Source organism: Pelmatolapia mariae, linkage group LG10_11, assembly GCF_036321145.2.
Source record: "Pelmatolapia mariae isolate MD_Pm_ZW linkage group LG10_11, Pm_UMD_F_2, whole genome shotgun sequence".
Lineage (NCBI taxonomy): Eukaryota > Metazoa > Chordata > Actinopteri > Cichliformes > Cichlidae > Pelmatolapia > Pelmatolapia mariae.
This window is the reverse complement of record NC_086236.1, coordinates 22,202,563-22,259,850: the sequence shown is the minus strand read 5'-3', so window position 1 is coordinate 22,259,850 and position 57,288 is coordinate 22,202,563. Positions and strand designations below refer to the sequence as shown.

The 57,288-nt window shown below is 39.8% G+C and overlaps 1 protein-coding gene across 5 annotated transcripts; it reads right to left on the bottom strand.

Moving 5' to 3' along the window:
* Positions 1–1,844: 1,844 nt before the first annotated feature.
* Positions 1,845–50,606, bottom strand: sptbn2 (spectrin, beta, non-erythrocytic 2). 5 transcript variants are annotated; one of them, XM_063487918.1, is made up of 40 exons: positions 50,161–50,606; positions 37,433–37,620; positions 20,943–21,094; positions 20,519–20,692; positions 20,130–20,221; positions 19,900–19,980; positions 18,757–18,872; positions 18,326–18,438; positions 18,041–18,228; positions 17,816–17,933; positions 17,556–17,714; positions 17,166–17,468; positions 15,854–16,007; positions 15,347–15,741; positions 14,999–15,262; positions 14,705–14,916; positions 14,263–14,400; positions 13,936–14,155; positions 13,253–13,789; positions 12,771–12,973; positions 12,572–12,662; positions 12,328–12,474; positions 11,903–12,166; positions 11,478–11,702; positions 11,287–11,376; positions 10,595–10,873; positions 10,363–10,493; positions 10,054–10,258; positions 9,564–9,938; positions 9,223–9,467; positions 8,972–9,110; positions 8,746–8,830; positions 8,292–8,488; positions 8,010–8,137; positions 7,830–7,905; positions 7,215–7,292; positions 5,991–6,169; positions 5,681–5,854; positions 5,514–5,556; positions 1,845–5,420 (listed from the first exon to the last, which is right to left on the bottom strand). In XM_063487918.1, the coding sequence occupies exons 2-40, from the start codon at positions 37,587–37,589 to the stop codon at positions 5,208–5,210; spliced, it is 7,140 nt and encodes a 2,379-aa protein (XP_063343988.1). In that variant the 5' UTR covers positions 37,590–37,620; positions 50,161–50,606; the 3' UTR covers positions 1,845–5,207. The 5 variants fall into 5 exon arrangements, with proteins under 5 accessions (XP_063343988.1, XP_063343989.1, XP_063343992.1 ...); XM_063487919.1 differs by having other exon boundaries at positions 7,215–7,289; XM_063487922.1 differs by lacking the exon at positions 7,215–7,292.
* Positions 50,607–57,288: the final 6,682 nt, after the last annotated feature.

Genomic DNA, 57,288 nt, shown 5'->3' with positions numbered 1-57,288 from the left:
GGCAGACAACCAGGTTTACTGGGAGTGGTCCAAAAAGGAGAAAATATTCAATGAGTGGCAGTTCTCTAGGCAAAAATGCCTTGTAGATCCTGGTGAGCGGTCAGAGGTGAATAGCCAGACTGACAGGATAGCAACTCAATTAACTACTCACTGCAAACTAGCTATGCAGAAGAGCATCTCCGAGTGTCAAATCTTGAAGCAGATTGGCTGCAGCAGCAGAAAACCACACAGGTTTTTTTTTTTTTTCTAAGAACAGGAAACTGAGGTTAACAATTTGCACAAACTTGTCAATGTCGTATGAGTCTTGATTTCTGTTTTCATTTAGATGATAGGGTCAGAATTTGGCCTAAACAACATGAAACATGATTGTGTCAACTGCAAACTGAGCATCATCTAAACACCACAACCTATTTGAGTATTGTTGCTGACCATGTCCATCCCTTTATGTGTACTAGTCTTCTATTGGCTGCTTCCAGCAGGATAAAACACCACGTCATCAAGCTCAAGTCATCTCAAACTGTACTCACAAGGCTTCCACACCCACCAGATCTAAATCCAAGAGAGCCTTTGGGATGTGGAGGAACAGGAGATTTACAACATGTATGTTCAGCTGACAAATCTGCAGCAACTGTGTGATGATATGTCAACATGGACCAAAAACTCTGAGAAATAAGAATTAGCCTTGGAGGTGAATGGCGTGACATGTGTAGCAGCGAGGTTTAAGATCTGCTGGAAGAGCAGAGTACAGTCTGCTGTCACTCCAACATTAACATTTATTCAAAGCAGTTATGTGGGGAGGCTGTGTGATAAAAGTGACGGTCAGTTTTCATATTTCATAGAAGCAAAAGGTCACAAAAGACCAGATAGCAATTGTGTTTTTGTTATAATTATACTGGTGAAATCACTTTAACATGCTCATGGCTCAGTACCAAATCTATATCAAATAATTTTGTCTACAGGAAACAAAGCCACACCTAGGGTGGCTGAGTGGTTAGCATCATCACCACACAGCAACAAGGTTCCTTATTTAAACCCTGGTCGGGGAATTTGCATGATCTTTCTGTGCCTACGTGGAGTTCCTCTGGGTACTCTGGCTTCCTCCCACAGTCCTACAGTCAGTTTAACGCATGATTCTAATGTGAATAACATACTTAAAGTGTAGCAGATGAAGTACTGTATGAATATATAATTTTTATTCCTTAAACTCAGCCTACAAGCACAATCTGTCTAAACAACCTGCAGTCATTGAAAAAGAAGGTTTTCACAGGACTCTGTGCATCTTCAGTGAAGCATTATATTTTCAGAAAGTTGGAAAAAAGGCTACAAAATATTTCTGAAGGCCTCTGTGTTCATCTATCCACATTAAAACTCATTTCCTACAAAAGAATGAAATTCAAGACTGTTACTCAAAGGTAACAGCAAAACAGCTGCAGACATGTGTACAACTTGATGTTCATGTGTCTACTGAAAGAAATAACACTGAATAAGACACTGCAATTCCCCAAAGCTTGTTATGAAGCAGTCTATGAAATCTAGAAATCAGTTAGATGAAACTGTTTTGTAGAAGGAATGGTACAAAGTTGACGAAAAGGAAAACTCAAAAGCAGCCGCACAACATGTCTGATGGAGGTTTTTGCTGCTAAAGCAAGATCTGTGAGTTGCTAAATAAAGACTTCATGCATGCAGAACTGTGAATGATAATCCTACATATTCAATAAAGACAAAAAAAAGGCATAAGTGAGTTTAGTCAGACTGTGTTGTGACAAAACAATCAAACATTCAACTCACAGCGCAAACAGAAAATGTCTTTTTTTTCTTGACATAAAAGATTCAACAGCATCACGTTCTTGATTAAACCATGTTTTATTATTCCTAATATTAGATGTAGATACACAAGTCAACAAACATTATCTTCAATTTGTAATGAAAATGCTCCACAGCACACTGACATCGTGTGGAAAGGTCTGATATCACAGACACATACCTGAAAATGGACAGCAGTTATAATTTTTGCAATAAGTTGCATTAGTAACAGTAGTAGTAATAGTAACAACAGTAGCAATAATGATAATAATAGCAATTAATAATAGTAGTGGTATTAACAGCTCTGAATTACAGAGGAAGGAACAGACATTCGTCAAAAGAAATGAAGGTAGGTGGACAGGCTTATCAAATGCTGCGAGACAGACCACTGGATGAAAAAATACAAGCTCCCACTAGACAGCAAAGATCCTGCCTTCTTCTAAAAAAGGAAGCTCAAATTGTCACCAGTCTGTTTTCAATCATGTGTAATACTTAACAAGTTGGTTTTCTGCTTCATTAAGTACTCCATCGTTACAAATACTCTTAGAATCAAAACGTAACTCTTTGACATCAATAACACATACTTCTCATGTTCTGGTCAAAGCTCACCAGTAGCACAATGTTATTTTAAAAGGATGCCATTTGCAACATCAAATCACAGCCAGCTAAGGACGTTTCCACAAGACTGGTTTGCCAGGGTCATTCTGCATTAAATATACAGGGCAGTATCAATGTGCGAGTGTGTGAAAGAGAGAGAGAGAGAGCTTGTGAACAGTATGTCAAGTATGAGAAATATTTTTGCTTCACATGACCAATTTGGCCAAACTGGTTTGAATCATTCACATTCAAATGAGCTGATAAGAAAATACACTGTGTGACCTTTGAACTTGGACCGCCTAATATCTGATGGAAACTGTTCAGAGCGGTTGTCGCTGGGACAGCTCATCCACTGGAGGGGGAAGGACTCCTTTATTCAAAACTGTGCACAATGTCTGCAAACTCCATTAGCTCGCTTATGTATGCAATGACTTTTTTTCACCTGGATCCCACATTGTAGTTCAGACTGAAACTAACTGGGAGCTCCACCATACACTCAGGAATGCAAACTCTCACAGTTAAAGAGACGAGGCAGGTTTGATAAATTTGGACCGCGTGCTGTTAACTGAACCCAGACTTGTTGCGGCATTCCTATGAACTGACCACTCTTTTATGGAACTGTATGCCCATCCAAGCAATAATCAGCTTTAATAAGCTACTTTCAATATCAGTGCAACACAAATAGTTACTTGCAGCTCGTTTGCTTTTATGGGACTCCATCAGAGGTTTGTTTGTTAAACCGTTGCTGAATCTTTGCTGTTATAAGCAGCTAATTCATGCTTAGTTATAAGTAACTGACTACACCAACCAATTAATATGAAGGCAGAATGTCAGGTTGTAGTGTCTACATTCACAATATACTATAAATGCCCTCTTCATTTGAAATGTATAATATGTGAGGAGACTAGCAAACCTAACACCTATCATTTGTTTACATAATCCATAGTAGGTCGCCATTAGATTTATTTTCACCGCCAACTGATTATTACTTGCTCTCCAATTATGAAGTCCAATGTATGTGTATATTAACACATGTAGATGGCATAGATTGGACACTTGGAAGTATAAATCTAGTTGAAATCATGCCACATATTCAAGAGTGCAAGGCTGATCAAAGAGAGTTGAGGGCATTCTTCTATTTCTGGGGTTGGTGCCAAATCAATCCACTGACATACATGAGGTCATTGCCACAGGTCACTTTTTAAACAAACTTTCGTATCTTTTTATAAAACTTCCTTGACAACTCAATTGTTTGGTGAGTAAAAAAAAAAAAAAAGTGGGTTTAGTGTATTTGTAGTGGGTTCAAGTAAGGCTCAGGCTCATATCTCTTTGTTGTAAAGCACACAAAGTGCATTCCTCAGTGCCTATCCAGTCTCACCTTCACGCACCTCACTTCACCCGTAAAGCCATCTGTCAACCCTCCTTTTGTCCTGCTCAGGTCCCTGTGCTTCAGTTTTTTATCTATACACACTGCCCCCGTGCCTTCACATCAGTAGGTGGAGAACGGAAATAGATATCAGATGACTAAAACAAATAATAAATTGTCTCGAAGATCATCGTTAGTGATGTCAGCTGAAGATATTTTCAAACCAAAAGAAAAGCATAGCTCTGGGAAATCATTCCAGTGATATTAATTTCTGTTTCTGCCCGGTTTACCGATTCTGAGTACCGAAAAGCAGCATCCATCTGGCCACGCTTGATCCGAAAAAACATAAACATGCAAAGTCCACAGCACCACAACTCACACAAACGCACCCACGCACACACACACACACACACATGCACACGCTAGAAAACTAATCTTCTCTGCTTTGTACAGAAAAAAGAAAGAAAGTTGAAAATCAAGCAGAAAAGATCACTCAAAAAGAAATAATCAAATACAGGCAAAATTAGAGATAAAAAAAATAGTAAAACCACTTATTAAATATATATATTATTTTTCCAAGGAAAATTGTGATCACTTACTGCACACTGCTAAAATTCAATGAGCTTTATTTTCCTGTCAGAACACCTCATAAACTGTCATTCCTAAAAAAAAAAGGAAAAAACAAAACAAAGAAAACAAAAAGATATAGTACATACAAGGGCAAGCTGACATTCTCCACAAAACCAAATTTGCTTCTCTCAACAACATAAATCAAGATTATCTACCATCAAATTAGTCTTTGTCAAGCCAGCAACTGAAAAAGATAAATAGTAATAATGATATCAATAATATTGAGATTAATAACATCAATACCAAGAACAGAAGAAGAGATGTAATGTGATCCTTCCTAATAGAGAGCAGTTAAAACTGGGCAAATTAAATCAAAATGCAGCAGAGTGGAAAACCATCATCTTTTTTTTTCTTTTTTTCTTTTTTTAGAGAAACAGTATCACAACAGGGTTAGCTAATCAAGACTCACTGAAGAGCAAATATTCCTACAGAGGAGGATCCGGTTTGCTAGACTGGAACTGTACCGGGACTGTCTCCCTGCTAATGACATCCACCCCCAGTTCTGACTCAGACTAATGATCTCTGTTGGTCAAAACAGGGTGAGGGCTCTGATTGTTGGGTGCAGTTAAAGTGAGATGTGGACTGGATGAGTAATAAAATAAGTGACACATAAAACCAGCAAAGACGGAGAGAATAAAAGAGAGAAAAAAAAAAACTTTTCTCAGCTACATGACGCAGCTGTTGACAGATTCCTCGGGGCTTGCACAGAGAGCAGTGTGTTTGTATGACCTGTTTGTACTTTCCTTTATATCTGCCTCAGTTTTTTGAAATTTTGACAAATTCAGTTCCCATCCATGATTTTACAAATGTTTTATTTCTTCTTGCCGAAGAAGCTGAACCTCTTCTCGCGATCCTTCTCTTTCCCATCCTTGTTGCGCATGGTAACGCCTCCAGCTTCACCCGAGCTGGGTGAGATGGGAGGCATCGTCATGGCACGGCTGAGGGGCCGTGGAGCTCCAGGCGAGTCTCCTGATCCTTTTGGAATGGAACTAAGGATGGACTGAATCCAGGAGCTCATCTCCGCCTTTCAACACACAAAAGAGGTTGGTTATGTTTTATATTCCCCTAAATGTGTTTTAATGATTTGAGCAATATAAACCTGTTATGTACATCTCACCTCGTCCTTTGCTTGGAACAGGTACTCTTTCCCATCCCCTAACCTGCAGTCACAGGGTTGAAAGGGTCAACACTTAGTCAGGGGTACATTTAACGTCTAGTACACCAATCGTACTATTTCACCGTGGCCTTTAACTTTCAGACACTTCATGCTGTCTGTCTTCTCACCTGAGCTTGAATACGTGTTTCCTTTTCTTATAGTCATGGGCTATTTCACACACAGCCTCTCCCAAGCTGATGGGAACTTCTCCGTGGTATGGAATGCCGTTGCTAGCACTCTTGCCGTCTTTATAGAAACCAAGACTTCCTTTTCGTAGGACACAATACACATTCTGCCAGGACCTGTGGGAACAAATGAACAGGATAAAAGTTAAACTGTTCTACATACAGATTGATACTGCTAACTAAAGCCACGTCAGCATTTGTCTGCATTTCTTTCTCTTTGCACGTGAACAAATCTTCTTATAGCAACGCTCACCTGCTAGCTGCCTTTTTGATGTGAGACTCCATCTCCTGTTTTCGACAGAGCATCCCCTCCATGGTCTCTGGCTCCGAGTCTGCCGCGCCTCTGCTCGGTAAAGTGGCAGACGGATCGACGCGAGACGATGCCAGTCCGCTGTCTCTGCCCGGTCCGTTCACCGACTCAGACTCTGAGCCCTGTGGTTAAACCCAGGACATGAATGGTGGTGAGGGGGGCAGAAAAAAAAACACAGCTGGATGGAAGTGGTGATTAGCAAAGCAGCCATTCACAGCCATACACGAAAAAGCTATGATGACGTCTGCTTTGACAGCACTGTATGATTACCTGAGATAACAGCATAGTGAGGATTCAGGAGGTCTACATAATCACACAGCATTCTGACATTGCACAGACAGATTATAGTCGCTCTTACTGGTAAAACACACAATTAAAATAACCAAGCATACAGGAAACAGGCATGCTACACTAAACTAGATTTTAAATTAATTTAAACTGCTCCAAAGAGACCTAAAATCCAACTTGTGAATACATTTAAATATTATTCTGATGCTAATCTCAGCTTCTTCAGTCAAATAAAAAATATAAATAAATAGTTCTACACTATTGCTCAATTACAGTTCACCTCTAAGACTGGAGATGTTGAGATCTTAGAGATACTGCAGCTTAAGTGTTGTGGCTTTAATTTATCTTATAAACCTTAAAAAACATCCACAGACAACAGGATTTCGCTTCTAGTACTGCGACTATAGTAGAAAACGGAAACTCAGGGCACCTTTTGTGTCACGTACTTTTCAACAAAGGATTCTCACGTAACTCCATCAAAAGACTGACACTCAAAGGCGACTCACACACATGGATAAAGACTAAAACAAACTACATATAAATTAGCTTTGAACAGCTACATTTATCACCACATTTACTTTGGGCTCCACATTTACAGTCACTCCTGTCCTGGTCAATATGAGCACATATAAATATATAACTGCATATTTGATCCATGAAAATAGTGTGTTCATGAATCTGCATCATGCCTTTAAACAGCGATGGGGCTCGTTAATGATAGCTGTAGCTCATGAATAAATAAAGCGATGGTTGCATCTGTGACAGAGAGCAATGGCTTCTCAGTAGAAGGAAAAAGGCACTGCAGTTGACCAGGAGCTGAGCGGAGGCTGTGACGGGGACGAGGGGTAGCTACAAAGCTGACCGTGACTTGGTACTCACACGCTCCTGCTGCTTTGGCTTACACACACGTTTAGGCTCTGATTTCTTTCCCACTGACAACGATAGCGATAATGACTGCTGACAAAAACGCAATAAGAAATTGTTAAGAAGTCTGGGGCAAAAAGATGAACGTCAGGATATGGCTTGCACTTCTAGAACTGCAGAAACACAAATAGTTCTCGTTCATTTAGTGATTCTTCTCTGTAGTATCAGTTGCAGAGGTTTGCAAAAGTGCTGCCCACAAGCAGCCAATCCATCACCTCTGACACATGAAGTCACCGGGTACTTGTTTTCATCTGCCACTGAAGAGAATCACTCATATAACATGTATGAATTTAAAGTGTAACACAGTTTTCTTTCCAGAACCTAACCCAATGAGTGGCTACATATAATAAACATATCTGTCAAGCAAAACACAACTGCTTGCTAATATAAAGCTTGGCATTACACTTCATAAGTTAGATCAAACTGTCTGATGGATATGAATTTTAATGACCTATCTAATAATGTGTGAGATGAAGGAAGACAACACGGTGGACTTCATGTTAAATTATGCTGGAAACTCTGTAAAATCAATGAAGCATTTGAAGCATACACACACGAAGCGTATCTTACTTGTGATGTGTCATTGTCGCTGTGTACTCCGTTCACTGACACGGACTGATTGAGAGTGGTCTGGTCCAGACTGGTTCTGTGTTACAGAGGGAAAAGAAAGCATGTTAATTTTTCTCTCGTAGTGTGTTTTTGCTTTACACGAACACTCTTGTGCTCTACCCAGTCTTCTCTTTTGCGTACCTGGCTGCAGAATCATGTGGTTGACTTTCTGTCTCAGACTGTGGCACTTCTTCTACTGGTGGAGGAGTAGGAGGTCGCCTTGCTCTCTCCTCTTCCTCCCGCCTCCTCTGATTTTCTTGCTCTTCAAGCTAAACAGTGGAAAACCATTAGCCATTTTTTAGTGTAATACCCAGGGAGTCAAGTTTCTGTTGTCTAAATTATAGAAGAAGCAGAATGTACTAATATCCTACACATCCTGCATTTACCAGTGTACTCCAGAACAAGCCAAATCTCTCTACTTACTGTAGTGAGCTTCTCCAGCTGCACGAAGCGCTCTTCCCAAGCCGTAGCAAGTTTCTCAAAGGCTTCATGGCGCTTAATTAGGCTCTCTACTTCATCCACATTTGAGCCCAACTCTGCTGCGCGCACCAGAGGTTCTTGCCCAGCCAACCACGACTCTGCCACATAAGCATCACGTCCGAACTGCAACACCTCCAGCACTGATATGAAGATGACCAAAGGCCACAATATAGAGAGAAAAACAATGAAAACACAAAGAGGATGAGAAAAAAAGAATTATAATTCAATGTACAATGCTGCAGTTGCATAAAGAGACCTTTAAACCGGAGGTACCGGTTTGCATGCTATCTACCATCTCTTGCGTGTAGCAACTTGCCTACAACACCATGCACTTTTGCCACGGCTCTGTTAGCCTAAATGCACCCGTGTGCAGTCCAAAAATGTGAAGCATGCATACCAATTTGTAAATGGTCCATCTTGTCTTGCCATTTTTTGTTGATCTTATCTCTTTTTTCCTGGAGTTGAGTCAGTTTTTCTCGGATCTGTAAATAGGTGAACAGGTTCTTAGAAGACTGAGCACTTTAAGTAGATATCAGCTCTTGAGTCAACATGTTTTTTTGTTTTTTGTAAACATGCACTGTTCTCTCTCAAGACAACCGTAAATGTGACCCACTGCAAAATACCTCATCAGATGCATAGTGGTTTTTGTTGATCAAAGTATTTCCCATCTCAATACAAGCAGTGAAGCTGTCTGTCCTAGCGTCAATCTCTGATCTGATGTCTTGATGATTGGCAATTACCAACCCTGCAGAAGATACATCCCTATAAAAAAAACCCCACAGGAGATAGGAGAGGCAGGTTATATATGAATAAACAAGTTATTGTTGAAGTTATTTTATAGTAAGTGGAAATTTAAGCAAAAAATGACATTTACCTTGGGCTGTCATGTGCATCAATCTGCAGGTTCACACCATCCATCCAGAGCATGAGGTCTCGCACCATGTTGAAGAAGCGGAATTTCTCCACAGTGTCCAGCAGGAGGAGCCTGCGAGCCTCGCCAGCCTCGAGCAGGCCCTCCCAGGCAGAAGTCACAGCATGTTCGCTTCTGTGAATGTCATCCGCTTTCTCACCAGCGTAGGCCTTCTGCAGGCGTGCAGCATCATCCTGCACTTGATTCACCTAGGAGTTCAAAGGAGCAGAGGGATATTTGGTCTCGTATTCACATATTAGTTTCGCCATCTAAAATGAGATCACCTTTAGCAAGCGATAACTGACCTGTCCACTGAGGGCCTGGATGTCATGTTCAAAAGCGGTGTGCTGTCTGTGCAGATGCTGGACAGTGTTGAGGTCACGGCCAAGTTCAGAAGGCAGTGCTTCCCTCTTCTCCTTAACACGTCCAAGCACCTCCATGGCATCTTGATGGAAGCGGTGCAGCTCATAAGATGCTGCCAACATTTGCGTGCGTGTGTCAATCAGCTCCAGCAGGTCAGCCCAGGCCTCGTTTAAACCGTCTTTCCATTCAGCAACACTGGCGTTCTCAGGATGACCCGACTCAATCAGATCATCTGCCAGCGCATTTACACCATCCACACGCTCTTGGCCGATAGTGCTGGTGTCACGAGCAAACTCCCGGAACTTGTCCCTCAGCATCTGTACAAAGAAAAAGAAAAAAACAGGGCAAAAGGGAGCAACATAATTAATTCGGCTAAATCTCTTTGAGCTTTCATGTCTCCAAAGTATGCTACTGAGAGGAAAAAAAACTCACTGTGACATGTTCATAGTCCTGTCCTAGTTCATGGGAGCCAGCAACCACCTCTCTCTCTGCAATCCACTGTTCCAGGTCATCCACCTCCCGCTTCAGCTGGGTCAGTCTCAGCCTCTCCTGAAGCCGTCCCCGACGCTCCTCAGCAAGGTCCTTCAGACCTGCGTACAGCTTGTCAACTTGGGCTTGTCGTAAGGTGATTCTTTCGCTGTTTAATTGAAAATGAGAAAGATGAGGTTATGGGTGTCCTGTTCTATTTATAGAAGGTGAAGTGCCGCATCTGAAAATGTTCACAACGTCTTGTGCTCTCACCTCTCTGGGTGTTCATTGTTGACCATGAGACGACTGCTGTTGGCCAGTTGGTGGATGGTTTGGGCGTAGTCTTCAAGTGCCTGCTCAAGGATCTGGTGCTTCTTGACCATCACTAGAGCATTTTGCTCATCCTGAGAGAAAAAGAGAAAATTATCAACTTTCTTCAAGCACAAGATGTAGGAAAAAAAAGCAATTAAAAAAAGCAATTCGATCTCACTTTACATGAGCTTACCTTGGCTTTTTCTTCTGACATCATGTGCAACTCTTGCTCTCCCATCCAGGCCTCTGCCTCCGCAGCATCGGCATAGAACTGCTGGGCACGATTAGCCTCTATTAGACGGGCATGACGCTTGTCGGTCTCGGCAATCAACTGGTCCCAAAGGCTCTGCAGTTCAACTAGGCGATCCTCCAGAACAGACTGGCGTTCACCATCTACCTGGGTCTGAGTCTTGCCTCGTCTGTGGATGTCATCGATGCGAGGCTGATGGCCTTGGATCTCCTTCTGCAAAGTCTGATTCACAACCAGAGACAATATTCAACTTTCTTAGTTGGCTAACATTTCCTACTCTTCAAAATCTCTCTAAACTCAGTCCAAGTGTCTGTTTAAAGTATTTAGATTCTTGCATGTCAAAGTTTGGAACCTGATTACCCAGATTGGAACTTGATTACCCATAAAATTACGTCTTATCTCTATGACAGTGGTTAGTGTGTTCAATAAAGACATAAAAATACATCTATCTTTGTACTGTAAATTTATTCAGGCTGTTCTCGACTGTGACTGTGACTTAGATGAAAATAAGAACACATTTTATGAGTAATCAATACCAAACCTTTGCCCTTTAAGCTACTTACAATGCAACACCTAAAAATAATACTGAAAATTTGTAACTTTTTCACGATATATTGAAAAAGCTGTAACTTTACCTGGTTCTTCTTGATTAGCAGCTGTACAGTGGGCAGGTCTTTTCCATGGTCTGTGGAGGTTGCTAGGGGCATCCTTTCTGTCACCCACAGCTGAGAGGCAAAGATTGATTATTAATTATCTTAATATCAGGATATATTTTGTCAGAAACTGTTTATTTTATTGATGGAATCACTAAGGTTATCCCACTCACAATTTCATCCTCCAGGTCTCTGTTGAACTGATGTGCTTCTTTGGAGGCGAGCAGCTGCTGTCTCCTGAGGTTGAGTGGGTCTTGGAGGCTGGCGAAGCTGTCGGTGACACGCCTTTGCTGACCATCTATCTCAGCCAGTCCGGCATCTTCCTGGGACAGAGCCAGAGCCTGAGACTTCAGGGCCTGCACCTCCTTCTCTCTGACCTCCATTTGATGCTCCAACATCTACACAGAGAGAGCACAAACATTAAAGAAACAAATGCATAACATTTAGCTTCACTAAGCAAACATGGCTACTTGCACCATATTAATTTAATTATATGTAATATTGAACATGTTTAAAAAGTGAGACTTTTTTCGCCCCTTTTAAAAATGTATTTGTAAGACAAATTTTGACAGTGCTTTTTCTGCACTATGTAGTGTACCTGGTGCTTCTTGAGGAGGATGTTCACGCTGGTCAGATCTTTTCCATAGTCATCACTTTGTAGCTGACCTTCAAGGTTTTTCAGCCAAACATCTAGAGCGGAGCAGCTCTGTGTGAAGAGCTCTGCTCTGTTAGCATCAAATAAGCACTGAGCCTTCGTGCGAGTTGTGCTCTCCAGCTCCTCCCACTGACGCTGCAGGTCCTCCAGGGTCTGCTGGACAACAGGTTTCAGCTCAGGCTTCTCAGCAACCAGTGCCTGACCCTCCTGTTAGAGATGAGACACAAAAACAAGCTTGAACATTATTAAATGTCCCATTTGGTCAAAGTCAGTGCCATTTTCCAGTTTTTCAAAAGGGAAGGTAAATAAAGGAATTAAATTATAATGACATGGATGTTATGATTATATATTGATTAAACTGGCCACACCTTATCAATTTTGTCTAGCCAGTCTTTGTTGGAGGCCAGCTCTGCCATGAATGCCTGGTGTTTCTGCCACTTGCTGTGAAGATTTCTGGCCTCATCATAAGACATGTCCTGAGCCGTCAGCATCTTCTCATTTATCCACAAGGTGAGCTATGAAAAAGACAACAGCATAATAGAAGTTTCAGTTTCAATGTAAATATCAAGATGCAATAGTTTGCATTAGTACTCAACTAAGCCATATTCTTACCTCTTGTCCATCTTGGAGGAAGTGCTGAAGTTCCCGGTTATCCTTAAGCTTGGTCAGCAGTTCATTTGCAGCCTCTTTATTCTTAAGATGTCTGGAGAAAATAAACGGGAAAAATGTTTAGCCTTCAAACATCTAATTAAAAATGTAAATAATAAAAAGTTATATAAATATCAGTTTTTCTTCCTTCTTTTACTCTAACCTTTCCTGGATTGAATCAACTTTTTCCTGGATCTTATCCGAGTTTGCATTAGAGTCATTAATGAGGCGTCTTCCAGCTTCCACCACACCAGTTATTTTCTCTTCACTGGCCTCTGTGGTGGTGAGGAAATCCTCATGCTTCTTAATGGCCTCCTCTGCTGCCTGAAGACTGGTGGGCATCTCTGTGTGGGACAGCACGTACTCCTACGCAGAGATGGACACAAAAGGAATGTTAAACATCGTCTCATATGCAGTTTTCATAGGCAATTATCGAATTCCAGTGATTTTTACTTTTTTTTTTTAGGCCTTTTTTCCAAGTTTATTTATTTATACAACAGAGTAAGAAATTTAAAAATGTGTGAACTGGTAAAGAAGAATTTTTCATAGAATATCAGATCCATTTTCTCTGAAACGTGCAGGTATTTGCTTTGCACCAATAAGGCAAAAAGTTGTTATTTCATTGTCGAAGAGTATTTTCCTAACCTGGCTGTTAAGGAATGCCTCTGCCTGCTTTGCATCTCTCAGGAAAGTCTGGAAGTCAAAGGCTTGGGCCAACAGGCTGTGCCGATTCTCCCACATGCGCCGCAACTCATGCCAGCCAGTGTCCAATGCCTGGAGCCTCTGGGCCAGAAACATGTGCTGGGCATCTGTCTGACCTTGGGTGACCTCCTCACCAACCGCACGCATCTTTTCATAGTCCTCCTTATAGTTATCCACCTCGTTCTTGATGCTCTCATGCTGGGCTAGCAAACTCTCAGCCTCAGGCAGAGAAGTGGGAATATCCTCTGAAGCCACGGCTGTCTGGGTGCGGGACAGCCAGGACTGGAAGTCATCCAAATCCCTAAGGAAACCCTGTAGCTTGCTAGCTTCCCCCAGTGACTCTTCCCGTCGCTTCATGGTGGCGTTCAATTCCTCCCACACCTCTTGAATCTCTGCCAAGCGTCCTTGGATCTCTCCTGCTTGATCTGGATGTTCCTTGGCCAACTTTTCTGCCTCATTTCTCAAGTCATCTAATTTTCCCTGAAAAGATAAAGAAAATATTTAAATTGCATATATTATAATAAAATACCTCATCACAAAACCCTAAATAATACTATATTCATTTTGCCTTGTTTCACTGGTGTTCTGGTCCCACCCTCCACCCATTACATTTACACCTCCCATACCTGGATAGCCTCAAGGTCCCTCTCCATGCCAGTGAGTTTGCGTTGTAGTGCCATCACTCCCGCCAAGTCATTGCCAAGACCCTGAGTAGATTCAATAACTTTGGTCTTTTCCTTCATCCAAGTCTGGATCTCATTACACTCGAGTTGGTAGTTCTGGATGTTGAGAGCCGACTCAAGATCTTGTTTCTTTTGTCCAGCCAGTTGCTGAAACTCCTTCCATCTAGAGACAACACAGGCCAGGCTTAAAATGCTACCTGCATGCCTTTTAAATAATACACATTCCTCAGCAGAAATAGGGTTACAATAATTCATAAATGTAGCTCTGACCTGTTGTTTAGTTGGTCTGTTGTCTGGTGGATTTGGTCTTTGTTACAGTTGTCTGAGCTCAGCAGCTGCTCTGCCACCTGGTTCACATCAGTGACACGGGTTCCTAGGTTGTTCATCTCAGGTTCCAGTGTCTCAAATCTATATCCATAAATGAAACACCATGATTAATTCACTCATTCTATCTATCATAGACATTTCTAGACATTATAGTAGATTTAAAAACACTGACTGTTTATTTTTAAGATTAGAGCTTAGATTAATATAATGTACAATTTTCATCTTTGCTTTATGCCATCAACATTGATTTCCGTGATTACATGTAATGTCATTTCACAACTACAAGCGTCAGTCTTAGTCTTTCAAACATGAAAAGATTTTGAAGAAAAATAATTAATCTGTCATTATCTTTGGCATTCTAACCTTCCCTCACCCACAGACTCACCTTTGCTGTACGACCTCCAAGTCCTCCAGCTTTGTAGGGATCTCCATGCCATGTAACCACTGTTCCTTTTCCTCCACCCAGAGCTGACAGGCACCAGCTTCACTGAACATGCGGTAGAGGGCCAGGGCACCTTCCAGAGCCTGGCGACGAGCTGCTGACAGGGTCTCCAGTTCTTCATAACGTTGTTCAATAGCAGGCAGACGACCATCCACCTACAGTCAGCAATAGACTGTAATTTAGTACTACAAACAGCATGCAATCATTGAAGAAGTATGGAAAAGAAAGCACACGTACTTCAGGGTAATGTACATAGGCCTGTGGCAGCGCTTGGACCTGCTCGTGCAGGGAGTCGATTAGCGGGTGGTGACTCTGGATCTCCTCTTCTATCTCCCTCTGCTTGCGAGCTAGAGTTTGGGTAGAGAACTCATCGTGGCCCACCTCCTGACTGGATACCTGTCTAAGTGTCTCCATGATCCATGCCTCCATGTCATTGGCATCCGTCTGAAACTGATGCAGGGCCACAGCTTCCTTAAGGCTCTGCTCTCTTTGCTTAGTTGTCTGAGAAGCATCAAAAATAAGAATATTATGAGTAAAAATGCAATATTTGAAGAAAGCACCTTAGAATTGATGATGAACATTTACCTCCTCCAGATGGGCCCACTGTGCACGGATGTCTTGAATCCTCTCAGTTACTTCCGAAGCTCCAAAGTGCCCTTCTTTAACCAGATCTTCTCCAGCAGCAATGCTGTTACTCAGGGGGCCATAGCGGGCTGCCATCTCATCCCTGAAAGCCTCATGTTTACTGAGTAGGTGAAGGGCAGAAGTAAGGTCACGGCCACAGTCTCCACTAGCCAGGATCTGTTCCTGCTCTCGGATCCAGGCTGCCTCCTCTCCGAGATCCCACAGGAACTGCCACAGACGCCGTGAGTCCTCTAGGCGCTCTCTGCGATTCACAGCAAGCTGACCAAGTTCTTCATAGGCTTGACCCAGCAGCTCAACCTTCTCACTAACTAGTCCAGGCTCACAAGGTTTATAGGCTTGCAATTAAAAAAAGCAGGAATACACAGAATTTAGACAGTGTGCACAAAGGATCAGACTAAAATGCATACTCTGTACACAAAATGTGCAAGGCCATTTTTTAAGATTTACCCTGCTCATGGGAAGTGAAGCGGTTCGCAGCTCCTTGCACTGCCTTGATCCTCTCTGCCTGAGCAGAAATATCAGCTTCTACCAGATTGTGCTTTTGCAGTAGGTCTAACACATCATGCAAATGTTTTCCGCTGTCCTGAGACTGCAGACGACCCTGAAAACAGAAAGCACAGTCCAGTAGAATATTTCCCATTTTTATCTTGTGAAAATCGACATTTAACTAAACATATATTCAATAAATAACAATTCTTTTTCAACTTGCCACAACATAAATGTCGTTTTTAAATAAAAAACGCTAATAAATCATTAGTGCTTGGTGACTTCTCACATATTGGGTTACAAAGTACTGAGGAAAGCTTACAGTCACCAAAGTTAGGCTGCAAGAGAATCCATACAAACACATCACTCAGAGCTATAGACAAGTCACATCCAAGTAGCTGAGATTTTATACTACCCCATTCTATTGGTTACTTATAATATCCTTATAGGGTCAGGTCAGCCCAAAATTATATCTATAAAGCCTTCAATGTCATTTATCCATTTAAATCTGCAAAACCTGTGAGTAAGTTCATTTTAGAATTACTTTACGTTTTACCAACCACAATCTCTCTGGAGAAGAAAGCATCCGTTTATCAGAGATAAGAGGATGATGCTAGTGACAGCATGACAGAATCTAAGCAGCTGGGCTGTAACGTTAGCTAGCTGCACATATGTAGACAGTAAAAAGAAAATGGTTCCTACATGAAACTGCTATTCCCATTTCTACTGCCATTCATGGAAGTCAGGTTTTAGTCAGTTTGGATTATACAGTATAAATTACATAGCATAAATGATACTTCACACTGTTCAGCTATTTAAACCAAACAAGGGGTCTGATATATTGGCAAATGTTGTGTCAGTGGCAATCAGGCATTACTGGCACTCCACTGGCCAATCAAAATGTCAGCACATTTAAGATAACTCTTTATTGTCATTGCGCAGTCATTCTTAGTACAATAGTACAACGAAGTTGGAAAACACAGAAGAAAGGCGCGTAATTCTAGTCACTGGAGTCTACCTCAGTCGACCTCAGTAAAGCCAGCAAAGAAAGGTAACACCAATCAGGCTAGGCCTGCACAAAGCTAATTACTGCTATAAAGTGCTGACACTAAAGCTGTCAGGGACATACGTGAAAAACAATTATGTTAATTGAGGATTAGGAAACTCATTTTTGCTAATTAAAACCTCAAGAGAATGCAGGAATCAAAGCAGTAATTCAACACAAAGTGCAGTCAAATTTATGTAAGCTTCTGTTTCTTTGTGGTAGCTTTACCTTCTCATCTGCCATCCAGTCCATGATGTAGCGCATCTCCTGAAACAGCCTCTGTAGGTCACGGTGGGCATTCAGACGCTCTCTGCGTGCAGCCAGAAGCTCTTTCAAGTATTCCCAGAGTCGAAGCACATTATCCCTTCGTGCGAGTATGCGCCGCACATCATGATATCCCTCTGCCTCCAGCTCTTTGGCGACAGCCTCCACTGCGGCCACACGCTCCCAGTATGCCCCGATGTCTGTCTCAATTGCCTCGTGTTTACGAGTGGCAGCTTCCACTGCTCCCAGGTCAGTTCCAAAATTATCCTAATATCAGAGAAAAAGAAGCCCATGATTGCATTATTGTAAATCTATTTACTGCATTCAAATTTTGTTTGTGTTTTTTCAATTTACCTGAGACACCAGTCTCTGGTTCTCGCTCAGCCATGTCTCCCGCATAGCAGCTTTCCGGTCAAAGCGAGCAGCGAGCATCTCCAGTTTCTCCTGGCGAATCAACTCATTTCTCAGTGCCAGCTCACGTTCATGTTCTGCCTTTTCCAGTCGTTCCCATGCCTGCCATGCAAATATAACACAGGAAGCCTGTATCATCCAGAATCTACGAAACGAACATTGAGTTGGAAGGCTGTACTTGCTTTTTCTAGAACAAGCCATACCTTATTTATGTCAGAAATGAGTTTTCCCTCTCTTGGCATGTAAACCTTCTGATTGTTTGCTCTCATCTTGCTTTGGATAGTAAAAAGAAGAACCTCCAAGTTTCCTTTCTCTGTAAATCTGAGGAGATCACACACTGACAGTTAATATACTGCATAGCGTCACCATTTTGGATTGTAACTGCTTAACAAGCACTGACTCATTCACTTAACCCAGCTGACACTCACTTGGGAGGTTTCTCCACAGTCCTGTAGGAGTTAAAAGCTTGGAGCTGGTTCTGTACAGCACTCAGAGAGTTAGCTAGCTGCCGATCATTGAGTGTCACTATGGTCTGCTCGATCCACTGCAGCAGCTCAGAGGCCAGGGTCTCATACTTCTCTATCAGCTGGTCGGCCTCAATAGCATAGTCAAGCACCTGAAGTGCAGAGAAATGTATTATTTGAACTGGGGACATAAACTCAGTGTACATGTACTCACTTTCACTCACATAAATGTATACACACAACACTAACCTTGCCAATTCGTTTGCCCTCCACTGCCAGGGCTTTCATCTTGGAGAAGTAATGATAGTAAGTTGCCACATAGGTAATTATAGACTTTTCATCAGGCTGATCCACATTGACATCTTGAAAAAAAAAAAAAGGTTAATATGAATATTTACATGGTATTTATATTATATATACTATAATATTTACATCAAAATACTCTGAATAAAGTGTGGGAAAGTGTTTATATCTTTAATCATGCTTTTTGTTATGTCACTATAGCTGACTTGCTACAGTGATGCAGTGTTGCCTAATCTAAAATTAATTGCAGTAATCCTCTATAGCCAAACTCTCGCCAATCTGTTTCAGGCAACAGCTTAGTGCCTTAGCAGACAGATCAGGCCATCAATGTGACTTACAAGAGTGCTTTTGTTGTTGTTGAGGCTTTAAACACTCACCTTCTGGGTCCAGCAGCTTGGTAAGCCCCAGCTCCTTCTCAGCCACATTGAAAGCATTCTGGAGATTGTAGTGAGCGTTGGACCTCTTCAGGTTGTCAAACTCAATCAGGTCGGGTCTGCAGAGGATTGGAAACAATTGTGATTTTAATGAGAAGGGGTTACAGAAGAGTGCGAGGTACAAGCAAATAAGAATATCGGCTGACTTCTTGCAACTTGTTGTAGTACAGAAGAAAATGTTTTCAATCCAAGGTGCATAAAATGTTCCTCTAGAACTGGATGAAGTCATCTGCATGAAAAAAGGCCTCTGATCATGGATGAAAACCACACCTGCAAACTAATGCCTGAATGATGCTTTCATTTACAGTTGCTAAGGTTGGTGGTAGAAGTATGAAAGGGGTTCGAGTGAGTATATTTTATTAAAACCTATAGGATATTATAGCATGAATGCATTCACAAAAAATAAAATGAGGACAAAAAGGACTAAGCATAATGTAATTTCTTGCATGATAATGTAGACGACAGACAGCTCAGTGGTTTGCGTAACTATCCTACGGCTCACTAACTGCTCTGAAAGCAATGTTGGCTTTCATCTATCAAGTATCACCCTTATCACCCTCACAGTATACAGTCATTGTAAGGAACAATATGCTCTCCTCTGTTTGAGTCATATGTGTTTAGGCTACACCTTTGACTTCTATTTTACAGCTCCATTTAAATGTTAGCTATTCATGACAGAGTTACCAGCAGAGTGTGCAACTGGGGTATCAAGTATGGCTCTTAATAGAAAATAAGTGGGTTATAATTTCTGTGATCTAGGTCATCTTATTCCCTATTTATTTTCATCCTTTCAGGCATACTGCAGACTGAAGAATGGGAGGAGCAAGTGGAGACCTAAATAGAAAAGGGGATAAAAACACCCCAGAGATGGGAAATGGTTCTGCGACAGGTGCTCCTCATTACGAAGGGAATGAAAACCATTAAAATACAAGACTCCCTTTTGATTTGGAGGATGACTAAGTTATCTAAAAAACCTTACAGTAAGAAACAAAAACTGCAATTACACTAAATAAGTAAATGCATAAAAAGGGCTCCTTTTACTGTAGCTGGTATCAGTGATGTGAAATACATGAAGAAGTCAATGACCTGTGTTTGTGCACGATGGCATTGAACGCTAGACCATCTCTCCAACTGGTAGTGAAGTTGTGGATGTTGACATTTGGGTATCTGAAAAGGGCAGATAAGAATTCATTAATCATTAGCTCAACAAAGAAAGATTCAACCCTTAAGCAACAACGTGAACAACATAAAACACAGTATAAAATAAAAAAACTGAACAGTAATCATCCGTTTCTCTTTTACTGCTCCTTTCTTACCCAGCAGTTTTCATTTGGCACCAAAGCAGCAGCGCATCTTTAGCTGATTTCTTCTCCTTATTGTCCTCAGTTTCCACACTGATATCTTGAATCTGTAAGTATGGTATACATTCAGTCAGGTTGGAGCTTCAATAATAACTGAGCTTCAAATGTTATTGCAGTAGTGGGGTGTATAACATTTAAGGAAGTCAAGTAACAACAGTAAGTTCATAACTACAATAATGGCATAAAGAATTACTTTGTAAAATTATGTTAACTTTTAATAATTCAGTTTTTCTGGGCATGGCTAAATCCAGAGACCTGACATCCCAAAGCCCAAGCTCAGCAACATGGTGACTGAGGTGAAAGGGAAAATCTGTAGAGCTCATCACGGCTACTTTATATATTACCTGGAAGCGAAGGATGATGGTCCAGATGAGACCCAGGGTGAGACGGTGATTCCCATCCACAATGTCATGTGAGCCCATATTTTCCAGATGGACTTTTTGCTCCTTAAGAAACTGTAGGGCTTTGTCAACATTTTCAAGGCAGTGGATACGCATGCGGCCCTTAGTAGGTTTTGGCTAGGGGAAGCAGCAGAAAAATACAAGTTGACATAGGTTGACATTGTTGAAGAAGACAGGGGTTGGAAGGAGTTCAAAAAGAGAAAAACAAGTAGAAGCAAAAGAAGTAAATCACATAATTTAAAAAAAACAACAAAAAAAAACAAGAAATGAAGCACATGATTTCTCCTTCCTCCTGACTTGTGAGGGTCATCCTGAGGGTATGGGTCAGGATTGGGACATAAAGCAGTAGTTCCTCTGTGATACTAACCAGCTGTTCTCCTGAGAGCACTTCCAGAAGGCGGATTAGCATGCGCCCATCCCGTAGGTCGGTGTATAAGTCACCAATGCGACAGGTCACTCGGCCTAAGTGAGAATTTACCCATTTGGTAAAGGTTTTCTTCTGTACTGCTTCACGCTCATCTGCAAAAGTTTAAAAAAAAGAGAGGAGGGTTAAAGCCTTTACACATTACAACAACATAAACTTGACTACAAACTGTCTTCAGTGCCATTACTCTGTAGGAAATGCATATTTACAGTAAAAAACAAACAAACAAAAAAAAACAAATGTCTACAGTTTTGATCACATCTGTGCTCAGCCAGGAGACAGTAAGTCATAAGGACTTAAGCCCCTGCCCTGTGCAGTTCATTTCACAGACAAGCTATGCCATTAAGTCTTTAGAATCACTAGTGACAGCTTAGTGAGAGGTGCTCCCCCCACAGACCACAGTTTACTGATAGCTCTGCTAATGTGTGCATTGCTAATTACTCTGAAGACGTCAGTTTAGAAACAAGACTGTGCAAAACCAAGCATGAAGGTAATGGCATTTAGTGAGTACTTTTTATTGTTCCTTTGAAAGAGCAGGGCTGAAAAAAGGAATCACAATAAATTAAGATGTAACAGCAGCTGAGACATATGGACCGGGGGAGTAAGAAGCTAATCCTGCTCCACCACCTAACAAGGTGACCTCATTTCTAGGATACAAGGTCTCCCTGCCTTTTCAAAACACTATTCTAGCACTGTACTTACTGCACTGCACCTAATGCAAGAACAACTTAAAATTAGACATAAAACAGGGGAGAAGTGCAACTCAAATCTAATGAGTCAAATTTAAGAAACTCTCCATTGCAATCTTGCGCCCTCTCGCTAGTGAGGTCAATCAATTTGTTTATAAATTAGTAGTTAATTAGTTAGTTTAAAAAAATTCTCAAAGGCCTTGCATGTGCTGCTGTTCAGGAGCACTGTTTGTTTAAGAGACCGTATTAGTTGCTGCATACGCTGAATTTGCATTTTGAAAACATCAACACTTGTTCATTTGTCAAAACTCCCCAAGCAGGAGGTAAGGCCTGGCAATGCAAACTACTTTATTGCTCCAATGAAACATTATGCAAAGCTGAGACTTCCCACTCAAAGACCTGTCCAATACCTAGTCAGTTCATGCAGGAGTGAGAGGCTGCAGTCAATAAGCTTAACAGTCATATTAAAAGTGATCCGTGAGATTAGAGGTCAGCATCCCTATGGTAACTTTAGTGGACTAAAAAAAAATATATATACATATTAAGCTGACTTCATAACCATTTGTTTGCACGACATTGAATGAAATTGACCGAATTACAATTAAAGAAAGTAGTGGAAGGATTACTGAGTCACTTCAGGGTTTAGTTATTTGTATTTCTGATTATTAGATGGATGCTAAGCCACTCTGGAATCAGTGAACAATCTAAGCTGCAGTAACCAAAGACTGCTGTTGCGTAATCAACTTGCATTAACGGTAAACTCAAAAAGCAGAACATTTTGAAATCTCATGCACGTCTCCTTGGGTGGAACATCAAACCAGTGGTATAATAATTTCAGACTGAAGGTGCTTCATCCACATTGCAGACAGCACTCTTTGTTTCTTGTAATGTTGCGCACACAGCAAACTCCAAGTAATCTGGAATTAATTGTCCATTTATAAGTATTTTCGTTTAAATAAACCTTTTATTAAGCATGACCTCTCGCAACCAGGTCCATGTGGTGTTTGTTAATATTATATTAACATGGTATCAAGGATGTATATAAATCCCATGAGCATCTGACTTGCCAGACTGCCAACTACAGAAGGACAAACTTGTCGAGTCTCATTTTGCCCACTGAGACTCATGTTACAATGTCTTTCTAGCCATTTCACAACCTTGATATGAAATCTCAAGGACTGATCACACTGCCAAAAAAACATCACCAAGAAGTATTTTTTATGAGCCTTGCTCAGTGGTGAAAATGAAATGTGGATTACCCCCTCCTTCACTCACATTTCTCTTAAGGGCACCATGTGCCAAAGTGAACTGTTCAGCAATAACAAGACTAGAGAGCCTAGAGAAGACTCTGCATTAGCCTTATGGCATATGGACTGCATGCTCAACCTAGTCAGCTAAACCGCCACTCCAGTTTTTATACATTTTTAATTAACTGATTAACATATTTATGTTTTGAATACATTTACTTAGCCAGGAGATTGTTTTTAGGACCAGCAAGTCTACTGAGTGTCTCAACGAACATTTCCAAATAACAACAAGCACTTATCATGTCAGAATTTCACAAAAAACCACAAGGGAAGATGAAAGGAAGTTAAATTTACATACAACTATAAAGTATTATTTACTGATAATGTTACACCCTGTTGGGTGGGGCAGCAATCACCGAGACCATGTGCATTAGAGTCACTAGAGTTCCAAATAAATAAACCAATGAGTTAATACTCAAAATTATAACACTGAAATCTTGGTACAGATTGTCATCTGACTGTGTTCACTGGACGCACAAAAAACATTTCAGTTAACAGATACAAAGATACATATAGGAAGTCAGCAGAAATTAAATAACAAATCAACACACTGAATGTTATGACAAAACCAAGCCAAAGAGTTTGTAAAGCTGTGATTGTTTCTATTACCACTAGAACTGTAGTAGTACTAGGTCAGAGTAATACTAGTAAAGGAATAGTACTGTATTGATCAGGCCATTGTCTTAGAGTGGCTAAACAGAACTCACTCTTAAGTTAAAGATATGACGCGTGAGTCCATTTAAAGGTTACAAAATGTACAAAACTTCATTCGAAGCAACTCTGATAGTAATACTTAACAATATGTGCAGACACCTGGCACTGTTTATTACATGGTTAATACCATTCTTAGACTAGCCAGAACTACGGGAAGAATGAATTCTGCCCAGACACACAGGTTCCTTAAAGAATACATGCAACCAGAGACTGAGACCACCTACGAACATGACGGTGAACAAAAACATACAGCCAGCACAACACCAGAGTAGCTTCAGGACAAGTCTCCGATTTTCCCTGAGTTGCCCAGCCAGAGCCGAAACAAAGTCAACACAACACTCATATTACACCTATGGAGAGAAAAGAAAATGCTTCCCATCCAAAGTAATAAAGGTCTTTACTTTTGTAATTTAGAGATTTAAGTTTTAGATTTTTAAAAACCCCAAACCCCCAAAACAAACAAACATGTTTACAATTAATGATACTGTAAAACTGAATGAATGATAGAATGAAGAATCTAATTCAGCTTAAATAAGACGTGAAATGTTTGCTTTTTTTAAACTTGTTAAATTTTTAATAACAGAGTTATACAAACAAAGACAAAAAAAGCAGGTTGTAGAAAGAAATGTTAACTCAAAACAGGTGACAGGGCTGGCTACAGCCATGGCCTACAGGCATATATGGTGAATAGATGGAACTCAGGCTACCATTTCAGCTATCAGCCCGACAGTCCTGAGGATAGGTGTGTTTTTACCAGTTTTACTGGAACTTAAGAGATACGCTGACAAACAAGGAATAGCATTGTCATCAAGCAGCTACTCAGTCAAAGAGCTTTAGTATAGGATAGTTCTCTAGATGTTGCCATGGGATGAGCTAGTAGTGGATTGTGGTTTGGGCTTTGGTTCTTACACCTTTTAATAATAGACTATAACAAAGCCTCCTTTATTTGTTTCCCCATATTTCTCGTGTCTAACACTGACAGATTATTCAGTTATTAAAGGATTGCTAATCAGTATGAAGTTGTTTAATGAGCCAGAAAATAAGGACTTCTGTTGCACAGGAACGCTGTGGAAGTGACTACATTCCTCTTAAGGCTTGGTCATGTTGTGACATAGCACCCAGCAATGAGGAGGAGGCAGTGGGTTGGTGGGCAGGGGTCCTAAAAAAAATAAAATGCTGGTACCTCGCCTGTGCTACACTCCTAATAACAATGCTGCCGAACAAGAAAACCAGACAGACAAACACAGACATCAGTCTCTGACGTGTTTGCTCATTCAAAGCAGGCAAACACAAACCTGTCATCAGAGGTGGATATGGTAGATAAGTGTAAAACTACTGCAGCTGTTGCTTTTGCAAGTGCAAAGCATGACACGTCAACTGTAATGTTAGTTCGTTCACATCTAATTGAAATTTTACATTATACTAACCTGCTTAGCTTCCACAACAGGAAGTCTGGTGGTGCACTATGTATTTTGAAAAGTGTGAACACTGATGCATGGAGGTGACAAAAGATAAAGAAAGCTCAAACTATGCTCTACTTATAGTGTCAAATGTCTCACGTCATGTGAAACACCTTTAGGGTTTCCAAACACTGTTAGAGAATTACACAACAGACAATATGAGAGAAGAGTGAGAAAACTGGGGCTTTAGAAGCCAAGTCTGATAATTACTAGTTTGTCTTGCATTGTCTTAGCTCTCTTTTTCAAATAAAAACACTAAAATAACTCCGCAAACTTCACAGTTTAAAATAAAAGCTCTCACACTACCATTCATTGTGATAACACCATTGATCTACTTGTGTTTACATACCTGTAATTAGCACTAAATAGACAGATAGTGCTCTGAATGTTATATAAATCCTAGCAGATACCCCATGTCAAATGAGGATTCAATCTACTACTATATTATTTCATTTTTAATTCAAAAACATATTAAACTGGATACCCTACCACTAAATGATTTCACGGCACATGTGTCTGACATAAGAGTAAAATGTACCCGTATTTAGGTATCACTAAAACGAACATTTTAAATGTAGATCCTGATCCTGACTATCATGCATTTCTTGCTCACTCTTTGGGAGTCTCTTTGTGCAAGGTAGAAAAACAAGTAATTAAAATTCTAAATGTCATGTTTTTCCTCTATTGTTTACTAATAACAGATCAAAACCTGTGGTTAAAGTCATCGCTAAATGTTTCAAAGGCACATTTGGGCATGTCCAGCCACTTTGAACATGTTCGTGTCTGGTAGTAAGCTTTAAGTATATGTCAGAGTGAGGGAGGTGAGGGCCTGTCTCAGCCAGTGCCCTCTTTACAATTGAAGGTTCGGGAGTTTAGTTTGCTGCTGCTTTTCTATTTCACTGTCAAATGAACTTGGGCACTGTTGATAACGATGATTATCTGCAGGTAATCCGAACCAATATGCCGCCAGACTTAATCCTGTCTGTGTGGCTCATAGTGCCTGGGATCATGTTTGGTGATAACATGGAGACAGATACAACACTAACACTGACTTAGTGGCCCAAGGCTCAGAAGGAAAACCATAAAGACAACAGTCTTTATCAGCAGTGGCAGTTTATGGGGTCATATAAAGTTTAGACATCATTTGTAGGAAGTTATTGGGGTTTTTTTTTTTTTTTTTTTTTTTTTTTTTTTTTTTTTAATGTGCCAGCATATAATGTGCTTTTTTAATTCAGTGGTCACTGCTGTATCAAGGTGTAATAAATAATGATCACAGAAAAAAATATCACATGACTGTGTACATTAAAATATGTTTTTTTTACTTGCTGTGACCCCGCAGTGTGCAGTGTAACTGAGACAGAATCCTGTTTGGCTGGAAATTTCACACTCACACACACTGTGTTCAGTTTGCAAAAAAACAGGACTGTCCTTTCAAAAACAGGATAGCCCATATTTGCTGCAGCACAGCATGTGATCATCATGATAGTTGCCATCTTGGCCTGTCAAAAAAAAGCATTCATACAGCAAAATGTACAAAACATTTAAAATAACCCTGAAATAAGAGGCAATAAATCAACTGAACAAAATCAGTAATCATCACTTTTTGATTAAGACTTTGAGATTATTATCCACTGCTGACAATGTCACTGATAAAATTAATTTCCTTTACAAGCCCACGTCAAGGTCAGAATTGTTTGTGTGTGTTACTGTATACACAACAGAGACTGGAACAGGACTTAATGCCAGCACTGTTTCTGACCCCTAAATCATGCCCCCGTCACTCATCAAATCTTGTCTGTTTGTACTGTACATCACGAAGACAAAGCATTAGTGAGGGGGGGCAGAGGGCAACTTCTAATTATCCTTTAAAAAGGTCAATTTGCTTTGTTTCTTATGAATTCTGCATCCATGCACTGTGTTGGATGACAGTGCATTCTGAACTCCCAGTGGCATCACTTTTGCACACTGGACAAGGAGCGACTCCATCCATAAATAACTTTCCACAGTAAGCACTTCAGATAAAAGCAAAAAATGCACACTGCAGATTTTCTTCACCTTTTCTAAGTAGGATCACCCACTGTCAAACACACTGGGCCATTTTGTTACGATTTCTTTACTTACTCATAAATTCAGGCCCCTTTTCTTTGGAACCAGCTCCCAGTTTGGATTCAGGACACAGACACTCTCCCTACTTTTAAGATTAGGCTTAAAACCTTTCCTTTTTTCATAAAATATTTAGTTAGGACTGGATCGGGGATCCCGAAGCCTCCCTTAGCTATGCTGCAATAGGCATAGGCTACTGGGGGCTTCCCATAATGCACTGAGCATTTTTCTTCTGAACTCACCTTTTTGCACTTGCTATGTGTTTGCACACCACTCTGCATTTAATCAATAGTTATTAGTAACCTCTTTTCCACAGTGTGTCCTGTCTTTCTCCCCTCAACCCCAAACTAGCTGTGAACCAGGCTCAGCCTCCCTGAGCCTGGTTCTGCTAGAGGTTCCTTCCTGTTGAAAGAGAGTTTTTCCTTCACACTGTCGCCAAGTGCTTGTTCATAGGGGGTCGTGTGATTGCTGGGTTTCACTCTATTATTGTAGGGTCTTTACCTTATAGTATAAAGCACTTTGAAGTGACTGTTTGTGCTTTGTGCTCTATAATAAAACTGAACTGAAACTGTATATGTAGAGTAAATGAAAAATCAACACTAAACTACATCAGGATTGTTGCATATTACTACAATATGCATACATTTATTTATGGATGCATGTCAAGTTTTATACTTGATATCTGCCTTCATAACATACTGCATATTTAAGTAATTCTGCATGAATGTATAACATGGCAGCTTCTCAGGAGAGCAGGGTGGTTAGCACTGTTGCCCCACCTTCTATGTGGAGTTTACATGTTCTCCCTGTGCCTGTGTGAGTTCTCTCTAGGTACTCTGGCTTCCTTCCACAGTCTAAAGGCAGAGTTGCTGATGTTAGGTTAATTAGTGATTCTAAGCTGCCTGCAGGTGTGAATGTGAGAGTGAATGGTTGTCTGTGTTTTGGCCTTGTGATAGACTGGCGACCTGCCCAGGATATACCCGGCCTCTAACCAAATGACACCTGGGATAGTTATTGGCTCCATCACAACCCTGAACTGGATAAGCGGTTAAGAAAAATAAATGTATGGATGGATGGGTGGATGGATAGATAGATAACTTTGTGCCGAATCCATTATGTACATAAAACAGCAAGATATTTCACATTCTGTGTCGAATGGTGACGACCATCTAAGGCCAAAATATTGTTGGTTGCTGCAAATAAAATCATAAAATTGCAGGTTTTACCACTGAAAATTCGAAAACACACGCAACAATCATACTACAGCACTACACGGGTCATTTGGAACTAATCTGGAAGCGCCATGAAGCTCAGAAATCTATAGTCAGTGATTGGCTTGAACTGTTGGCTATCTGAAATTACAGAGTAGACCCAAGGCACTCATTAAAGAGATACCATGAAGTACTTAGAGAGAAAAAAAAATAACTCCCACAGACAAAAGCAGCTTGTAATCTTTGTGGTTAGTGGTTACCATTCTGCACTGACACCAGTGGGTGGTTTCAATCAACACTAACTATGGTGTGGGGTGCCATGAGCAATGCAATCATTTTACAGAAGTTGTGGGAGATGTTGGTGTTTGTAAATATTTTTCTACCAGTACGGGGAAAACAACACATGATGTACTCATTACCTGGAGCCACCAAGCTAAAAATTAATGCCACATTGGCAGAAATTTTTCTCAGTCCCACGCTAATCATTTTTCCACTGTAAGTGAAATGTGTTTCTACACGTCATTTCACCACTGCTTCTTCAACTTAAAATATCTATCTACTTTGAAGTCAACAATTTAAGTATTAGCTGTTAAATATCTGCAGTGTTATAGTACACTGCCACTGTTTGTGTTTATTCAGTGCCATTTTTGTATTCTGGTTTTATTTCATTCTTTGCATTTTTGTGTGAAATAGAAATGTCTTGTCTGTGCAAGTGAGCGAAACACAGATGCGCATGCTTTCACATTCTTGTCCCTATAAAAGCGGAACTTCCCTTCCTTCACTTATAACTTTGAAACTAGGGCTGTAGTAAAACCGCCGCCTTGCCACATGTGGCATGAGTTATTCTTGCACTTTTAGCAGCTTGAGGTTGCAACTTTAGAAGCTTGCCCAACTTTAACGGGTTTGTTATTACAACTGACGGGGGGGGGGTATGACAGAGAGACCTCCTCTCCTTTTAAAATCGCACTGATGGAAGTGATACTCTCCTTCAATCACATTTCTTTGTAGCACTTTCAGCTACACGTGATAATAAAGGAAGATGGGGGAAATCTAGACTGGGCAAGGCCAATCCCATGAGAAAAGAAATATAAATAAGCATCCCTTAACGATAGCTTCTGGACCCAAATGGCATGTAACATGTAAATAGGACAACATTCATTGTACCATTGTTGTCTAATGACGTCTTTCTTTCTGCACTGTACAAACAAAGAAAGTTATTGTGCATGTCTGCACCTATGTTAAATCTTCACCCTTGCTGATGTGACTCTCAGTTACAGCCAAAGGCCACAAGTCACTGAGCTTTCACTGAGACTTTTAGAAATATCAGGTTACAAACATTCAATAGTGTCTTGCTAGATTTGATATTTGAGCAAAACACACCACTGATGTCCCCCAGTATTAATTCATTTTTTTAATTATGCAGAAAAAGTAGATAAACACAACAACATTGGCCACTTCTTTATGGAGAGTCGACAGATTATATGAACTAAATTAGTAGAGGAAATACATATCAGGCTGAGAATCAATTATTACACACTACAGTGAGAAATCTGTGGGTTCAGTTCAAAATAGCCTATGCTGCAAAGTATATATGGACACCTCGTCACTTTGTCTGTTTTAAGGCTTTAGAGAAAAGTACTTTCTGTTTGAACAATGCCATGCTGCTAAGGCCTGCTGAGTGACAGTACTGCCAAAGTCCACAGTGGCTAAGAAAGTGACCCTTTGGACCAACACTCTGTTGTCTAAATGCCCTTTTACACATTTCCATTAACCTCACAGCATCTGAACCTGTTAGCTTCAGTCTGACTGGGCACCCTGATCCCTCTTGTAAAAGCAGTCTTACTCGGCTGAACTTGGTAACACTTGTATATCACGTTCAATACAAGCACAAGTTTTGACAGCATGCAGCCGCATAAGCAGGGGCATACAGTTCAGAGATAGACACAAGATTACCACATACTGATATACTAAAGCATGCAGACGATGTGACTTTTGTGGCTATCAGAATGAAGCCAGAAGTAACACTGACGTAAAAACAAAATAAAATGAATGAATGCTGTCACTAAAACAACAAACCAAAACTGATGAAACAATGCCAAGTATGCCTGTCTGACAAATTATAATTCTTACCCTAATTACTGATGAATTAGGATAGTGAATAAAAAATATTCATCTTGGCTCCTGCCTGAAGTAAAACTGAACTTTGGTATAGATTTCCTCCAATGCACTTTACACACAAAAGGCATCATAACGCCATGGAATATAATACACAATGTGATCTGGGCAACAGGAAAAATCTTCCCTCCAACCTGTAACAGAGACTACTGACAGAAATGGCGCAAACCATTAGGCCTGGTTTTTCATTAAACATGTCTGCTTTGACCACTGTAATATAGTTACTCAGTTTAACCTTTACCACTTGGCCATCACTTACACAACAGCCAGAAGATCCTAAACATGACTTCTTGTTGGACTGGTACTGGGCCCGATAAAATATTTGTCTTTGTCTGTGTTAAGATTTCTAAAGTAACTGTAGCATATTGCACAACAGAGATGACGTTTGTGTTTAAAATGACAAAGCGCTAATTTAAGCTTGCACAAACTGAAAATTGCAAATGAATGACAAATATTTTAAATATAAATGATGCAATGCAAAACTTTTTTGCAAATTGGTGCTATGACAAAACTATGTGAGTGCACATCAAATCCTTCAATTACACCAGCTCTCATGATTCAACATGAGGGAGTGACACAAAGAATGAGCCGCGAGGGTAGTCAAACTGGAAATGCAAGTGGGTGTTGACAAGATGTGCTGTGCATTTAGATACATGTGTATCATTGCATTTATGACAAATTTTACCCAAAACACATCTATGAACAAACACGTCTATCAAAGTAGAGGTAGATCATGTGTAGCTTATAGTCATCTCTCCAACACATTAGACAGAAAGTATCTTTGTTATAGGGAATCATTGCTACTAGCTTGATGACTAATCTCTGAACCCATACATTTGCCTGTGAGTTACAGGCTGAAGTTGAAGAAAAACATGCTGGAATGTACCCCTAGCTTACCGGTGAATGCGGGTGCAAGATCGGTTTAAGAAAATGCAGCAACGTTTATATATTCTTAAGGAAAGTGATACCATTTCTTATGTGGCTCTTATCTCCAGTGAAAACCAGTGGTGTTTTGAGTTAAGATGTAGACATTACTTCACAGATAAGAAATAAACCTTCTTTCAACAGAAACCAAGTCTATTTCTGCGATAATCTTGCGATAATGTAGATATTGGCCAACATGTTGGTGTGCAACAAGAATGTCAAACGGCAAGGCCGTGATGATCCATTTGGCAAAGTAAATCCATTGGGTATCCTTGTTGGTCTTCAGACAACAATTCTGATGGCTAAAGAACCAAATGGGACAGGCAAAAAAAAAAAAAAAAGTCAAACCTGCAAAGAAAGTAGAAAGTAGACCTGCCCTTCAAGTAAACTTGAAGGCAGTTCTCCATCCCAGATGGCAACCAGGAATAGACTGATCTTCATGCACACAAATGGCAGGCCAGTGTCACTCACACTACACACTTATGTACACATTCAACTACTGTAAACCTCCACACTTTAAAAACTGTTTTCAGGTAATCATGTTAACTGCTATTTAGCACAAGCTTTTACAGACATTAGTTAAGAAAGTAATTGGATTAGTGTAGTTAAGAGATTAATTTTAAGGGAATCCTGTAAGTTTTAGCCTAAGATTCTTTTCCCATGGCCTCTGATTTCTATAAGCTAGATCTCATAGACTTGGCAGGCTTCAGTGAGTAACAGAGCTGTGTATTGTAATAAGATAAGAACGGACAGGTGGCGCAGTGATCAGGTGCCAGACTGACTGCCTGCTTTAGATATGAGCCGAGAGCCTACTGTATCTCTTCCTCATTTCTCTCCTAGCTCAGAAAAGGTTCATAACTAAGAAGAATTATTTCAACCTCATGCTGATAATTACCTCATCCAGGGGAAAAAATAAAGTCTTTTGAGGCCTTAGTTACAACTCGAAGCACCTGCACCCACAACTACTGCATGCCAAGTAGTAGATTTCTACTCAATATTTCCTGTTTCAACAAACAACAGGATACGTGTTCGCTGCTGGCTCTACAACTGCTTTATCAATATTTGTAACATTAAAAACTGTTTTCATAAGCAACACACCAACACACAATGCCAAAACTCTGACACTTCGGAGTTATACGGCAGAGTTATCAAGGTATCAGCTCAGTTAAAAAAAAAGTTTAAAAATTAAAAAAATAACAACATCATAGAAACGTGTGGTAATTAAAAAGGATCTTCCCTTTCAATGAGATCTAACTCTTACCTTGCAACTGTTTAAATCTTCCTTCCAGGATGTTAGAGTATTGCACCTGATTAACAAAAGCTGCTGGGGACAAGCAGGAATCTCTTTCCCTGTGGTCCCACTCCATGTTTTTTTGTCCTCAATCCGTCTTTGTGAAATATTCCTCTCAGACACAGAATGAATGGGTATTCTTCCACATAGCACAACAGAAGCAAACTTTGCGACTTTTAAAAGAAAAACAAACCAAGATCAAATCCTTTAAAAGGTTGTCCAAAAGATACTTTTAGTGTACCACAAAAGCCTTGGTATATCCTCCTCTTTTATTCCCACAACACAAGCTGAGAAATGTTGCCGCCTTTTCTTCTCTTCATCCACCGTAAGGTCCACCTTGTCCAATGACACGCAGAGTGAGTGCAACGGTGGGGGATTTTTTCAAAGAATCATTTAACCAAAACTGAGGAGCAAAAAGTTCTCTTGTTTCATTCATTTCACCACCCCTCTGGCCTCTGAGCAAAGTTACACTCCCTTGTGGTTCTAGTGAGAGAACCAAAAAAAAAAAAACCTGGGTATTCCTTCCCTCCAACCTCTGTGCATTTGCTGGAGCAGAACACAGGAGCTGCAGGCAGGCTAACCGGCCATAGTCGGATAGCTGTGTAAACAAAGCCTGCTGGGCTCTCTAAAAATTGTGCCATTTGCATAAGGTGTGTTTGAAGGAGGAGCACATAGATAGAACATGGTGGAAGCGAGGGAGGAGGTGTGAAGGCGGACTAAACCATTAAAGTCCTCTGCTCAGTGTAGCCCTAGGTGGATTATCTAACTCCACCTTAATTCCAGAGAGCACCGGGGTGTGGCTTGCCTGAAAGGTGCGTCACAAAAGTCCTCATCATTTTACATGATCGTATGTTACTTTGTAAGACAACGTTTAATCTTTCCTTTACTGTATGTGGGGGCTGCGTTATGAGAAGGGCGTTAAGACAGGAAGGAAGCTGCTGAGAAAGTCTCAGAAAGGCAGCAAGTGTTTCCTGCCATAACAAGATTCAAAATCTGTCAACTTGCGTGTTACTTCATGAGGCAGAGGGGTGGAAGTGAGTTATTAACTCTTAAAAACGAAATGGTTTAAGCAGACTTCTTACTAGTTTAGAACCAAGTACTAAAATGATTCCTGGCAGCTCTTTGAGAAAATCATTAAATGAATTTCATTACAATCAATTTAGGCAAGCGTTTTCAAGCAGTCAAGAACTCATTCTCACCATTGTATAGTTGCTGAATACATACTTTCCATTATTTCCATTAAAGAGTTTAATCTGTGTAATACAGAGTAAGTTCACAGTTAACAAAGAGTATGCATTAACAGGAGATTATAAATATAAATTCTGAACAGTAAATAACATTGAATGGAAACTTCACCTTTAAAATGTAATGTATATTTCATAAACACCAGCTCAAAAATAACACAAAACTATAAACACAGTGAGGACAAAGGTCATATTCTTTCAGGCTCTTTTAGTCTGGTCAGGGGGCGATCATTGTGGTCTGGTCTGTGTTTGTCCTGATGAGCTGGCAGCATCTGGATTGTTCTCATTAGAGGACCAAATGCCCCAGGCTTTCTGTAACTGGGTGTTTATGGAGGGGGGACTGGACTAATGAGATCCAAAGAGGACACACTTCCTCTTGAGGAACAGCGACTATGCTACAATCAAATGTTGTGAGAAAAATAGTGCACCAAAGCTATCCCACTTAAAATCCCATTGGACATATTTTAAACATCGCAATCACATCAAAAATAATAAGTGTGAGCATTACCTCGCTATGCAACCCACGAATGAACAAATAAAGAAACAAGATTAGAGTTACTTTTGTGAAACATGAAAACTGTCTAAATGACATGTGGGAGAAATTCCACACTGAACAAACCACAGGCAGTGACAATGAATAATGAGCTGGTGTGGTTAATTAGCCTGATAAGACAGAAAAACCAGAAGCTGCTGGGGGAGTAAGCACTAAAAAAGGGGAAAGAGTAGACATCTCTTGCTAAACATGTATATTTTATCTGTCTCACAGCAAAACCCCAGCTGAGCACCCATGGGAGGACGGAAGAGTGAAGTGTACTCTAAACTTTGATCTGAAGGGGAATTCCCCTAAAGAAGGGTGAACTACTCATATGCGTCCACAAATGTGGCAAAATTTACACAGGCCAAATACAAACACACGTGTCTGTGTTAAAAAACACATGGCCTTTCAAATAATTTTCAAAGGCCATGTGTTCTAGCTGTGGACGCGCTCTCAAGTGAACTCGCCTAACTGTTTGCGTTTGAAGCAAGCCGTTGGTTTCGAAAAATGCAAATTTGCACAGCTTGCCTTGCTGCCCACACAGTACAGTACAGTAGATAAGTGGTTATCTGTAAACGAAAATGATCTTAAAACAAGAGAAGCTCTCCACTGTAAGAGGTACGCACTGCTGTCACATGCGAAATAATTCACACTGGAAGATGTAAGAAAGAAAGCTAATCATGTTACATAGAGACAGGCACAAAAAGTTTGACAGAGATTGTGAGGAAGACGTGTAAAGAAAAAGCACCTTAGAGACTGCACAAAGTCTTGACATTTGGGGAGAAGTCATAAACGGTGGGCCTAAGCTAAGCCTGGGGGGAATAGCTGCTAGAGCATGTCAAAGAATGTGCACATCAAGTCCACACTTGTAAAACTTAGACAGTATTTAAAGACATTCACACAGAAGCGCACACATACACACACACAAGTTCTTGTTTGATCACACATGCAAACAGTATTACAGCATACTGCAATATAATAAAAAGTTACATGACAGGACATGACTGTTTATAAAGTGCAATTTCTATATAACGGCAGCTCCTAAAGGAAATGAGCTGGGGTGCACTCCCTCCCACTAAAATGAGGTGTATATCTGAGAAACACATTGACTACAATAGTGCTCAAGATCTTTATAGCATGTGGTTTCGATGTGTGTGTGTGCATGTTTATGCATGAATATGTGTGTTGGCGACTGCCTGTTGCTCCCCTCTGCTGGGTTCATTATGACACTGCATCTTGTTTTTACTATTAACAATAGAGGTTTTTATCTATAGAAGGTGAAGCCAGGCCAGTTAAATAAACACACACAAACACACCTCCAGCAGATCTGATAAAACAGCCAATAATCTGTCACCTTATTTGACGCTTCCAACAATGGCAGACTGGCCTGTGTTTGCACAGCTTAGAAGCTTTGGAGTGAGCTACTGAATAAAACTGTCATCAAAATTATTATTATTATTGCACTCTTAAAAAGGATAGCATCTTAATTCATTTCAGTAAGATCACTAATCAGACATAACATGAGTTTAGATGCAGAAGCACTGGTGTGAAAAGAACCTGCACAGGAACAGATCAACCTAGCCACATTTCTCCTTGCTCAACAGACTATACAGCTTCCTGGGTTTGTCCTCCTTTTGGAAGTATTTCTGTCTTGCCCTATAAAGACAGAACTGAGCCTTTGGGGACAAAAAATAATGAAACCTGTTCCCCAGTCTACAGAGATTTCTGCAGTGTTAGTATCGGGACTGATCTCAAGTGAATATTGCTAAAACTCTTGTTGGATATTAAAACGCATGCTTTACAAAACAGTTACAACATTGGGGTAAGTGCAAAACGATCTTTCTCATAACATATTGGGAATAAAAGAGTTTTCTTAAACTGAACTCAAAAAGCTCAAGACTTCACTGTCACAGGTTTTCTATTCTCACCTTCTCACCAACTGTTTTACAAGTTGCATTTGGCATTGCTTTTAGCCATAATACTCCTCGGAGTAAATGTCTTATTTTCCTCAATGAACCCTCTTTCCTCTCCCGACTACTTCACCAAAGAAACTGGTAGGATAAAAAAAACTCTGTCAAGCTTCCAAGAATTGTGCTGTCAAAACCTGTCATGTCAGAACATTGTGAGGGCAAAAAGGAAGCGCAGAAATATCCCATAATAGGTCTGTTTGCAGAACTATTATGGATGGATTTAAACTGCCTGCTAACCAAATCTTGGCATACAAGAGCATCAGTGTGTGTGCAGACACTTGATCTATAAAAGTCTTGGTAAAATTCGAAAGATTTTCTAAAAGGTAATAAAAAATTTTCCCAATCATGTTTTCTAAATCTATGGAATGTCACCATCTTTAAATAAAGACTTGGCATATGGTAGCATTTCGGTATTTGAGACCAAACGTCATTATTGAGTTGTATCTTTTGTTTACTTTTTATGTCATTTCTTTGTACTTTTTTAATCGTCACACAATTTACATCACACTATTAAGCTCAGCACACTTTAATGGATCCATCAGTGCAATTTTAAAGCAATCCATTCAACAACAACATCAACCTTAGCTACTCAGGCCTTCAAAATTAGTAGAATTTAATTCAAGTCTCTCCTGGGCAATTTTTATCCCTGGATACCTGGCATGCACTGGTATACCTAATAAATTGTACTTACAACATGTGACACTCTTGTTTTCAATTGTGACAAAATGTTTTAAACAGAAAGAAATGCACGTACATGGGTGCACGTTGACAAGCAACACTGGCAAGAATGTACACTGATGTGTAGCATACCTGCGAGGGCCTTAATACGAGACCGTTCAAAGAGACGAGCCGAACTGTTCTCATTGTCCCAGTCGGTCTCTGCTGCCAGGTCCCAGCGATTGTTGATGTCATTGTACTGCTGCTGGATCTCCAAGCTGTCGAAGTCTGTTGGCGAGATTGTGCTCATGTTGTCCAGGCTGGAGAAAAACGCATTCAACCTACAGTTCGGACACAGAAACACAGACAGTGAGTGCATGCACAGCAGGGAGAGGTCATTGCATAATACAAGAAGCTTCACAACACTAACCCTTGAAATGTTTGAAAGACAAAGTTTGAATATTAAACTTCAGAAACAAATGGTCCACTTCTATATTCCATATAAAACAAAAAAAAGAAAAGACTATGCATGTCAACCACACACTGAGCACACAAAGCCTGCCAGCTGCACTCTAGTTTTATATGCTCAAATGTAAGTCATATGCAAATGTAAGCTTGGACGGTGCAACTGCCAGAGTGTAACAGACTTTGAGATAAGTTTAGCAACTGTCATGAAGTCGTTATGCTAGTCGATTAAAAATGAGAGCTCCTGTAACTCCAGTAATGTCATTGTATGCTGAGTCATAATGGCACAGCAATGTCAACCTACTTAGGTTTCAACTTTTGCTTGAGCAAACCACGAGTATGTAACTATAACCTAGCAACCAAAAAAGAAGCACACATACGGCAGTATAAATACACTTACGCAGTGTCATACTGCATTAAACCAGGGTTGTAATGATGCACATAAAAAAGCACTCTCTCAAGAGATTATTCATCGCATGGCTTCACTTCTAAAATTAAATAAAGGTAAATAAAAAACTGCTTATCTGCTAAAATGTCAATACGTATTGCATCATTGCAGCAAAACTAAAATTGATTGTTTTTACAGGATATTTTAATGGAAAAAGGTTTATACCAGAAATCTACTCCCCTGCTTTTGTAGTCTTTTTATGCCATTATTGCATCTTTTGTAAAGAAACTGCACTGAACTAAAAATATTTCATTATGTCAGTATGATAACAGTTCAATTATTATATACTTACTGAATTTCCCAGAGGAACTTACTCAAGGGATTAATAAAGTTATGTCTATATATTTATTTACCCATTATTCTAGTTAAATAAGAAAGGTTAGTTAAATGGCACCTGTTAAAAGAAAGTCAGTCCGTTAACAGGTGTGGAGTCTTGGAACTGAAAGACATTTTGTTAACATTTCACAACATAATTATGAGATGTGTGTCATTCATGTATTCCTGTGCAAATGCTGGCAGATTATATCACACAAACAGTAAGGGGCCTCATCAAAACATTGCTCTACATCACCACAGCTCGCCAAGTGGTCTAAAACCTCCTCAGAATAAATTAGTCACCTCGGTCCTTGAATCACTGCTAAGCATGCAATATCTTCCCATCCTGCTGTTTGTACGAATTCAGCATCCAGTTATAAAAAAAACAAAAAACAAGGCTTCCTAATACGGCAACAATCAATACTTCAAACAGAATGAGGTCAATCCCACCCTCTTTCTCCAGCTGGCTAGCTCTCAGAGTTTTTTCGAGAAGCAGAAGCATCTTGTCTTTTCTATTCAATCGGATCCTGAGTGTGAGACAATTATTCTGCACAACTACAGCACAAGAACTGCTGTACAGGCATGGTGACTCACACCTTAACCATTTGACATGGTAAAAATTCTATATGTAAAGGCTTAACTGTATATACAGCACTAAGCAGACACAGCTTGTCTTTAGTGTTATGCACAAATACACACAATGGGGGACCTACATTAAGATTAAGCCCCCTGCAATAGAGACCCATTAACTAACTGAAGCCATTTGCTTAAGAGCATTGAACAGATTAATAGACAAGGTTGAGTAGTCAGTTTGTTAATACCTGTGAGTTTAGCTTTTGTTGTGTCTACCAGCTGTGGCTAACTTCATCAGTAAGCCATTAGATGAGGAGCAGTGATGGGAAGAAATGACAGATTTTTACAAAAATAATTGTGATGTTAAAAGTAAGTAATTAAAAGCTAAGCATGACTGAGAACTGCTGAGCCCTGTCCTTTTGTTCAAGGTTTCATTTATTCATTAAAGGATGCAAACTGCCCTTCCCAAATATGGACATAAATGCTGTCCATCAGGTTTATGTTTTAGTTTGGCCATTATTAGATCATGTTACACTGCAAAGAATAATCAGGCCACATTACACAAAATTAGTATGCAAATTCAATTTCTGAGTCACCCAGGTATGACTTAAAAAACCTGATAGCAGCCAATGGAATAGATTTATCTGGTTAAATGTAAAGCTGCCGTTAATATATCTGGGAGAACTATTCTTGGACTTGTCATGCTTTGCCAAGTTGATGTATCCTCTAAATCACACTGGAAATCAATAACAGACAGCTACCAGATGGGCCCAATCTGAGTGTACACAAGAAATACAGGGCCAGATTGCATCTATACATGTTCCTTCCATCACTGATTCTAGAAAACACACAACAGGCAGGCTATAACATCACAGAGCAAAGTATAATAAAGGAAAAAAGTGCACATTTTAAAAGCCTAGCATGAACTCTAAAAGGAATCAGAACTGAACCTTTGTATCTTAAAATTTTAAAGAGTGTTCACTCCGTAAATATCTGTGGCTACACCGTAGCAACCTACTGTGTGACAGAGCAAAAGTATAAGGCTTCAGTCAGTTTTGTATTTTCTTTACAAATATATTTTTCCTGAGCAAATTGTACATTTACCAGTTTTTGGCATAGCTTAAGACAGAAAAGAAGAGAACAGATGCTGGTGTTGCACTTTCTGGTGCACCGTTGTCAGTATTGGGATATTGCTAATTATGATTTTTATCTTCGTTTTTAGATCATTTTGTTCAAGTCATGCACAGCCATTTCTGTTGTGCAGCAGCTGAGTACTTTAACATAAATTTGAATTTGTAAAATATAAATAAAGAAACAAAACAAAACAAAAACAAATGCTTGGAAAATCCTATTAGTGGTTGATTAAGAAAGTGGATGGGAATAGAAACTAAATGCATGGATTAGAGAAGCAGGAAATACAACACCTTGGAACTGCTCCTTGACTTGTCACCTATCTGGCACCCTAGGACTTGCCTTTTCTCTACAACTCACTGTATGCATAAGTAGTCAGGTATATCGCTGAGTCTTCAGTTGAAGATTGGAGAGATGTTAAAATATTTGTACTATGACACAGTGGTTACAAAAACATCCAAACACTGCTCTCCTCCTTTTCAATTCATGCTTTCTTCTTTACTCTGGCATATTATAGGACTAATAATAATAATAATAATAATAATAATAATAGAAAAGCAAAGACATGCCTACACTATGTGACTGGTATGGTATCAGTCTAACATTACTGATAAGTAGCTACATTTAAGATTTCTACATAGCCTAAATTATAAAAATGCCACAGCATGGAAGCAGGAGTCACACAGAAGACAGACTATCCAGGACAGGCCTGGCAGTAATATAGTCCAAGGCAATCTGTTTGGGGGATTGGCAGGAGCTGGAGAGGGGCAGGACCAGTGAGGTCACAAGAGTCTGGCAGCGATAACAAAGCGCCAATCCTCCCCTTGTTGTGAGTATGAAGAGGCTTGGCTCAGTGTCTGGACTAATCGCTCCTCAATGGATCAGACTAACAATCCCCTGACCTACTATGATACAGCCTACTGTACTCATCCTCCCACACACACATACGCACAACACTGGGTGACATAAAAACTGCACATACAAGCTGACCTGACCTATTACAGCACACCACCCCCAACAACCCTTCTACATACAGTATACACATGATGCTTTTGAAAGTGACACTTACAAATCCACCCACACAGCATGCAACCATATCAGCATTCAGCACACAAAATAGATTGGTCCAACACCAACAATTATGCCAGCCTGAGTGATGTGCAGCCACCTCCCCCAGTCCAGACAGAAACAAAATCACATAAAGAAACTAACCCATAAAAATGCAACTTTGTAAAAAAATGCCATGCAGGAGCCTTCAACCTGATTTTCCCCCCTAAAAAAGCCTATTTTCCAAACCTTCAGACATAAGATTTAAGCCCCAAAGCTACTTAAAAATAAATAAATGAAAATACAGCCTGGCAGACAGATGTGGCACAAAAAGGTCACATAAAAGAGGTTCTATGAAAGAAAATCCCCCCAAGGTCTAATCCACAAATACAAAACAAAGACAAACATTTGGGCATGAAATATTTAGAACCTGTCACAGCCTTTATATCTTAACATGCTTTTGAAAAATTATTACTGTAATTAAAGCAAAACAATATACAAATGAAAGACACATGACACAGATACATAGTGCTTCTGAACAATGGGAAAAAGATTAAAGTAGGGCACAAAGAAATGCCTCGTGGCTAAATCGAGCTCTATACTGGGCAGACACACATCAGGCTATTACTCACAACAGAACGACACTGGTTAAGAAAGGAAGGCAGAGCTAGCAGTATGATAGGCAGCGCCACCACCTCTGCCTTTTTTTTCTTCTGTGTCACCCCACCTCCCCTCCCAGAGCTGCCTCCCTTTGCCCAGCTGGTCTGTTTGTCACTGCACCCGTTAATCAGGGAGAGAGGAAAGAGAAATAGAGCCTGCAATCAGTCACCCTCAGGGAATTAGGCTTGTGCACATTAACCAGCCAAACTGCTACCTTGCACCAGGGGAATAGGGTAGACGGGGACACACACACACACACACACACACTCCTTACAATGGCAGACAAAGGGGCGATACAACTCATAACAAAACCATGTTAAAACACAGTCATTCAAAACACACAAACATAAGATTTTTAACATTTTACCAATTTCACTGTAAAAATCTTTAAGTGAAGGAAAAAAAAACTACAATTAAAGAAAATGTTTTGCTGGCATTCTTTATGAGTATACCAAAGCCATGAGCTTTGCATTAATGAATATTAATATATTCAAGTGAATGTGGCACCTCTGCTTTGCCCCAAATCAAGCTGCCTGTGATACTTAGTTGAGCCTGCAGGGTGTGGAGGCAGATCCCAAAAAGCAGAGGACAAAGCGTGCCCTGCCAAAGTGGCCCCACACAATGGAGAGTCAGCAGAGGGATGAGGCCAGCCGTTCAAGCCTTTCCTGTTTGCAGAGATGAGGCAGCCAGAGGCACATATGCATCAGAGGCCCTTCCACGGCCTGCTGATCCTGGCCTGAATGCCCTGCTGAATAGGACAGCAGAGATCCTTTGTTGACCTGTAGCATCACATTTATCAAACACTCACGCAGCCAGCATGCCCTTCACATATCGACATAGATATCAGCCTAACTCCAGATAATATTTTGTTTTGATGTCATTTTATTCTACATCTGTATTATCTTTTATATTGGATTCTAATTTTCACAAATGACACACTAAATTAATTTTAACAAGTAATCATATTAACAGTCAAACTAATTTATTAATCAATGCAACATGGCAAATACAGAAATTGTTTTCCACAGCTGAATTACTATTCACTGCAAGAAGTCACATTTCCCTGTAGTCTTGGAAAATGTCATCAAACTCAGTGACGGTTCACAACTTTCTTAATAGTCTGAAAATACAGAAGCGCTACTATATACTTTAGGTACTTAATGGACAAAAACATAACGATCTAGTTTATAAACAATGTCAATCCTCCACATGACCTCTATATTATTGAAATCTGTATTAGCTGACAGAAAACATGGATGCCTATGACCTACATCTTCTTCAGTGATTTGTCACATTTACAACAAAAAAAGAATAATTAATAGTCCCACTGGTATCATTAATGTTCAGTACAAAGAGATGCTGCTATACAGGCAAGTTAAGGCCCAGTGAGAATACTGGCCCATCCACAATATGGCTTATTAAGACTAATACTAAAAATAGGCAAACGCTATAGTGTTTGTGCTCCTCTCTTGCTGCTGCAGCTGAATGAGTCCTGGGCTTAGCCTTCATTTCTAAATACATTTGGCTGCGAGTTACAATAGCATCAATCTCCCAAGCTGCCAGAAATCCAAATTAAAAACATCAGCGAATTAATTATTCATGCCATTTTAAAACACACAAGAACAAATGCAGGCACGAGCTCGGGCATCATGCCTGCATGTGCTAATACACAGTGCTTCGGATTCATACCAGATCATTCATATCAGTGAAAATAGCTTCAGCCAATCAGAAAGCTTTACTACCTTATGGACAACTGGCCAATACAAAAATACCTGGAACCAACAAGACTACCCAATATATGAATAATGTGTCTGAATGTAAGCTATAATAACAAAATAAAAAACAAAGCCTTGCTCTCAAACATTTCAGTGACCATTAAAAATCCTAATGCGCCAATATAAAAACACACCAGGATTTTCTTTTAAGATTTCTACCAGTGGTGTATAATATTTTTGTACCACTTTACTTTTTAGTTTCTAAACCATCTGAAATGTAAAGTTTTATTTAGCAACATCCTCTCTCTGTAGGAGTTTGATAATAGCTACCCCATGATTAACAACAACCTCATGAAATATGTTCATTTGGGTGACAGAAAATAACACATATTTAAGGTCTGCGGCAGATTTAAATCACCACGTTGGTGTTACTTATAATGGTGGTGTCACACAGCTGTTCTTTGAAGTGTTTTGAAAAGGACTAGCAAGCATTCATTTAGCAAATTGCAACCTTTGGCAAAAACGTGATCACTTTAGTCAAAAAGCAGTGTTGCTGCACTAAGATGCTGTAGTTCCTAAATGTAATTTCAGAGTACCCCGAGAAAAGCGAGAACTGATAAGCTGAATGCATACACTGAAAGGTATTCATTTAATTTTAAGATAAGTGATTATCAGCAAATGCTCCTATCCAAGTACTTAACCACTGTCCATATCAGTATTGCTTGCTAGCTCTATGATTTGAAGTGGCAGTGAGACTTTGCGCTTTCAGATTTCTGTGGGGGTGTGTAACACTTTGTGACCTTGTGAAGCACTGGCGAAACAACTGTTCTCCATCTAAAAATCAGCCCCCATAAGTGGTGCTGACAAAAGCCTTCCAGACCTCACCTTTAAGAGAGATATTTATTCATTAAAAGCCTCTAGATGCAGGTTTAATAGAGTACAAGCTGTCATAATAAAAAACAGCTGGAAAATGTCATGTTAAGAGTTGTGTTTTCCCTGTTTTCTACTACATCTACTACAACATCAATGCTTCTGGCAATATTATAAATAATATAAAGAGAGTGCTGGTACTCGTTCAGTTTACATAGTTGGTTTTCATAGAATCTGAGATACTGTGTAAAATTTAACTGAAAACTGTGTAAGCAACACATAAGGAACGCAGGTTACTAGCATTCCTGATGCTCCGGGAACGCTAATAACCTGGAGCATCAGGTTAAAGGACATCTGTATCACTGTGGTGCATCTTAAAAACAATCTATAAGCATTAAGTTCAGTCAAGTCCTTGACTACAGTCTGGTCGCCACATTGTACCAACCACACCCAAAAGCAAGCAAGCACAAAACTAAATAGCTATGCAAATGTGAATTTAATATTTCTTAATGAATCAAAATAGCAAAACCAGCGGATCATCACACTCAACACCTATAGTACACCCACGTGATGCTACCTTGTTCATTTCTTAGTGCAGGGAGCTAATTTTTATTAAGCAAACCACTGGGTATACATGACATCATAAAATGTTTCAGTGTGAATCCTCAGTGAAAGAATGGAGTACCAGTGTTAGGCAAGACCAATGTTAAATGCTTTGGCACCATAAAGACGGCATAAATTTATATTACCCTCTTATTAACTGATAGTTGCTGATTTACTATAATATATTGCTTGATACAATAAAACAATGGTCATGATCTGGTCATAAAGATATTTATAAATCTGGTTTTTATAAGAGCAAAGTGCAGAGCTGCTATTGTACTGAGTCCGTGTATAACTTCAAGAGCAGAAAATGGCTGTAGCCACTTGAAAAATGATAGAACTGGAGCATCTTTAAGTGCTACTTCATACTGGCTGCAAAAGTAAGTCAATTCCCAAAGAGCCCCAAGTTAAAACGGACAACTTTACACCGTTAAAAAGAATGTTTAGAGCCTGGTACAAAATGTATTTTGTTCTCTATGGATGGCTTCATATATCTAGGTAAGGTGAATTTTGTTAATCCATCTGGACCCTGGAATTTAGGTTTTCATTAACAGATATTCCAGCACAAAAAACACTGGGAACTGATCAGCGTTTTCTAGGCTTCATGTTCACTAACTAAAATCACTGAACTGGACCTTTGTACCTCGTTTGTGCTACTGATACATTTTTATGTCTTGCAGTGTGGCACAGACTGTCCAAGAGGTGTTTCCCTCAGTTTGGTGAGTGAAATGTTAGTGTTGTGAGTCAAAGCAATGTTGTCCATTTCCAAACCTGTTAATCCACATTTAAAACTGAATTAATGCTGGAAGTCCACTGTAGAAGCACTTCAGAAGGTTCAGTATTAATGGTGCCCTCACCGATGTGCACATTACTATTCTACATGAATACACTTCCATCACATCACCCTTGCTTCTGAACCAGCACATGAGGCCTAAGCTGACACTACACATTGGCACAAACTTAACCATATGTGAAGATCTGTGAATAGCTCTCCAGCTGTTATGTATCTGTGCAAACTCCTGTTGGAATGGGGATAAAACTCCCCGGTGTCTATTTCTCCCTCCTCTTGTGTGCAGAGTAGCCACAGCTAAATTAGCAATTAGCATCCACACAGCAAAAAGATAGACAGCAGTATTAATTTGTATCATTTCACTCGGTATAATAACATTTTTTTGGAAATAGGGTAGGGAGATAACACTAAACTTTATGTTAAACAAAAAAGTTACAGCTTGCTTTTAGGCTAAAGTTGCAGGCGGACTCATTTGACGAATACTGGTCGAAATGGTTGAACTATGTACAAAATGGGAGGCCTGATTTTGTATAATCTCGTTGTATTTTCGGGTTTGTTTTGTTTTTTTGTTTTGTTTTTCCTTTTCTTTTCCCCCCACTGTGGTTAAGTTGTATTGTTGTACATGTTGTATAAATAAGAAAACCAATAAAACATTAATTAAAAAAAAAAAATTAAACTGCTTAGAAACACAACTTGAACAGCATTAATCTATTTCTGCCAGGTATATCCAAACTGATACTAGTTTTTAATGATTTCCAACTTTAGAAATGATTAAAAACTAGCACATATTTTATGATTTTTGTGGTCCCCTTGAACAGCATGTTGTACAAAATACTATATAGTATAGTATAGTATTTTTAAAAACCTATTAAACATTCTTTACCAAAGATTTTATTTAATCTTTGCATCTATTCTTTCTTAAGAATCAGATGTAAAAATCATCATAATCAGCGTTCTAAATTTGTATCAAATGTAGAAAGACTGAATAAATTAACCACAATAGATAAATAGATTCTATATTAGTACACTATATCATGAGATGCTCCTGTAGTTAGACCTATAAATATGAATTGTTAAGAGATGCACATTAGAAAGCAGCCATAAAAGGCTTACATTGGGTTAGTAATATGGTTCACTGCCGCAAGATAAAAGTGTGAATAGCATGAATTGAAAAAGGCTTGTCCAAGAGGGATTTTGAGAATCAGCACTACAGGGGGCCCACATTCAAAGTCCCATTCTATTGTTGAATGCTGTTCATCGAGGCAACCAGCCAGCCAGCCAGCTAATAGCAATTTCTTATCCATCTATATCATCCTGTCTGTGTCTCCATCAAAAAAAGCTCCACATTTTTTTGGTGGTTTTTCATCTTCTGGTAATGAACACAAAAAAAGTATGATCTGGATTCCATGAGGTATAATTGGTCAACAAGCACATTTTACTCCAATGAAAGGATTTTAGTGCTAGTTTTGTTATTTCGTCTTCCAGGAAACAGGATATAGCACTAAGTGAAACACTGAGCACAATGTCTAATTACACAATAATTGAGAATACTTTGACCACAACAACACACACCTCTTTCCTGAACATAAATGCTTATTCAGCTGCCAGGAACATGGCACTTTAAAAAATATTTTTAAGCGCATACATTAAATGATATATATATAGAATTACTGGTTAGTTATATCAGTTACTTGAACTGAATCTATAACAATTTGCTAATATAGTTTACGTATATATGTATGCTGATATTTTCTTCAAGTCTAGCCAATGCAGTGATTAAAAATGTGTATTAGCAGTCCAGAAAGAGCCTATTTATGTTAATACATCGGAAGAAAAGCCACTAACAAAGACAAGAAGACTGACCTATTCTTCATATGAAAATCAAAATCTATTTGTAGCAAGAACTGGGATCAACTCCACAAAGAAAGAGACAAGCAGAATAACTGGCTAATACTGAATAATACTCCATATTCATTTTTTTTTTTTTTTTTACAATATAATGGTGGGTATGATCCAATTCTGAAATGTTAGGTCAATGCATGTGTTTAGCTTTACAGCTTTCAATGGGTGACAGCAATATCTTTGTTTGTTTTGTTATTGTTGTCATTCATCTCTGTTACATACCACGAAAAAGTGACGAAAATAACTTTTTTAGTCTTATTGTGATTGTGATGTAACAAAATTGTCAGCCACTGCCATCTGTAAATGTGTTTCATTTTTTTTTTTTATAAGTGGCTAGTATTGACTGACAACAGCATAAAGCCAACATATCAGTACTTCCCTATTATTTAGGTATGCAGGATTGGTCCTGTTTAGTTTTCAAGCAACAACAACATTTTCGTTCATCAATGGCCATAAATAACAGAAAGTGCAGAGATGTATGTTAAGTAAAGTAGCACAGACTCATTGCCTCAGCTACATACATGCCAGTCATGTTTATGTGCCTAGTCACCCCCTTAAGGCTTATTTCAAGCCATAAAAAACCTTAGTATGGCTATTTAGAGACAATAGTTGTACAAGCCTTAATACCAGGGATAGAAAACATATGCAGTAGAACAGTAGAAATGGTAGAACGGCACAAAATCCGGCACTGTTTCATAACACACTGCTGAATGTGAAACATACACTCACTACCAAATCATCTCTGCCATAAATTTGCCTTTTACAAAGTTTTAACATATTCAGAGCTGTCACAGTAAAAATCATGATTACGTTTATTATTGAGGTCATAGTGGGTTTTAATGATGTACTGGACTACCCTGCACTGGAAACTGTCCCTAAATTTTTTGTGATGAATATGAACTGAGGACATGCAGAATGATTTCAGGCCTAGCTGACAGGAAGGGGCTTTACCAATTAAAACAACTCAAATCCTACATGAAATTAAAATTACATTTTAGAATATATTTTACTTATTTTGTGTTGACTTTATAGACATGAATTCAACAACAACAACAAAAAAATCATACAATTATATCAAACATTAACATCCGAACCAGTTTTCAGGCCTATGATACAGGGGGAGGAAGGGCAATGGAAATATCACAGAATTAATCTGCTTTCTAACCTACTCTGTAAAGCTAGAGAATCAGTCACTGAATATAAACTGAGCCACAAACCAGAGGTGTACTGTGCTGAGAACAACTGGATGACTGTCTTCTAATGAAGAGATCCTCACTTTGGTTTCAAACCATTTCCTTGCAGACTCTTGTAGCCCTAACAGCAGTTAAGTGACATCAACAAACTCCTTAGCTACTGTGTGGATCTGGTTTACAACACCTAAACATTTTAGCCCTGCATTACTAATTTGCGTTTAAAAAGGTTTAAAAATAAACACATACATAAAATCAACAAAAACACCCCATCATGGGTGTTACCCAGTGCCAACGTTAGACAAAAACATCAAATTGCAAATTCCTCATCAAGAATACTGATTACAATAAACCATATATGCCATGTGAGGTTTTTTGTTTTCCAACAATTTTCAGTGCAGACGTTTCTGGGCCAATGAAACATGGATCTACACGTGGTGGCCAGTAAATGCCAGCTCCGTGCTATCTGCTAGTTAAAAAGTGAGGCGCTTGATGTCCATATAGCAAACTTGCACATTTCAAAACAACGTGTTAACTGGCTTTTGATTGGAATAATCTCTTCCCTAGTGAGCCCTCATTTTTACTTTTACCTGATGCATCCCAAGCTATGACTCACAGCCTAGGCCAGGCACGCAGAATAAATCTCAAATGCCATATGATAACATAACATAACCACGAAGCCCACAGCTTTACAAGATGCCAGCACTGTAGCATATCATGGTATGGTACGTAAAAAACATAGCCAGGAGCAAGCGGCAAGGCTTGGTTGGTGTAGGAGCAGATGCTGAATCAAAGATCCACAGGCAGGCTGGCTGACTGGCTGTGCACAACACGCAGATAAAATGTGGCTGCATTTGACATCGATTCAAACAAAGGCAAGAAGAGGCAGACGTACACAGAGATGTTCCCAACGACTAACACAACGCGCTGCAGTTGGACACTTCCCAACCAGGCAGCTAACATAACAGAAATGTATGCAGGCTTATCTCCAGTCACAGAAATGTAAACCAGAAAACGTTGTCTTTTGGCATGAAAAGCTAATAGCAGTGGCAAGCTAACAGCAAGTCACCTGAATATCAGACTCCCCCCTCATTAGCTTTGTTACGAGTGGCTAGCCTGCTGGTGGCGGAAAATAAAGGGACAAAAAAACCCCCAACAACACACACACTTACCCCTTATTTTCTCTTCTGTTTAAGAGGCTCTCGATGTTTTCTTTTTTGTCCTATCGCGTCGCTATATGCGAAATTTAACCAAACATGTGAAAAATCTTCCTTTGCTCTCGGACGCGTCCAGCTACGCTAAATTAGAATATTAACGGTTTAACAAAAATCCCAGGTGACACTGGTAACGTCTTCCCTTTAAATCCGCATCCTCGAAAAACCTCTTTCCCTCCGCGCTGCTAGCGGTGCAGCGCGTTACGAAACCAAACCAGGCTCTCTTTATTTGGCTTTCACACAGCAAAACGGTCTGCTGGGGGGGAAAACATATACAGGCTGAGAGGACCCCGTTTTGAGGCAGGTATGAGACGGATATCCGCAGCAGCTTCTTCTCCCCCCCCCCGGCAGCCGAGCATCCGAAGGACCGTCCGTACCTCACTGACTCCAGCTCCCTGTGCTAACGTTCAACAGGGAGAAGAAAGAAAAAGTAGATGTGGTGGTGGTAGCTAGGGATGTGCGTGGGAGGGGGTTAGGTGGCGGGTGAGTGGGAGGGTGTGTAGGTTGGGTTCTGACCCTTCACAGTCGCGCAGTATTCTCACAGTATCAGTATTCTCAACAATAGCAGGAAGATGATGCTCTGTCCTTGTGTCTGGTGCTGTCCCTGGTGCTAAAACGGAAAGCTTTCACTTTCATATACCGTGCTTTTAATTAGACTCTGTCTATCTACAGTACTGTGCAAGTGTCAAACCAGCCCCCCATTTCTTTATATTATGCTAGGAAAATTGTAAATTGGAGCATTTCATTGAAACGTGCAATAATTCTTACTAACCTGAAACATAGTTTTTATTCTTCAACAGAGTTTTTAAGGCTTCTTGGACTTCCCAGTGCTCTTCTTTGGATGTTGGCTGCTTTTTGTTGGTCACTCTGTCACGATGATCCCACACTGCTTTGGTATTGAGATCTGGGGAGGCCAATCCATGACTTATAGTGAGCCATGAAGTTTCTATGTAGGTATGCTTTTTTGAAGGGGGGGGGGGGGGGGGGGGGGTAGTTTATCTTTATTAACCCCAAGTTGCTCTCTGATGGGAGTGAATGTTAGATGTTAATGTTAGAAAACACATAAGCATAGAAAGGGGCTTAAATGGATGGGTGAATGACGCTAGTTGTATAAAATGCATACTTTATACAACTTTATACAACACACTTCTCATTTAGATTCTTATATAGAACTTTTCTAAGAACTTTTTTTTATTAAAAAAAAACCCAGTTTATTTACCATTTACTGTGCTGGCAGTGTGTCTGAGGTGTCATTGTCATGCTGAAATATCCCAGTCAAATGTTCTCCAATTGACCTGACACTATTTGTTTTATCAGTTCTGACTGGATCCCCACCACGAGCTGAAATGCAGTCCCAAACATGACAGAGCCTCCACTGTGCTTTTTGGCTTTATGGCTGTAGATACTCACTGTTGTACCTCTCTCCTGGCCTTCTCCATGCATACCAATAGCAGTTTGAAGTAAAAATGTCAAATTTCATCACTCATTCATCACTCCATAAGACCAGCTGTCACTGATTTTCAGTCCAGCTCTTGTGAAATTTGATACACGTCAGCATTTTCTCTGTTTCCCTTCCTTAAGAATGGCCTTTTGACAGCCACCCTTCCTCTGAGACTGTTTCTGATGAGGCTTTGGTGATCAATAGATGGATCAATCGAAGGGCCAGATGCATCACTCAGGTCCTACGTTGGATCTTTGATGGATATTTTCCTGTTTCTTAAGGACATGACTTTCAAATGCTGTTTATCTGCTGTAGATAGTTTCTTAGGCCTGCTCTGTGTCAACGCCAGAGCATATGAACTGAACAGGCAACCAACTTTGACAAGAGGGCATCTGGTTCAAGTCACGTTGCTATTCCATTAAAAAAAGTGCTTGCACTCACATACACTTTGTCTAGAATTTATAAGCAAATATGTACAGCAGTATCTGTTACATTTACATTTTAAAGGGTATATCAAGAGTCAGTCCTCTGTGATTACTAAATCTATACACTGTGCCAGTCTACACAATAAATTTAAGAATAAATGAGCCACTTTAAACCACAATCACGAACTGGTATGCATAATAACAACCATAAACCACGCTCATAGAAAAATGAATCCACAGTTATAAAAGTGTAAAAATATCTGTCTTAGATTGCAGAAGCAAATTAGGAGACAAGCAGGAGACACATTTTCTCTAGGCGCAGAAGTGGATCAATAAATCACTCATGCACAGACACTAGGACAGCTGACTGAGAGCACAGACTATCTTCAGCGCATTTCCATTTGTTTAGCAATTTTCAAGGGAGTTACTTGTTTTAAAACTAGCTGCGTAAGCTGATGAAGGCCCTTTTTTTAGTTTCAAAGACACATGAGGGGTGCTTCCTAAGGTTTAACCTGCACAGGTCCATCCGCACAGTGTCCTCCATTCTGGTTAACATGACTGATGCAGAAGCACTAAACTACCAGTAACTGGATAACTGAATTGAGTTCTCACTGCAATAATTTATCAGCACTGTGAGTGTTTAATTTTTTATCACCAATCTGTACGAATTAATGTAACTTATGTTAGCAGAATTCAGCTGAGGGAGCACTGTGACCTTTATGGATGGACCTCCATCCAGTGTTTGTCTATAATGCCAAGTACATATCCTTGAACCAAAGCAAGTAATATTTTTTTCTAATAGATTCAAGACAAGAAAGTTGTTTCTACTGTTGTACAGCTGATGCCTCCAAAACTGGGAAACTCATACAACAATAGAGGGGATATAGCTACATTGTATTTTTCGAGTGAAGTGCCCTTTTAAGGTGGGCTTAAATTCATTTTATAGCTCTGACAATTCTCCAGTCATTAAGCAAATTATTTCATGACAAATGGTAAGCACACTCAAAGTTTTTTTGGTCTATAATTCTCTTATTACTTTAAATGTGTAAAATATCATCAAATGCTGGGAGTATTAAATGTGTCACTGGACCTTAAAGCTTCAGATTCTCAAACTAGGCTATCTCCTTCTTTGTTGGGATTTCTTAGGATTAGGATTTTGTTCCATATTAATGCACTATAATATATACATTTTACACTTTTTGAAATGAAAGACCTATCCTCAACACCACATTCTTGATCTTTATTTTATTTTTTCTTTTCAGATTTTACTCCAGATTTTACTTAAGTTCAGAGGGTTATCTTCGAGGAACTGCAGTTCTACTAAATAATTCCTGAGACACTATGCAGCACCTGGCTGGTGTGCAACATAAAGCAGGTCATTGAGATCTGGGTTATTCATAAAGCCCAGGAAGATGGTCATGAAAGAGTGTCTCAGCACCATGGGTAAGTGTTTTCCTGTGTGCTTTTTCTCTGCTGCACTACAGTGTGTGCAGTGTCTTGATGGTTACAGCAGTTAGAAAAGATGAACACTCTAGGGAGCCATTCGTTCATGTTGGTTCGCTGTTGACAGGAACTGAGGAAGGCACCCAAACGGACACTTAAATCAGTTTTGAGTCTTGGTCTAGCTCCGGCCCATCGACGGGTGTAGCGAAACCAAAAAAGTGGCGGTGGTGAGGGGTTTATGGGATGATGGGTCTCTTAGGGAGGGCTCAGCAATTTGAAGAAAAAAAAGCATGCTACTCATTAAAGGCAGTTAGTGGTAATGAAAAAGCTCTGCTGTGTTGTTAGAGTGGTTTGAACACTTTGCATTTTTACTATGGACGTATTATTGAAGTTTTCCAAATGGGCAGCCTCTTTACAGCTGCTGCTAGAAAGGTTGTTTTTGATTTGCAACATCTTTAACTATATTTAATGCAAAAAAAGGTGTGAAAGGAAAATTAGGAAAAGTTGTTGATTTGAAATTTGAAAGAAGAATGGGGATATAAACCATATGGATAATGGATTTGCCTGTTTAATGAGGTGGCAGTGGGAAGCCATAAAACAGTTGAAATGTGTTCAATAAGTATTCAAGTAGAATTTGATTGGCTTAAAGTAATTATTTTGTGGTGATTTGGAACATTATGATGTAAGTTTACAGAGGTTTGAGCTTTAACAGTCAGATTTAGAACAGAAAACTTATTGTTAACCACACAAATGAGACCATGTCACATCTGGAATGTAATGTAGGGTAACCTTGAGTAAACTGCTCCCTCCTTAGGATGACTGAATAACACAGATAAATGCAAAGAGTAAAAATTTTACCAAATATTTATCTATTAATTAAAAGCTGTGAACAGGTTGGATATAAAACTGCTGAGCTGATAATGCTGTATATACAAGCTCATCATTGACACCTATCAGGGCACATTTCTCTTCATCTCTAAAATTTTTTTGTCTTGAAAGAATGTGACTTGTAACTACACAATGATCTTAATGAGGCCTTAAGACACTAGAGTTAAGGTGGATTTAAGTGTGTAAAGGAAACCACGAGTCTTTGACCAGATGCTATACAGCAGTGTTTAAGAATAAAAGAAAGCCCCGGGTCTTCAAAAATCACTCAACTGAGCTGCATGCTTGTGCATCAGGAACGATAGCTCTCTCTTTCTCTCTCTCTCTCTCTCACACATGCACAGAACCTGTTTACGCCCTCAGTCCTAGTCACCCACCTCTGTTTAAAGACCCACACCCAAGCAGACAGCTCAGCCACAATCCACCATGACAAAGGAAAAGAGCTGAGCGTGGGATATAAGGCTGCCACTGGCTGCCAGAGTGTGTCCAGCACAGTGATTTCTGCAGATTGCAGCAGTTTGAGATAAACCCCCTTCTGTCTGCTCACTATAGATGGGACCTGGGTGGGTGGGGTCATCATTGGTGCGTGCAGTGAGCGGGGTGGTGCTGGAGGGTGGTGTCTGATAAAGTCTGTGTATACACCACCACCCCCATCCCCCAATCCCCATCCAACCTCAAAACAGTCTGTGTGTTTGATTAATACTACCCTCATTAAAGCTGGGTAATTGAAGGGGGTCTCTCTTTGCGCTGCAGCCCTTATAAGCGGAAGAAACAAGACTGAGCATTTATTCCAGATACATCATGTCAAACAGATATGATATGTACTGCATAGTGTCCACTTTGCAAATTAATTCAAAACCCTCCGAATTAACTGAAAATAGAAATTGTAAGAAAAAGGCACATTTGCAGGTACTAATGCAAAATAAGCCTGCAATTCCTGCCCTACAGGTGCCATCCTTTTATGTCTTACACAACATGAAACATGGAGTGGAGTTGGGTTGCAAAGAGGCTTGCAGACATGGAGCAATTGTAGGTAAGTTAAAGCAAAACAAAGTAAATGTATCTCATGAGATTCAACTGCTGGTAGAATGATGAACCAGGACGCTTGAGCAGTGGCCTGCCTACGCTAATGCTATGGTCAGCTTATTTGTATTAAATCTTGAAAGTTTATCTATTGATAAACCTAAAGAAAAAAAAGAAGTATTTTTGCTGTTTTTAATCAGCGCTAGTTGCTGCCTGTATGTCAAACAGGAGGAAAAGAGGAAGACCACCGTGAAGGGTTTGTGTGATGATGCTAGTGACAGCGTGACATGGAGGCAGGTGATTCGCTGTGCCAACCCATAAAAGGAGTAGCCAAAAGAAGAAGGAGTAGTAGCTGCCTTTATGTGTGACGAGTGTTGAAAGTATATACAGTAGATAGAGCGTATAAATTAACCAGTCTTTATCCACAACAGTGCAAACAGATTTTCCAGACAGGTAACAACACATTTCAACCTAGATCATCTTCCCCTTTTCATTCCCTCTTTGCATTAATCAACCTCTAGACTTTGAGCATATTGACGAGTAAACCACCCTAAATAGACTCACACACTGACATAATTATCCTGAAAAATCTGGGGAGACTTTATGACTCAGTCTTTATGAGTTTTCCCAGTAAATGTTAAAGAAAAAAATGCAGATCATCTTGCTCTGTAATTGCAAAGTGGCAGATGTGAAATATGCTTGTCATTTCCAAGCATCACCATATGCCGTATTTGTCTCTCCGCCTCCAAAGTCAACCAAAACTGTATTAGATCAACAAAGAGGAAAGTTTAGTAGCTGCAGTCTACAGCCAGCGACACCCAGCGGGTTATACTCCGGTCAGCATGACCCACTAATAGATATTTTTATCTCCACCACAAGTTTTTGAGTTTTCTCCGGAGAACACCTATGCTATTTCTGGTTCGGTTCTTGCTCATCTGTCTTTTCTGTCCCTTTTCTTATCTGTTTCTCCCCAAACTAGTTGCTGGAGGTCACCCTGCTGTTCCAGTTTAAAATTATATAATAATTAGACAGAATGAAACCAGGACACCAAGGAACTGTGGTGCCACTATGGTGCAACGTGACTCACAGAGCGCACAGAAATTGGGACCGACTACAGGTCTGGACAAATAGGAAGCAAAGCTGAGTGGGGGAGTTGTGACAGTTTTTTGTGGTTTGCAAATCAGAAGATGAGCTGTTTTACAGGCAGTTAATGTGTATGAATCCCATGATAATACTGTGGATCCACTCACATTCTTTAGCGTTTCATATAATTTGTGTTTTTAGGAGGTCACAGCAGGCATGGGAGTCTACACATGAGTCAAGGCAAGTCATGATAACTGTGTACTTTTTGCAACCACTGTGTTTATCAGACCTAATCGTTTTGCCAGACAAGCGGACTGAAATAAATCAAAAACTGAAATTGTTAGTAACATTCAAGTTGATGTTTAATTTGTGAATAAAGCACATACAGCATGTTTCCCCCACAAAAATCAAGTTAACAAGTATGCAGGAGCAGCTAGACTGAAGATTACTGGAAAAAACATTTAGTGCTGTACCTGTACTAGCAGCTCCCTCTAGTGTGGGTTTTTATTTGAGTTTATGTTTTATTTTTGCAGGGAGGGGATAGTCAAAAGTAAACTCTTTGTACATGCAAACATTTTTACTTTTACATTTTACCTTTCAAATATAAATTACAAACAAAAAATGTCAAATGCCAAAGTAATATTGCAATGCAATGTCAAAGTTCAGATTTTTGTGATTTATTTTACTCACATTGAAAAATAATTCACTTCAGTGACTAAATTAAATAAATAAGTGTGGTCTTCAGTGCAAATAGTATTCAAAGGCAGAAAAGTAGGCTAGTCAGGG

What these genes read in the sequence shown, in the direction of transcription:
- sptbn2 (XM_063487918.1), bottom strand. Translation starts at nt 37,589, where the DNA reads ATGAGCACAATCTCGCCAACAGACTTCGACAGCTTGGAGATCCAGCAG. An exon ending in GTTGATTCAATCCAGGAAAG is followed by an intron (nt 12,663 to 12,770) that starts GTTAGAGTAAAA and finishes TATTTTCTCCAG; the next exon opens with ACATCTTAAGAATAAAGAGG. An exon ending in TGCTAATCAAGAAGAACCAG is followed by an intron (nt 10,874 to 11,286) that starts GTAAAGTTACAG and finishes GTTGTGAATCAG; the next exon opens with ACTTTGCAGAAGGAGATCCA.